At 42.7% G+C, this 61,937-nt stretch overlaps 1 protein-coding gene across 1 annotated transcript; it reads left to right on the top strand.

Annotated features, from left to right (window-relative positions):
• Positions 1-23,980: 23,980 nt before the first annotated feature.
• Positions 23,981-32,501, top strand: TCF24 (transcription factor 24). The gene is made up of 2 exons (XM_069728966.1): positions 23,981-24,418; positions 32,388-32,501. Exons 1-2 carry the CDS (start codon positions 23,981-23,983, stop codon positions 32,499-32,501), a joined length of 552 nt encoding a protein of 183 aa, XP_069585067.1.
• Positions 32,502-61,937: the final 29,436 nt, after the last annotated feature.

Raw genomic sequence — 61,937 nt, 5'->3', positions numbered from 1 at the left:
GTATGGGGTGTAGAGAGAGGGTGTGTTACACTCCAAGGTGTTCCCCAGGTTGCCTTTCCTGAGCTTCGATCTTCCGGCTCTCGTTTAGTAGTTGTTGGAAACTACGCTGCATTAGGCCTTCAAATTGGGTATGGGGTGTAGAGAGAGGGTGTGTTACACTCCAAGGTGTTCCCCAGGTTGCCTTTCCTGAGCTTCGATCTTCCGGCTCTCGTTTAGTAGTTCTTGGAAACTACACTGCATTAGGCCTTCAAATTGGGTATGGGGTGTAGAGAGAGGGTGTGTTACACTCCAAGGTGTTCCCCAGGTTGCCTTTCCTGAGCTTCGATCTTCATGCTCTCGTTTAGTAGTTGTCGGAAACTACGCTGCATTAGGCCTACAAATTGGGTATGGGGTGTAGAGAGAGGGTTTGTTACACTCCAAGGTGTTCCCCAGGTTGCCTTTCCTGAGCTTCGATCTTCCGGCTCTCGTTTAGTAGTTGTTGGAAACTACGCTGCATTAGGCCTTCAAATTGGGTATGGGGTGTAGAGAGAGGGTGTGTTACACTCCAAGGTGTTCCCCAGGTTGCCTTTCCTGAGCTTCGATCTTCCGGCTCTCGTTTAGTAGTTCTTGGAAACTACTCTGCATTAGGCCTTCAAATTGGGTATGGGGTGTAGAGAGAGGGTGTGTTACACTCCAAGGTGTTCCCCAGGTTGCCTTTCCTGAGCTTCTATCTTCAGGCTCTCATTAAATTGTGGTTAAATGGAACAACTGCATTTGGCGTACTAGTTGGTTTGGGGCCTACTATCGGTGTCTGCCACTCCTTGCTGTTCTCCTGGTTTCCTGTCCTGAAATTCCATTTTCAGGCTCTCGTTAAGTAGTTGTTAATGTTAGACTGCATTTGGCCTACTAGTTGGGTTGGGGCCTACTATCGGTGTCTGCCACTCCTTGCTGTTCTCCTCCACTGAACAAAGCTGTGCCGCCTGTTTACTACGGTTGCCAATTTTGAACTGCATTTCGACTACTTACTGATTTGGCCCTACTCTCTGTGTCAGCCTCTCATTCCAGTTGTCCTCCACTGCAATGCCCCCTGGTTATTCCTGTGTTACCAATTTTGAACTGCATTTAGCCCACTTTATTCTTTGGGCCTATATCTGTGTTTCCACTTCATCGTGCCTATTGCCCAGCCAGTGATAGATGAGTCTGCTGGTACATTGACCCATAACGCAACATTCCCCGTGCATGCTACACAACAACATTGTGACCCTGCTGAAAGTCAGGTTGCTCTTCCCGCATACCATACCACCTTACACGGGGACAAAGAGGAAGGTGCAGATGAAAGTGCAGGTTCCTTCATCAGGTGGGGGGAGGAATACTAGTTGGCGACGTCACTGGCACAGGGCCTCTCATAGTACGCAAAAGTGTTGCTGCCGGTGGGAGGCGCCCCCGCCGTGCAAACACACCGCTGTACTTTGAGGGGCCCTGTGCCAGTGCCAATGCCAACAAGTGGGCCCCCCCTGCTTGCTCAGGATCACAGCACTTGCAAAGTTGAAATACTTACCTCTCCCTGCTCCACTGCCGTGACGTGGTCCAGATTTCCTGGGCCCACTAATTACTTGAACCAGCCCTACCCCACAGAACTTTAGCCAAATGACCCCCAATTTCAAATGCCTTCCAATTATTATAAGGTAAATTACGCTTGACAAGCTTCATTAAGAAGAATGGATGGTTTTGACATTAAAATGGGCACTCTAGGTGTTTTCCTGGCCCCCACTCACTGCCGACTATGCTGCCCCATTGACTTGCATTGGGTTTCGTGTTTCGGTCGATCCCGACTTTTCGCCATAATCGGCCGATTTCACTCGACCCGACTTTTGAGATAGTCGGGTTTCGCGAAACCCGGCTCGACTCAAAAAAGGTCAAGGTCGCTCAACTCTAATCACCACCAGTGGAAAGTTTGTCATGTAATTTTAGGGCAGCTTCCCCATCTTTGTCCATCATCTGGAACTCAACAGTCACCTGTACCCCCAAGTAACTGCTAGCATGCGGCAGTGGGTACAGACGCGAGAGTGAGGTTGATGACTTGCACAACTCTTCCTCACTTTAATCCAAGTCAATATAATATATAATTAATATAATATATATATATATACATATATGTACAAACACTGTATGTATTATAATAATAAGTATGTCAATAATGTCAAGTGGCCGTTTGCTCTACCATTCCTGATGCTGATGAACAAAGAATTCATGTGACAAGTAAACAAAAATAAAAATCCAGCAATCTTTTTGCTGGTGTTATACAGTGACTGAGAGTTGCTCACATATTGCTCCTATTGATATTATTTGGGCTCGTTCAGACAAGTGCTATAAAGATGTGTGCTATCCAAGTTAAAATCAAATAGCGCCCTGACCAGTGTTATTCATCTGAGCTATTCCAATGATGGTGCTGGAAAAGTTTGGCGCCTGCACTATTCTCTTCTGCATTTCGGATGAGACTCACCTACTCGAGTCTAAGTGCGCAAAAAATTGTGTCCCACACAGATCACCTGTATTGCATCCGATTTTTTATTTGCCATTATTAACATAGAAAACTTACTGTATTTGTGTATATTTTAAACTGATGTGTTAATATGGATGCCACACCAATGTCAAATGAATGTAAAAAATAAACACATAGATGGCACACAGATAACAATGTGGATGAAAATTGGATCTGACCCCAGCCTTAAGGCAATCACAAGAAAGTAATTGAAATCAAATTGCAACTTAGGGCCCATGTAGACAGGTCAATGCCTTTGCCAGTAATCAGACTTTTTAACATCACCCAATGAGCAAGAAAACGTTCATTGTTCGGGTGTGATGGTTTTTAACCTGCTTTAAAATCCTTGTTCTCCACAGCACAGTGTCTTGTGTAACCAGGAGATGTGCTACCGAGAACATGATGTTATTAAGAATCATTCTGTGCACATATCGGTGTGTAAACCAATTAACGTAAATGACGGTTGATTGACCACCGTGGGTGATGAATCTAAATTGGCCCCAAAAGCAATAGATAACGTAATCACCCCTTGTATTTCCATATCTTATGTTCGGTCAGCTGTTTTATGCCTATGCTGGGTACGAATGAAGACACCAGTCCAGTATCTATAACTGGATAAAAAATGCCGCATGCAAATTTTTCTGATCTGATTTTAGAATTAATCTTGTGCCTCAATTATTGCATAGGATTAATTCTAGAGTCATATCAAAATATAAAACATCTAAATGAGGTGGAACACATATTGGTATAAATACAACGTGTAGGTGTAAATTCACACCGTGGCCATTAGCAGACAAAACCTAGGTCAAAATGAGAAATCATCCAAGAGAAAAAGCACCAAAGAGAACCAAATAATAAATGATATTAAACTTTATTGATAACAAGTTATATTAAAAACATAACTGAAAATAAATAGGGATAGAAGAAGGCACAGCGCCAAAACGCGCGTTGGGGCGGGTGGCACCACGGATGTTCAGGTAACCTTCTTGGCAGTAATTGTATTACATTTTTTACACTATTTGCTCAGCGCTAGTGATGAGCGAGTGTACTCGTTGCTCTGGTTTTCCCCGGGTGATCTCTGAGTATGTTAGTGTTCGGAGATTTCATTTTTGTTGATTCAGCTGAATGATTTACAGTTATTAGCCAGGCTGAGTACATGTGGTGGTTGCCTGGTTGCTAGGGAATCCCCACATGTAATCAAGCTGGCTAGTAGCTGTAAATCATTCAGCTGCGGCAAGGAAAACTAAATCTCCGAACACTAACAAATACTCGGAGACCACCTGAGCAACGAGTATACTCGCTCATCACTACTCGGCACCTTACGTCTTTTATTTGGCATATAGCCTTCTTCGACACTTATCTTTTTCTCCTGGTTTGGACATACTTAGTTTCCAGGGTATGCCATTGGAGATACTACATTGCACATATGCACATACACTTTTGAGCAAAACTGTTGGTTATTTCTTGTTTATTTATATGCCTGCTGGTTTTCCTGACTTTTGCTGTGATTCTACCCTATTGGTTTACCACTGACATAATGTTTTTTATATAACTTGTTATTTCCTATGACTTATGCACTGAACCTGCTTTATATATCTTTTGCACCTTCACACTGATTGGTTGATTAGGTTTTATTGTGGGTGCTGACCTTTTAATAGGTTTAAAATCAAAATGAGCAGATGTGCTGCAGTAAGTAAATAGTAATAGTACATGTACATAACATAGGGGACTTAGCTCACACTATTCAAAGCGTAACATCCATCCCACCACAACAAGGTGTACAAATCAGGGTGGGATCTAACTCTTAGAGTTAAAAACTTGGTCACCATCCCGATTGGGTCACCTTGACGTGGTTGGATAGATTTTACTTTCCTTTGATCAAAATAGTATTAACAGTTTAACTATAAACTGTTATTTACATGTACCATCACTATTCACCTACTGCAGGGTATTTGCTCGTTTGGGTTTTATCCTGGGTTCAGATAAAAGGATGTTTTTGAATGGAACACAGCCATCATGGTTCACAACTTTATCTTCAGTTGTGTAGGAACGATCTAATATAAACCTATGGGATCAGATTCCCTCCTGCGATTCACTACCTTGCAGTAAGGAAAAAACAGCAGACGGTTATATATATAATACAAGGCCTAACATATGTCATCTATTGGCGCCTTTAGATGCTTAAACAAAACCTTCAAACATTGTGAATAATCCAGTGCAAATAAAGCGCTGCTTCTCAGTGTGAACGCTCCTTGCACCGCCTTGCTCTGTCACTTGATAAATGGTTGACATTTCATGGTCCCAGGTGAGTGCATGTTTCTCCGTCTCTACATATATTGACACAGGGAAGCTGTCAGTAGCAGGGAGAGTGACAGCTTGTAAGAGGCCAGGATAATGTGGACAAAGGCTCTGCCCTTGTCCTCCCCAAGGGAAAGCAGGGAATTGTCCCTTGGAACATGCCATAGAAAGTCCTGAATGCAGCGTGGAGTGGTAACATGATATACTCAGCCCATGGGCGAATATTCATTGTGTCAACTAATATATTTACTTTTCCTCACTTAATAGCTGGTGGGTCAGCAGTCAGCTCCAATCCTCAATTCTAAGGCAGAAAAGCTGAAACTCGTACACAAAGTAAGTTACTAGAAAGTACAAAAAAAAAAAAACACTGACGCTTTCTGTGGCTTCTGATACCAAAGTCGCATTGTTAGTATAATGCATATACTGGTGGATGTAAAGGCTGACAGTCACAAATGTGCACGGACTCTGCCCTGTTCTGTTCCAGGGGTCTGAGCTCCACTGAAAATTGTAGGCTATCATTTTTTTTCCATTTTTTTTTAAATCTCTTTGCTAAATATAAGGCCAGTGTCACCCATCCATGAAACACGGACCATTTCGTGCAATTCTCATGTTGCAATTTAGAAATGCATTCAACACCATAGTATGTGAATAAAATATAACTTTTGTAAATTAAATGTGAAATGGATCAATATTAAAATTAGAATTTTTAATCTACGGTAATATTGATTTTTAAAAATATCGTTTTTAATATTGATACATTTTAAATGTAATTAATAAAAGTTATTTTATTCACATACTAGCCTTCTCCTTCGCTATGCAATCCAGAAGTATTTCAGGATTGCAAGTTTACTACTTTCATGTATTTTTTTAAATTACTTTTACCAGTATTTCACTGGGTTCAGACAAGACTGGAAAAAATGATCCGTTTTCATTTAGAAAAAAAATGACAATTTGTATCCATGTTGTCATTTATATATGACCCATGTGTCATCCGCATGTCCATTTTATACATCAGATTTTATACATCAAGATTTAATAAAAATGTACATGACCCAATACAGTTTCCTATATTAATAATTACAATGTTGCCATAAAAAATGAATATAATACAGAATGTCCCATAAGCTTGAATGGGTGACTATGTGAAAAACTCTCTTTTGAGCAGCCCTATTGAATAACTTTTGGTCTTGTGCTGTCCGTCCGCTATTCACTTTTATCACAGACAGCACAGGAAGGTATGATACACGCGTCTGAACAATTGCTTGCATCCTTTTTTTTTTTTTTTTCAGTCCAAAATACAGAGCTAATTCTATACGGCTATTCCTATAAGGTTACTTTGCTGATGGATCTACATGTGAAGCATCTATATGTGCTCCACATGGCATTGCCATCACTATGGCATCAGTATGGCAAATGTCATGGAGATGTAACTGTCTTTCTGTCCTATCAGTTTTATATGCAATGCTGAAGACATGACAAACTGATGGCGTATAACACATTCATCTGTATTTCTTGTATTTACAGATCCCTGAATATCACAAGTCTTTCTGTATCAGCTACATTTACTTTTTTATGGCTAGAAAATCTCCATTCTAAGAGAATCTCTAACCAAATATATATATATATATATATATATATATATATATATATATATATATATATACATATATATAATTTATTTGCACTCTTTTGTTACATTTATGTCTTTATGTTATGGCATTAGCAATTTATTGTGACTGCAATTTTTGATTTTGTTTTTTTCTGAGCTGGAGATTGTATATAAAGCTCCCCCACGCTGATGTTCTACTGGTTGGGCCCAGTCCTGTTGTCTGCCCTTATTCACACTGAGGTCGTCATTGACACATGGTAAGGTTTTTAATATTAGACAGGGTTACTTTGTCTGGTGGGATGGCTTTTATGCTATTTTTGATCAAAAACAGTATTACCATCTAGATGCACTTTATACTTATTTACAGCAGGGTTTTTGCTCATTTTTTCTCTTGTAGGTTTTATATTTTTTTTATTATAATAGCATGCAGGAGGAACAGATAACAAAAATGCTATTGCATGACAGGTTACAGAGATATTTTCCCTTGAACACATTGCTTTTAGAGAGAACTAAAGTGCATCATTCAATGGCACATCGCTTTGTGATACAGAACCGTAGGTGCATAAAAATGTGCCACCCGTCCATAAAAACAAATATTCAACATCAAGCAAGTTTATGCATTAGCACTTTACAAGCTTTCTTTACCAGAGTGGCAGACATGAAACAATTTCAATTTATGGTTACAATTTTAACTCCGGATTTTACCCTTCGCAGCTTTAGCAATTTTTCTGAATTTACACAACAAAAACCTGCAGTTGTTGAAAAATCAACAGTGATTCAGTCCTGTGTGAACGTACTCTTAGGGTATGTGCACACGTTGCGGATTTTTCCTGCGTTTTAGCTGCGGATTACGTGCTGATTTTGCCTGCTTTTTGCACCTGCGGATTCCTATAAAGGAATAGGTGTAAAACGCTGCGGAATCCGCACAAAGAATTGACATGCTGCGGAAAATACAACGCACTGTTTCCGTGCGGTATTTTCCGCACCATGGGCACTGCGGATTTTGTTTTCCATAGGTTTACATGGTACTGTACAATGCATGGAAAACTGCTGCGGATCCGCACGGCCAAATCCACAAGACGCTAAGCAAACGCAATACATTTTGGGTTGTTGTGAGAACTCATAATTACTGATGCCTTGACCAAGTAAGGAAGGAAATGAATAGAATTCCTAACAACTTTTACACCTTGTTCATCCAATGCGTGCTGCCTATACATTAGATGAATAGTATTGGAAAAAGTATGCAATTACTGCTACAAAAAAAATGTATACATATTATTTTGTCACGCACTGTGCTCGGTAGCAGCTTCTTTTTGCTGCATTACTAATAATGATTTGCTAATGGCTTGCTGGAACACAAACGGCCATTAATAGGAAGCAAGCCATTACCAATAAACACAGTGTGAGATGGGTTTTGAAAAAAATATAAACAGTAAATAAAGTTTTGTTTTGTTGTCTATGGAGCATTTCTTTCTGCGTCTATTGATTTATTTGGCCTAATTGGAGCTTTTCTGAGACTGAAATGCATTTAAAATTAACATTTTTTTTTTCCATGTTAGGCAAAGTTCACACAATGAGTATTTGATCATTGTCGCTGCACCAAAAAATACAGCGTCTTACAATTCCAGCAAAGTGAACGGGATTTATAGAACCCTAATGCCCACTGTGCTTTTTTTACGCAACATAAAATGATTTGTGATGCGTTTTTTAATTCTGCAACATGTCAATTTAGCTCGCTGTAAATATGAGCTTTATTTGTGAATTTTCACCCTAGACTTGAATGAGATTATGAAAATTCACAGATTTAAAATGCATAAGAGTTTTTAGTGCATTTCTGCAACAGAAACTCAGTAATTTTGTAATCTGCAAACAAAGCAGTTTTATTTCAAACATAACATAAGTACAAGATTATCTTGTTTTTCACACTGAGAATATTATTTAAAACATGACATACCAAAATGAGACAAAACTGGAAAAAAAAGTGATAAAAATGCACTAAAAAAATGCAATGAAAAAAACACAAGGGACCGAACTGGTGCATAAATGCTACAAGAAATCTACGCCAACAAAAATGCATGAAATACTGGAACTTGGCCTTTAAATAACAGGCGAGGAAAAATGCACCATCTGACTAAAGGTATGTTTTCCCAATAAAATCAGCAGGAAACGTAAAGCGTCTTTCGAGGGTTTTTCATTTGAATTTTGGAGCAGAATCTACTCCAAAATCCTTATTCAAAAACGCAGTTTTAACATATCCTAAAAAAGGCTGAAAAAAATGTAAAAAAAACCCAAAAATCGTTTCAAAAATTGTCACAAACCGAAAATTGTCTGTACTGAAAATGGCATTGAAAAACGTGGATTTTACATGAGATTTTTCCACCCAAAGTTTTTTGGTGCACATGCTCTTATACAACCACTTCCATGAGTCTTTATGTCATCAGCAAGCCTCAAATGTGCCAAATCTTACCAGAAATTACTAGATCAAGATTATTTCAGATGTAAAAGCCACATGTGTTATGAAGCAGCCGTCCTGTACGTTAGAGCTGAATGTCTCAGAAACATTGCACCACTGATATCTCGGATTCCTGAAGTTTTCTTACATTTTCTACAATTACAATAATACTAAGTTTTTCTGCCCACTGATTATTTGTTCTGGATATGCTCAAATCTTTTGACTGTGTCCATAGGAATATGTTATTTACGATCCTAGATAAATATAAGGTTGGATATTGGAACATTTATCCGATAATGAATGAATATTTGTGTCTGCAGCTACCTAAAGTTGTGAGTTCAGAGTCTGCACTGACCCAGGCTGGATGTGAACATGACCAGTGTAGGTCATTTGAGATGTGGGTGGGGTGTGAATAATGGGCAGGCAGCAATGTGAACATTTCACATGAGCTCAGGCTGGACCACCTCCCTTTATACTGGGGTTTTGGTGTAGATGAGAGTGGAAGTGGCGGACAACAGCCCCACAGACAGCTGCTGCGCTCAGTGATGACAGATCTGCTATATCCCATGATCATCTGATCCAGGGGGACAGAAGAAGACCATCACCCAAGTCCTGCAGATCACCCACCACTGGCTGCCTGCAGGAGTCTCCTCTGGATCCAGGTATCTCCCTGCTACTTATTATCATGTGATAGAAGTTGTGTCAGTACCTTTCTGTTTTCCCTTACACATGGAATCCGTAATTATGTCATTAATGTTGTGTGTGAAATGATATTATGCGGTAAAATCTGCAGACGTATTTATAGAAGTTTACCTGGGAATATAAATAGATATTGGCACTTTTGGCGTGAAATAATGTGTCCACCATTAGGCCTCATTCTCACTATACAGCAGTGATTTTTCCGGTATGCAAAAAGAAAAAAAATCTCAGTATTTGGTCAGTGTCAGTTTTTACCAACAGAATTTCATCAGTTTTTATTTTATACTAAAAATAAATGATGGCGGTTTCTCCATCTCCTCATAACAAGCAGTGAAAAATGGACAGAACACGGACGGCATCCGAGCGCTGTATGATTTTTTTAATTTTTTTTTTTATGTATCCATTGACTCACTGGTGAGTAAGATCTGCTTCTGTGTTTTGTGTCAACCAGTCAGCAAAAAGAATTAAACAGACAAATGAGAACGGCCCCATAGACCATAAAGGGCACGAGAACTGTCTATGAAAAACACGGATAGAACTCCTACGAGAACCTGACGTCTGATACATAGATGCCTCCATGGTCCAACTAGCTTTAATTTATTATTCCTATAGACCTGTAAGTGTACAGGGTGTCTCTCATTTAGTATATGCAAACTATATGTCTGTACTACAAGGCTGCATTCATTTGTTTTTACATTTATTTTATTTATTTATTTTTATTGGGTGGGGGGTGTTAACTCGGAGCCCAAAAATGTATTTGTTTTGTTTTTTTTTGTTTTTTTTATTTTGTTTGTTTCTTTGTTTATTTTTTAGTTTTTATTTCCAGGATAACAGAACTAAATGCAAACTGATAACTAATCAGCAGGATGCTATATTATAGATAATAATACTTTGTGTGTAGCGAGCGCTACCATATATGTGTATATATATATGTGTATATATATATATATATATATATAATATAATTTTGGAGTGCTGCTTCTTGATTATATACAATATAATATTTGGTACATCGCTTTTTGTGTGTGTGTACATGTATATGTATATGTATATGTATATATATATATATATATATATATATATATATATATATATATATATATATATATATATATATATATAATTTTTTTTTTTTTTTAATCTTAACTTTTCTTTCTATTTAGAGACCTATGGAAAAAAATGCATGAAAGGAAAAAACCCTTAGGGCATGTTGTGTTTGGACCAAAAACCCTAGGGACACTTTGCATTAAAAAAAAAATGAATAAACCCTAAACAAATTCTGCAAACCACCTACAATAATAATAATAATAATCTTTATTTTTATATAGCGCTAACATATTCCGCAGCGCTTTACAGTTTGCACACATTATCATCACTGTCCCCGTTGGGGCTCACAATCTAGAATCCCTATCAGTATATCTTTGGAATGTGGGAGGAAACCGGAGTGCCCGGAGGAAACCCACGCAAACACGGAGAGAACATACAAACTCTTTGCAGATGTTGTCCTTGGTGGGATTAGAACCCAGGACCCCAGCGCTGCAGTGCTAACCACTGAGCCACCGTGCTGCCAAGTTCTGCTATTCTAATAGCTTTTTTTCTGGCATTTCTGCAACGAGTTGTTTCCTGTAGATCAATAGGGAAATATTACATACGGTACATTTTTGTGATGTGTTATTTTTCATTTGTGTGGTTTGTACGTGCATTATTGTATATTGTGGTTTTGTTTATTTTATTTTTGTACAGGATGTTTGCGGTTACTTTTTTCACAACTACTTTATAAGGAATCTTTAAATTATATTATCTATAAGTCACAGAAAAAAACTTACCCAAAAAACACAGGTAATAGAACAGATTTATATAAAGAAAAAAAAGCACTACAACCAGCCAAAAGTGTTAAAGAAAGAACATGTCAAACTGATTTTATAAAATAAATGTTTTGCTTGCAATGCTGCAAATGTGTTACAAATGTCAGAAAAGCCCACTGCAAAATAACTAGAATTTTCATTACAAAAACCCCTACACTTTATGGCTTTAAGAACAACTGTTTATCGTGTCAATGTTCTACCTATGAAACCACAAATTTTATTTAAGGATTATTGTCCCCCCTTTCTAGATCATTACCTGTATAATAGAAGTGTCTGAGGGTTTATGAGGGCACACAGTTTATGCAAGGTCTGTACACATTTCATCAGGTTGTCAGAAGGACCCAGACTTTTCACAGCGTCTTTCTAAGGCCATGTTCACACAGTGCGTTTTTTACTGCGGAACCGCAGCGTTTTTGCCGCTGCGGTTCCGCAGCTGTTTTCCATGCAGGGTACAGTACAATGTACCCTATGGAAAACAGGAACCGCTGTGCACATGTTCCTGAATTTAAAAAAAAAAGCCGCGCTGAATAGCTGCGGGAAAAAAGAAGTACCATGTCACTTCTTTTTTCGGAGCCGCAGCGGTTCTGCACCCATAGACCTCCATTGTGAGGTCAAACCCGCAGTAAAACCCACAGATCAAAAATATATCTGCGGGTTTTATTGCGATTTGTGGTGCCGAACCGCTGCAGCAGGAAGTGCGGGGAAGCGGGCGGAAGTGCGTGGGCGGAGTGTGGCTGCCCCGATCCCACCCCCCCATGCTCCGATGCCCTCCCCCGTGCTCCGATGCCCCCCCCCGTGCCCTAATCTCCCCCCCTTATACTTACCCGGCCTCCCGATGTCCGTCCGGCCGTCTTCTCCCTGGGCGCCGCCATCTTGCAAAATGGCGGGCGCATGCGCAGTGCGGCCGCCGAATCTGCCGGCCGGCAGATTCGTTCCAAAGTGCATTTTGATCACTGAGATATGACCTATCTCAGTGATCAAAATAAAAAAATAGTAAATGACACCCCCCCCCCCCTTTGTCACCCCCATAGGTAGGGACAATAAAAAAATTAAGATTTTTTTTTTTTTTTTCCACTAAGGTTAGAATAGGGTTAGGATTAGGGGTAGGGTATTTTCAGCCATTTTAACCCTAAAAAACTTCCTAGAAAACACACAGACTCTGCATAGAAAACTGCATAAAAAAAGGATAAAAAAACGCACCAAAAAGCACAAAAAAAGGACCAAAAAAAGGACCTGCGTTTTCTGCCAAGAGCTGCGGTTTCAGTCCTGAAAAAAAAAGGATGGAAATCAGGAACGTGTGAACATACCCAAACTCTTTCCTTTTCTTTGTAATCTGAAAAAAAAAAAAAAAAATCGTCCAATGTAATAGTTAATCTGCCCAATAATAGAGCCGGCATAAATGTGATGGTGACAGATCTGAGACTCCAATCCGTTCTCTGCTACTTGTCAATATCACTGAACATTGACATTATGACTTTTTAAACAAAAATGTGTAGCTTTATATATGTAAGCTGAGAAAGTGTAATTTACAGTGCCAAGCAATAGAAAACATTGGTATGGAAGTCACTTATCTGCTTATTCACATGACCTCAATCACAAAACCTCCAGGTAAGAAAAGTTGTGAGCTAGAAATATGAAATTCACAACATATAAAAATGACTTGTTACATTAGTGACAGGTCGGCCTCATGCAAAGTGCGTAGAATAGGGACGAGTGCGGTCCAATTTGTGATCAGACATGGCTGTTTAGATGGACGATTTCTCTCTTCATCTAATTGTCCTTGAAAAATAAAAATCTTAGTGTGCACCACTTTTGGATGAAAATCACTCATTGAAGTCTATAAGTGCGTAGAAAATTAAATATCACACAGTATACCCTTATTTTATCTAGAATTTTTTTTTTTTATATATATATTCAACCCTATATCCAGAAGAATAATGTGAGATAGGTTAGTGATTAGGGTGTACGGTGAAAAAACAGTGATAACCACTGCAAAGAAGCAACCAAACACCGAACCACCATGGAATATGGAATCACCAGATAGTCAAAAGACACGGGAATATTGCAAAATATGCCTTTATTTATCAAACTGGCAACAATACAAATTCTAAAAATAGTATAATAAAAGATATTTTAAAAGTTACCGCAAGGACAGGATTCCACAATAATCGTACTCAGCCAAATAGCCCCCCAAACAATTTTTTTTGGAAATACATAATTTTAATTGTACATATCATAAAGTGCAAGGGGTATCAAAAATGAAGTAAAATTAATTCCATAAAAAATGTGCACAAAATACGTGCAAAATTTGCATAGAAGGAGGCTCAAAAAACATTATATAAAAAGTGCCCAGGAGTGCAAGATACAAAATAAAATACAATACTAGCACACACAAATCGCAATAAAGTTGTGTTAACAAGTGCCCAGGTGCATAGACCTCTATGAAGGTCCAAAACCATGTGACCAATAACAAGGATTATGATGGTACAATATATTACTTATATATACCTGGGGGGTAGGCTGAGACCTGGACCTGCGGGCGCCCGACGCGCGTTTCAAAGGACGAAGGATATACCTCCGAAATGCACGTCGGGCGCCCGCAGGTCCAGGTCTCAGCCTACCCCCCAGGTATATATAAGTAATATATCCATCGTCGGGCATATTTCATTGGGTACAAGCAACATTTTATTCTAAATGTGAAGATTACATGTATTGTCCACTACATAGCGGTTGTTGACCCATCTGTAATATAAGCCATCAATACCAGATCCAAGTGCTCACAAACTGTTGGTGCAACCTGTGCGACCGCACAGGGGCTACAAGGTGAAGGGGTCACTTCCACCTACAAAGAACTAAGCCGCTTTTGTCCCAGGAGCCCTCTTCTGTCTGTGCCCACCACTGACCAGATCAGTGAGTGCCCCACACCCGGTATCCTCACTGATCAGCTATTTGAAACTCTGGCAATTAGATGTGAACAGTATGTTGAGTGGGGACAGCGCTGCTCCTCGTTCTGCACCATGGCCATTCTCAGGCAACGCATCTCGGGTCACTACTAAGTGTATGGAGCTCTGCTGTTTTGTCACCACACACTCTTTACATTCAGCTGGAGTGGTAACCAGCTTCAGATAGGCCATCAATATCTACGTAACCGGAGACGTGCTTACCTGGCAGTAATTTAAAGTTCTCAGCTATTCATCCTTATCAGACGGAGTGCAAGGAACCTGCAGGCCGGCAGGACATCAAGCACATTGGAGAAATTCCATCATGCAATCCAGCTCTCTTTTGAAATTGTAACGTCTCTATTTCATAATGATAAATATCCTCCTAAAAAGAACAACTTTTCAATGCTTGTTTCTATCTGTGGATATTTATCATTATAAAATACAGAAGTTACAATTCTAAAGAAGTGCTGGATTGTGTGATGGAATTTATCCAATTGGCATTAATAGCTAAGTGGTGACCAACTGCTTTAATGCTAGAATTTTACAATGGCCTCCCAGCACCCCTGGGCAAAGTGTGGCCCACAGGGCATATCCGGCCCTCTGGCTGTTTCAGTCAAGTTCAAGGACTAAGACAGCTAAAGGGCTGAGAACAGTGGCCCATGGGCTGCACCACGCCTGCACCCGCCACCCATCCACTGTTTCCAGCTCCTTCTTCCACCACACCAATCGGAGTAGGCTCACATTGTACCCTGCTCAAAAAAAAATAAAGGGAACACTTAAACAACAGAATATAACTCCAAGTAAATCAAACTGCTGTGAAATCAAACTGTCCACTTAGGAAGCAACACTCTTTGACAAACAATTTCACATACTGTTGTGCAAATGGAATAGATAACAGATGGAAATTATTGGCAATTATCAAGACACCCTCAATAAAGGAGTGGTTATGGAGATGGGGACCGCAGACCACATCTCAGTACCAATGCTTTCTGGCTGATGTTTTGGTCACTTTTGAATGTTGGTTGTGCTTTCACACTAGTGGTAGCATGAGACGGACTCTACAACCCACACAAGTGGCTCAGGAAGTGCAGCTCATCCAGGATGGCACATCAATGCGAGCTGTGGCAAGAAGGTTTGCTGTGTCTGTCAGCGTAGTGTCCAGAGGCTGGAGGCACTACCAGGAGCCAGGCCAGTACACCAGGAGACGTGGAGTGGGCCATAGGAGGGTAACAACCCAGCAGCAGGACTACTATCTCAGCCTTTGTGCAAGGAGGAACAGGAGGAGCACTGCCAGAGCCCTGCAAAATGACCTCCAGCAAGTCACAAATGTGTGTGTGTCTGCACAAACTGTTAGAAACCGACTCCATGAGGATGGTCTGAGTGCCCAACGTCCACAGATGGGGGTTGTGCTCACAGCCCAACACCGTGCAGGACACTTGGCATTTGCCACAGAACACCAGGAGTAGCAAAATTCGCCACTGGCACCCTGCGCTCTTCACAGATCAAAACAGGTTCACACTGAGCACATGTGACAGACGTGACAGAGTCTGGAGATGCCGTGGAGAGCGATCTGCTGCCTGCAAAATCCATCAGCATGACCGGTTTGGCAGTGGGTCAGTAATGGTGTGGGGTGGCATTTCTTTGGAGCCCTCCATGTGCTCGTCAGACATAGCATAGCCTGACTGCCATTAGGTACCGAGATGAGATCCTCAGACCCCTTGTGAGACCATATGCTGGTGCCGTTGGCCCTGGGTTCCTCATAATACAGGACAATGCAAGACCTCATGTGGCTGGAGTGTGTCAGCAGTTCCTGCAAGATGAAGGCATTGAAGCTATGGACTGGCCCGTCCGTTCCCCAGACCTGAATCCGATTGAACACATCTGGCACATCATGTCTCAGGACATCATCCACCAACGTCACGTTGCACCACAGACTGTCCAGGAGTTGGCGGATGCTTTAGTCCAGGTCTGGGAGGAGATCCCTCAGGAGACCATCCACCGCCTCATCAGGAGCATGCCCAGGCGTTGTAGGGAGGTCATACATTCACGTGGAGGCCACACACTACTGAGCATCATTTCCTTGTCTTGAGGTATTTTAAGTTGGATCAGCCTATAACTTTATTTTCCACTCTGATTTTGAGCATCATTACAACTCCAGACCTTCGTGGGATATTAGTTGTTATTTGCGTTGATCATTTTTAGGTTTTATTGTTCTCAACACGTTCCACTATGTAATGAATAAAGATTTACAACTGGAATATTTCATTCAGTGATATGTGATGTGGGATTTTAGTGTTCCCTTTATTTTTTTTGAGCAGTGTATATAGAGTATATACAGTCTAGAAAATTCCTTGGAGAAGGGAATGGCACTAGGATATCAATTGCAGCTTTATATTCCTCGCACTCATTACATGGATCGCTCACACATGCGGTATGCAAAAAGCCACTGAGATGCGGTGCTCAGCTAATGAGGTAATACCAATCTTCATAAACAAAAGTTGAAAAAGTAGCGGCACTCACCAGTCTGCTCAAAATTATGTCTTTAATGTGTCTTCAATCCATAGTACAGATTATGCGGACACAATGCAGGTAGTTACGAGGGTGCGGGGAGTGAAGGGGTCCCCCTTCACTCCCCGCACCCTCGTAACTACCTGCATTGTGTCCGCATAATCTGTACTATGGATTGAAGACACATTAAAGACATAATTTTGAGCAGACTGGTGAGTGCCGCTACTTTTTCAACTTTTGTTTATGAAGAGTATATACAGTGTATATATGTTTGGATGTCTCATACTGTATATAGAGAAACCATGTGAGGCTCACAATTTATAAATGGGGCTACTTGGGTGTCTCATATTGTATATAGAGGTCACACTGTATATTGGGGCTGATACTGTATGCAGGGGGCTATGTAGGGTCTTTACTGGGTGTAGGGGGTTATGTGGGGTTCATATTTAGAGGGGCTAATACTGTAAATAGGGGCTGTGTTAGGGCTCTATATATGTGGGGGGTCTTTCTGTATATATGGGGGCTGTTTGTGGGCGTATACAGTATATAGGGGGATCCCTGCATACTTAATTCTGCTCAATATTAAGTGATGCAATTAATATTATTAAATGTTATAATTTTATATTAACCCCTTACCGGCATCGGACGTACTATACCGTCCGATGCCGGCTCCCCTGCTTTGATGCAGGGCTCCGCGGTGAGCCCGCACCAAAGCCGGGACATGTCAGCTGTTTTGAACAGCTGACATGTGCCCGTAATAGGCGCGGGCAGAATCGCGATCTGCCCGCACCTATTAACTAGTTAAATGCCGCTGTCAAACGCAGACAGCGGCATTTAACCACCGCTTCCGGCCGGGTGGCCGGAAATGACGTCATCGCCGACCCCCGTCACATGTCCGGGGGTCGGCGATGCATCTCCATTGTAGCCATAGAGGTCCTTGAGACCTCTATGGTTACTGATTGCCCGTCGCTGTGAGCGCCACCCTGTGGTCGGCGCTCACAGCACACGTGCAATTCTGCTACATAGCAGCGATCAGCAGATCGCTGCTATGTAGCAGAGCCGATCGGCTTGTGCCTGCTTCTAGCCTCTCATGGAGGCTATTGAAGCATGGCAAAAGTTAAAAAAAAAAAGTTTAAAAAAATGTGAAAAAAATAAAAAAAACATAAAAGTTTAAATCACCCCCCTTTCGCCCCAATCAAAATAAATCAATAAAAAAAATATCAAATCTACGCATATTTGGTATCGCCGCGCTCAGAATTGCCCGATCTATCAAATAAAAAAAAGTATTAACCTGATCGCTAAACAGCGTAGCGGGAAAAAAACTCGAAACGCCAGAATTACGTTTTTTTGGTCGCCGCGACATTGCATTAAAATGCAATAACGGGCGATCAAAAGAACGTATCTGCACCGAAATGCTATCATTAAAAACGTCATCTCGGCACGCAAAAAATAAGCCCTCAACCGACCCCAGATCACGAAAAATGGAGACGCTACGAGTATCGGAAAATGGCGCAATTTTTTTTTTTTTTTTTTTAGCAAAGTTTGGAATTTTTTTTCACCACTTAGATAAAAAATAACCTAGTCATGTTTGGTGTCTATGAACTCGTAATGACCTGGAGAATCATAATGGCAGGTCATTTTTAGCATTTAGTGAACCTAGCAAAAAAGCCAAACAAAAAACCAATGTGGGATTGCACTTTTTTTGCAATTTCACCGCACTTGGAATTTTTTTCCCGTTTTCTAGTACACGACATGCTAAAACCAATGATGTCGTTCAAAAGTACAACTCGTCCCGCAAAAAATAAGCCCTCACATGGCCAAATTGACGGAAAAATAAAAAAGTTATGGCTCTGGGAAGGAGGGGAGCGAAAAACGAACACGGAAAAACGAAAAATCCCCTGGTCATGAAGGGGTTAATACTACTATTGAGCAGAATTAATTTCAGCCTGTTAATTTAGCCCTCACAACAATCTCTCATGTGGCCCCTTGGAAAAAAAATGATTGCTGCATCATTGATTCTTGTGTGGTATTGTGCCTACACGTGCTATGGGTCATGCCATGAGCGGCAATCTCCAGTGAAAATAGGACTGAATACAGATCGTGGATGCCAAAGGGCTGCAGTGTTGCAGTGTTAGGCCGGTTTCACACGTCAGTGGCTCTGGTTCGTGAGGTGACAGTTTCCTCACGTACCGGAGACACTGACACACGTAGACACATTGAAATCAATGTGTCTCTGCACATGTCAGTGTGCTATCACGGACCGTGTGTCCGTGTGCAAAACACGGAGACATGTCAGTGTTCGTGGGAGCGCACGGATTACACGGACCCATTAAAGTCAATGGGTCCGTGTAAAACACGTACCGCACACGGACGCTGTCCGTGTGCAGTCCGTGTGCCGTGCAGGAGACAGCGCTACTGTAAGCGCTGTCCCCACCTCCCCCCGCGTGTGGTGCTGAAGCCGCCATTCATATCTTCTCTCCAGCATCGTTCGCTGGAAAGATGATATGAAAAATCCTTTTTTGTTTTTGTTTTCCCGTGTTTAAAATAAAGATCCCTGTCCCCACACCCTCCCACCCCCTGTGCGCCCGCCCGCTGTTAATAAAATACTCACTCGGCTCCCTCGCAGCGTCCTCTCCTGGCCGCAGCTTCTCCTGTATGAGCGGTCATGTGGTGCCGGCCATTACAGTGGTGAATATGCGGCTCCACCCCTATGGGGTTTTTTTTTGAGGGTTTGCATCAGTTCATGTAAAGAACATTTAGTTTTCTTTTAGTGTGAAGCAAACAATAAATGGGGCAAAATATCTGAAAACTTTAGTGTGTATAACTATTTACCCCTAAAGTCAGTACTTTGTAGAGCCTCCTTTGGCGGTAATTACAGCTGCAGGTCACTTTGGATAAGTCTCTATGAGATTTCTACATCTTGTCACTGGATTTTTGCCCATTGTGGAAGGCAAAACTTTTCCTGCTCCTTCAAGTTAGATGATTTCCTCTGGAGAACACTAATCTTCAAGTCTGATCACAAATTCTCAATTGGATTAAGGTCTGGGCTTTGACTAGGCCACTCCAAAACATTGAGGCTGTGTTCACACGTTCCGGTTTTTTCGCGTTTTTTTCCGCATTTTTTCCCGATAAAAACGCTATAAAACCGCAAAAAAACCGCATACAATAAGCATCCCATCATTTAGAATGAATTCCGCATGTTTTGTGCACATGATGCATTTTTTTCCGCACAAAAAACGCATCAGGCACAAAATCCGGACATGCTCTATCTTTTTGCGGTTTTTCTGCGGATTTCCCACTCCAAAATGCATTGGGAAGTGTCCGGAAAAAACCGCGGCAAAAACGCGTCAAAACCGCGGCAAAAACGCGGCAAAAAACGCATGCGGTTTTCTTGCGGATTTCATGCAGAAAATGTCCGGTTTTTCACAGGAATTTTCTGCATGAATTCCTGAACGTGTGCACATAGCCTTACACGTTTCCCCTTATACCACTTGAGTGTTGCTGTAACAGTATACTTTGGGCCATTGTCTTGCTGAAATGTGAACCTCTGTACCAGTCTCAGATCACTGACAGACTAAAACAGGTTTTGCTCAAGAATTTCCCTGTACTTTGCACCATCATCTTCCCCTCAATTTTGACCATTTTCTCTGTCCTTGCTGCCGAAAAACCTCTCCACAGCATGATGCTACCACCGCTATGTTTCACTGTGGGGATGATGTTCTTGGGGTGATCTGCATTGGTTTAATGCCTGACAGCATTTACCTTGGTGGCCAAAAAGATTAAATTTTGGTCTCATCTGACCACAGCACCTTCCTCCATACATTTGGGGAGTCTCTCGTATATACGTTTTGTTTAAAACTTAAAAAAATATAATTTTTGTAAGGAAAGGCTTTTCATTTCTGCTCACTCTTCCATAAAGGCCTCCTCTATGGAGTGTTCTGCTTATTGTAGTCGTACGGATAGATACTCCAGTCTCTGCTTGGGAACTCTGCAGCTCATTCAGGGTTACCTTTTGGTCTTGGTGCTGCATTTCTGATTAATGCCCTCCTTACCGGGGCTGAGAGTTTTGGTGAGCGGCCCTCTCCTGGCAGGTTTGTTGTGTTACCGTGTTCTTTCCATGTGATAATGGATTTGATGGTTCTCTGGGGGATCATCAGAGATTGGGATATTTTTTTTAATTTTATAACCCAACCCTGACTTGTACTTCTCAACAACTTTGTCCCTGTCTTGTTTGGAGATCTCCGTGGTCTTCATGGTGTTTGGTCAGTGGTTCCTCTTGGTTATTGGTGTTGCAGTCTCTGTGGCCTTTCAGAAAAGGTAAAGTGTATATACTGACAGACCGTGTGACACTGATTGCACACGGGGACTTCCTGCCACTAAGTATGTGACTCATGAAGGGAATTGCTTGCACCAGAAATTTTTAGTAGTTTCATCGCAAAAGAGGTGAATACATATGCACATACAATTTTTTTAGTTATACGATCCCATATGGATCGCCCCCAGACACAGGTCCGCGCGTTCTCGGTACCGGGCCTCTCTGGTTCGGTTCTGAGGCTGTCACGGTGGCTAGACCCGGTCCGCAACCCTGCTAAGGGGCGTCCAATAAAAGTGGTGCAGTCTGTCAGGGGTTCGTGACGCCACCTGTGGTGTTCAGTCAGGGTGACCGACGCTGCTGCGGGGTCCGCTGGGGTGATGGAATGGCAGCTGGATGGTATACCTTCCCACAGGTGAAGTATGTCCCCAGGGCTTCCCAGTAAGGTGGATGGTGATGGTGTGAGGTGCAGGCAATAACGAGGACACAAGGTTGCAGTCTCTTTACTGAAGACTTCAAGATCCTCAATCCAGAGCACGTTTAACAGGGCTATCAGAGACAGGCCGGTCCAATGGGCGCTTCCAGAGTTTCCCTCGCAGATGGAAATCGTTGCCCACCACTAGCGCCTGTGTGTTGTAGTCCTACCCTGCTGAGCATTCGGAATAGTCCTCACAACTGCTGTTCTCGTTTCATTCGTTCACTACAGCTCTCTCTCTCTTGTTAGTTCCAGATGTTGCTAGTTTCTCGTCCCCCAGTATGTTTTGGCTAGGACGCACCCGTATGACGGGAAGGCTTGAAGGTCTTCCGGGACCCTAGAGATGCCCCTCTCCCAATGTTGCCCCCTATGTCTTCTTAGGAAATTTAAGGTAGACAGCCAACCTATAATTAACTGTCCTGCGGAGTTTGAAGTAAGGCCTGAAGTCAGTTACTCCTGCGGTGTTCCGGCTACGCGCCTCAGTAGGATGTTGCCTCGGTCTCACGGCACGACTCTTACTGGCTCTCCTTTTTGCTAGATCTCGTTTACACTGTTCCACAATATCCTTCCTTTCTTGTCTCTTTCTTAGGATACCGCCGCAAGGAGGTGCAGGCGTGGTTCCGTAACGTTCTGTTCTGTTCGCTAGGCACCTGCCAGGTTCCCACGCCTGACAGGGACCCCCCTGTGTCTTCTCCCTGCAACACCCCCTGCCACGGGATGTTGCCTGAATCCAACCCAGTCAGCTTCTGACTAACTTCCTCCCCAACCCCTAGTTTTACCAGTGTGAGGAGTGGCCCAATAAATAAAGCCTTTTTCTCCCCTTAGTGGCCGGAGTGTGAAGTGTAATGTGTTCTGGTGATACCTGGTCAGGAGAATTCCTTCAGTGCCATCAGACGTACCATCACTCCCCTTAGCGGCAGAGTGTCATACTGCAACGACCAGATCTCTGGGCTGCTGCACATACATTTTTATTTGCCTATAATTTTCTTCACTAACTTATCACGCACAAATCGGATCACAAAAATATTTAAACACAGATTGTAATGTAACAAAATGGGTAAAAAACAAGGGGGTGAATACTTTTGCAAGCCAAAGTAGTGTATAAGGCCATTCACATGTCCGATATTTTTTCTTTTCCTTGGACCAAGTGGTCAGTGGAAAATATTAGTCAAGTCCAATACTGATTTGAGGGTTGGATTAAAATTAGCAATGTAAGTCTGTGGGTCCATGATAACACTGGATCGCACTCGGATGACATCTGAGTGAGCTCCTATTTTCATGGACTGTCAGAATGGAGAAGGTGGAGGGTTTTTTTTTTTTTTTAAATCTCTCCATGTACAAGAAAATCAGATGATAATCTGACCAGACACTGATGCAACTCTGATCAGAATAATCAGTACAATTTTCTTGCATGCACAAAAATCGGAAGTCTGAATGAGCCCTTAGGCTTCTTTCACACTTCCGTTTTTACAATCTGCACAGGATCCGTCAAAATGTTGAAATGACGGATCCTGTGCAGATTGTAAAAAGCAGGTGCACTGGACCTGTTTTTCTGATGGACCCATCGAGGCTATGTGCACCTGTTGTGTATGTGTCTTTGCAGCGGTTTTACGCTGCGAAAACGCATACAGAACACAACCTATGTTAAAAAAAATCGCGATTTTCTCACCTTCTGGCATCCTGTGCAGCGTTACCGATGCTCCCGGCAGCTGCCGTTCCCAGTAATGGCTTGCGAAATGACCCGATGACGTTGCTGTCTCGCGAGACCGCTACGTCATCAGAGGTCATTGTAATGCAAGGCATTACTGGTAACTCTAGCTGCTGGGAGCATCGGTAATGCTACGCAGGAAGGTGAGAATATCGCAATGTTTTTGTTATAGCCAACGATGGGCAGCGCAGGATCCGTCGCTGAGCGATTTCCCCCCCCCCCCCCACCCCGACGTGCAGAAAAAAGTTCGTTTGTGCGTTTTCTCCGCCTGACGGACAGTGATTTTATGACAGATCCAGTGCACGACGGATGAAACGTGTGGCCATCCGTCGCTAATACAAGTCTATGAGGAAAAAAACGCATCCTGCGGGCAAAATAGCAGGATCCGTTTTTTTTTTTTTTCACAAAACGACGCATTATGACGAGAGATGAAAGACGGAAGTGTGAAAAAGGCCTTAGGCAAAGCAGACACATTTTCACAAGAAGAAACAACTTGCACACGAATTGTGGCCCGATGATAGTAAATATAGGCCCATATTTCTCATGAGCTACTAACAACTGACTCTATCTTTTGCAGCACCCGGTGTGGCGATGGTGGAGAAAGTCCAGCGCCCTCTAGTGACCAGTCTTGTACACAGCCGAGAAGAATCTCCTGGTAGCTCTGAGAAAGGCTCACACCTTTCCTTGGGGAAAGGAACATTAGAAACAGCAAAAGCTGGAGGAAGTACCATGGGAGGTCGTCCTGCTGCTGCCAATGCTGCCCGTGAAAGAAACCGCGTGCAAACTCTGAGACATGCCTTTCTAGAGTTACAGAGAACATTACCTTCTGTGCCTCCAGATACAAAACTTTCAAAGCTGGATGTTCTCATACTTGCCACCACCTACATTGCGCATCTTACACGTAGTCTCCAGGAAGAAGATGAGAACAGCCACAGTCATCAGTCCACAACTCCCGGTAACTCTGGCAGCGCCAGTCCAGAACTTCTAGGAACGCTGCACAGTGGGGATGGATATCTACATCCTGTGAAGGTATGAGTCTACATTCCTACCATGTCATTAAAGATATCAAATCTATCACATATATGAAATCCATACTGCTTAGTATAAAATGAGTTCTTATCCGGGACATGCAAGGGGAAAAGCACATTTATAACCCCAATACATCTAAAATGGAACATTATACAATTTAATTTTTTTTCAGTATTGACTAATCCGTGTGATGCTGAGTCACTACTCATGGACAAGTCGAGAGACAAGGGAGTTTAAGTCTAAGGCTATGTTCACATGTTGCATTTTTTTACTGCGTTTTCTTTTTTTATTTAAAGCAAATTTTAAGCTACGCTTTAAAGTACCAGCAAAAGCTATGAGATTTCAGAAGTCTCATGCGCACATTGTTTTTTTTGTTTTGTTTTGTTTTTTTGTTTTTTCTCCTGGCTGAATTGGAAAACTGTTGCATTTTTTTTAAAACTGCAGCATGTCACTTCTTTAATCGTTTCAGCAAAAAACATAGGTATCAGGTTTTTCTGCATATTTAGTGAAAAAAAAAAAAAAAGTACAGCAATATGTGAAACACATTTTTTTTTGTGATTTTTCCCAAGTTTAAACCATAATGTCTTGGTCTCCTCACCGGAGCATGGCTGCTAATATTGGTACAGTTTAAATTTAGTGATGTGTGCAAAGTAATGACTGGCTGACCAAGGTGTGAGATTGAACAATGCCTGATCAACTCAAGGGCCAACCAAAGTGTGAAAGTAAACAGTGTCCTACAAACTCAATGCTCTGCCAATGTCTTAGGTAAACTATTCCTGCTACTGTAAGGGTATGTGCACACGTTCAGGTTTTTTCACGTTTTTTTTCGCAATCAAAACGGGATAAAAACGCATTACAAACTGCAGACATATGCATCCTATCATTTAGAATGCATTCTGCAATTTTTGTGCACATGATGCCTTTTTTCCACAAAAAAAAACGCATTACGGTAAAAAAAGCAGCATGTTCATTAATTTTGCGGATTTTCTGCGTCTTTTCCCGCTATTCTATGCATTTGGGAAAAAACGCACAAAAAATGCGTCAAACGCGAAAAAAAACGCAAAAATAACGCATGCGGGTTTCTGGCAGAAATGTCCGGTTTTTGTCAGGAAATTTCTGCTAGAAAATCCTGACGTGTGCACATACCCTTACAGTTGTAATTGTGTATTTTTTCATGAACCTTTTTTTTGGGTTCAGAATAATCACTATTTTGTGAGACAAAAAATATTTTTCCACTAAATAATGTTGATCGAATTGCCCTTTTTCCCAAAATGGTTTTAGGGTTTCACATATGTCTTGCATTGGTGACCCAACACTTTGCATTGTTCATGCTTCTGGGGTGGAAGCAAAGCTGAACTTTTGGTTGAAAAAAAAAAAAAATGCAGCAAAAACACAACTTGTGAACATAGCCTAGAAGTCCGGGTCAAAAACCTGGACCGGACATCAAAGGCAAAATGGTAAGGCAAGCGATTGATCAGAAGGCAAAGTCTAAAGTCAAACAGGAAAGGTCAGAGAACATCAAAGGTAAAAGGGCAATACAAACGAATAGTTGAAAGGCAAAATCCATTGTCAGGCAACAAAGATCAGAATAGCAGAACTCTAAAGGTACCTTCACACATAACGATATCGTTGCTTTTTGTGACGTAGCAACGATATCGTTAAGGAAATCGTTCTGTGTGACAGCGACCAACGATCAGGCCCCTGCTGGGAGATCGTTGGTCGCTGAGGAAAGTCCAGAACTTTATTTCGTCGCTGGATCTCCCGCTGACATCGCTGAATCGGCGTGTGTGACAACGATCCAGCGATGTCTTCACTGGTAACCAGGGTAAACATCGGGTTACTAAGCGCAGGGCCGCGCTTAGTAACCCGATGTTTACCCTGGTTACCAGCGTAAAAGTAAAAAAACCAAACACTACATACTTACCTACCGCTGTCTGTCCCCGGCGCTCAGCTTCTCTGCACTCTCTGCGGCCCTGCGCTTAGTAACCCGATGTTTACCCTGGTTACCCGGGGACCTCGGGATCGTTGGTCGCTGGAGAGCTGTCTGTGTGACAGCTCTCCAGCGACCAAACAGCGACGCTGCAGCGATCGACATCGTTGTCGGTATCGCTGCAGCGTCGCTGAGTGTGAAGGTACCTTAAGCACAAAGCACACACACCACCAAGCAAAGCTACAACTGGCAATTGTCTGACTATTTTCAACCAGCTAAATAGCCAGGTAATCACTCTGAAGGGTGACACCTGGTGGATGGTCAGCGGGTCCATCCAGATTGAGCCACTAGGCTGTCAATGTCACTTGATACCGTGCCGCACAAGAGGTTGGTACACAAAATGAGAATGCTTGGTCTGGGGGAAAATGTGTGTAAATGGGTTAGTAACTGGCTTAGTGATAGAAAGCAGAGGGTGGTTATAAATGGTATAGTCTCTAACTGGGTCGCTGTGACCAGTGGGGTACCGCAGGGGTCAGTATTGGGACCTGTTCTCTTCAACATATTCATTAATGATCTGGTAGAAGGTTTACACAGTAAAATATCGATATTTGCAGATGATACAAAACTATGTAAAGCAGTTAATACAAGAGAAGATAGTATTCTGCTACAGATGGATCTGGATAAGTTGGAAACTTGGGCTGAAAGGTGGCAGATGAGGTTTAACAATGATAAATGTAAGGTTATACACATGGGAAGAAGGAATCAATATCACCATTACACACTGAATGGGAAACCACTGGGTAAATCTGACAGGGAGAAGGACTTGGGGATCCTAGTTAATGATAAACTTACCTGGAGCAGCCAGTGTCAGGCAGCAGCTGCCAAGGCAAACAGGATCATGGGGTGCATTAAAAGAGGTCTGGATACACATGATGAGAGCATTATACTGCCTCTGTACAAATCCCTAGTTAGACCGCACATGGAGTACTGTGTCCAGTTTTGGTCACCGGTGCTCAGGAAGGATATAATGGAACTAGAGAGAGTACAAAGGAGGGCAACAAAATTAATAAAGGGGATGGGAGAACTACAATACCCAGATAGATTAGCGAAATTAGGATTATTTAGTCTAGAAAAAAGACGACTGAGGGGCGATCTAATAACCATGTATAAGTATATAAGGGGACAATACAAATATCTCACTGAGGATCTGTTTATACCAAGGAAGGTGACGGGCACAAGGGGGCATTCTTTGCGTCTGGAGGAGAGAAGGTTTTTCCACCAACATAGAAGAGGATTCTTTACTGTTAGGGCAGTGAGAATCTGGAATTGCTTGCCTGAGGAGGTGGTGATGGCGAACTCAGTCGAGGGGTTCAAGAGAGGCCTGGATGTCTTCCTGGAGCAGAACAATATTGTATCATACAATTAGGTTCTGTAGAAGGACGTAGATCTGGGGATTTATTATGATGGAATATAGGCTGAACTGGATGGACAAATGTCTTTTTTCGGCCTTACTAACTATGTTACTATGTTACAATACTGACAGCCCAGCACACCCCTGATTCTTGCTCTGTTCCTAGGACAAAGATAAATCCTGACAAAAAGTTACTACAGCTCCTATGATATCTCCGGGGTAAGAAACTACAAACCAATGCTGTATAGTCTGATCCTGAAGTCATACTCTCTTCCATCTCCAACATCGTAATAACTGATCTGATGTTTTTGACAATAGACAACCAGGAGTACGACCGCAGCATTTGACTATATGGAATTTGTTTGTTATCTGTTACATTGGAAACACATTGATTTGCATTAGAAGTGTCAAAAAAATATATAGAAATAAAAATCTATTAAAAAGCTGCTTCAGTCTTCATTTTATGTGCATTGGGAAAATACAAATTGTTTTCCAAAGTTGTATGCAGCCTTCAGCTGCATCAGGCAAAGAAAGGCAATGTGACTTACAATGTTAATCCTAGCTAGCTAGTCCATTGCCCAGATAACTGTGTACCTAAAGAGTTCTGCATCTGCAATCCAACGTGAAAATAAATGTAAATTGGGCAATAATAATATATATATATATTTTTTTTATACTGCTGACTTTTCAATACAGTTGAGGCAAGTAATCTAAAAGTATGCTTGCTAGAAATATACCAAGAGGACTTTAATTCGGCATGCATTTGGTCCTTAAAATATGGAGGCACGGCATAATTTATATATAGGTGCTTCTCACTAAATTAGAATATCATCAAAAAGTTAATTTATTTCAATTCTTCAATACAAAAAAGTAAAACTCATATATAGTGTCATTACAGAGTGATCTATTTCAAGTGTTTTATTTCTGTGAATGTTGATGATTATGGCTTACAGCCAATGAAAACCCAAAAGTCATTATCTCAGTAAATTAGAATACTTTATAACACCAGCTTGAAAAATTATTTTAAAATCCGAAATGTTGGCCTACTGAAATGTATGTTCAGTAAATGCACTCAATACTTGGTCAGGGCTCCTTTTGCATCAATTACTGCAGTGTTTCTCAACTCCAGTCCTCAAGACCCACCAACAGGTCATGTTATCAGGATTTCCTTACTACTGCATAGGTGATGGAATTAATGCCTGAGCAGGTGATGAAATTATCACCTGTGTAATACTCAGGAAATCCCGAAAACATGATCGGTTGGTGGGTCTTGAGGAGAAACACTGAATTACTGCATCAATGTGGCGTGGCATGGAGGCGATCAGCCTGTGGCACTGCTGAGGTGTTATGGAAGCCCAGGTTGCTTTGATAGCAGCCTTCAGCTTATCTGCATTGTTGGGTCTGGTGTCTCTCATCTTACACTTGAAAATACCCCATAGAGAATCTATGGGGTTAAGGTCAGGCGAGTTTGCTGGCCAATCAAGTGCAGTGATACTGTTGTTTGTAAACCAGGTATTGGTACTTTTGGCAGTGTGGACAGGTGCGAAGTCCTGCTGGAGAAAGAAAATTCCATCTCCAAAAAGCTTGTCAGCAGAGGGAAGCATGAAGTGCTCTAAAATTTCCTGGTAGACGGCTGCACTGACTTTGGTCTTGATAAAACACAGTGGACCTACACCAGCAGATGACATGGCTCCCCAAACCATCACTGATTGTGGAAACTTCACACTAGACCTCCAGCAGCTTGGATTGTGGCCTCTCCTCTCTTCCTCCAGACTCTGGGACCTTGATTTCCAAATGAAATGCAAAATTTTCTTTAATCTGAAAACAACACCTTGGGCCACTGAGTTACAGTCCAGTTCTATTTCTCCTTGGCCCAGATAAGACGCTTCTGGCATTGGCTATTGGTCATGAGTGGCTTGACACAAGGAATGCGACACTTGTAGCCCATGTCCTGGATACGTCTGTGTGTGGTGGCTCTAGAAGCAATGACTCCAGCAGCAGTCCACTCCTTGTGAATCTCCCCAAAATTTTTGAATGGTCTTTTCTTAACAATTCTTTCAAGGCTGCGGTTATCCCGGTTGCTTGTGCACCTTTTTATACCACACTTTTTCCTTCCACTCAACCTTCCATTAATATGATTGGATACAGCACTCTGTGAACAGCCGGCTTCTTTAGCAATGACGTTTTGTGGCTTTTGTTCCTTGTGGAGTGTGTCAATGACTGCCTTCTGGACATCTGTCAGCAGTCTTCCCTATGATTGTGGAGCCTACTGAAACAGACTAAGGGATCTTTTTAAACGCTTAGTGTAATTAAAAAAAAAAAAGAAAAAACCTGCAAAGGCTTTCTAATTTACTGAGATGACTTTTGGGCTTTCATTTTAAGCCATCAACATTAACAGAAATAAACACGTGACATAGATCACTGCTTGTAATGAGTCTATATAATATGAGATTAACTTTTTTGTATTGAAGAACTGAAATAAGTTAACTTTTTGATAATATTCTAATTTTGTGAGATATATATATAACATTTATTTCAACAGAAACACATGGAGCATGTAATCCAAAGAGATTAAAATAAATATTTTAATATAATTCATAGTATATATTTTAATCTCTCTTTGGATTTTGGGATTATATGCTCCATGTGTTTCTGTCGTAATGCTAGTTAGGAGCTCCATTGGCTACTGCTTGTAACAGTCCTGATAGATAGGCTTCAAACTGTTTTTCAATAATATAGTTTCTGTTTCTGAGATCCTGTATTGTGTGTGTGCGTATATGTGTATACACACACACACACACACACACACACACACACACACACACACACACACCGATACTTGACGTCCTGTTGTTTGTTTTTTTTGCTTTTTTTCTTTTGATACGTTGTACATATCAGCCAGACTTTGACGACTTTGTCTAATTTCACAAGTACTGCAAAAGTCTGCTCACATATGGTACAAATGTACTCAGAACACAAACAAACTGATATATATGTACGAAGTGTTTTTATCAACCACATGAAGATGTACAGAACATAATTCCACAACAGTAATAAGATTTACTTGTTTATTATTTAATATTATAATATAATTATCATACACTAATTATCATACCCGGGAGAGGCATCATGTTAGGTTTAGGGTCCCTACATAGGAATACGCCTTGTCGCTGGCTGTTGGGCTCACACAAATCGGTCAATTTGTACCTGAATTATCTTCATTTTTTTAACCTGTTTTCTACAGCAGTGATGCAGTTCCAATTTCATATATTCAATGTTTACATATTATAGCATTTCAGAGCTATAATATATATACGGTAGCTTTAATTTTGTTAGAGAGAGTGGCTCTCTTAGCTTGCACCTGTTCACACTTGAAGACAGCTGACATGTCGCGGGGGATACTGCCAGCTGACGTACTATTCCGTCACCTGGCAGAAAGGGGTTAATATTAAATTGAGTAAGAGCTGCAATAACTAGATAATTCTGTAAAATAATTGACTTTTTGGGGAAGGCTAAAAAAAAATTAAAACAATTTATAAGCTTTAGTTCTGGAACAGTCATACATATGTTGCCATGTCTTCCGGTTCTTCAATGTACAAAGTGTAGGCAGCCGAGAAACACAGGTGTATGGGCACTGCTGCTTATCAGCAAAAAAAAAAAAAAAAATGAAGAGAACAAAACTAAAACATTTCTCAGAATATTTCTAGTTTAATATAAACACAATTCTACTATGAAAATGTAATAATTCATGAACAGAACAGTTGTGGTATTGCTAGAAGGATGAGAGGAATTATGGTATTATTTTATGGAATGATTGACTTTGTAATGTTGCGGCAGGTTTTACGGTAAATGACAAATCTGTCAGATGTGTCATATAGTCATATAATAGAATACAATAGAACCATGGAGCTGTAGTGTCCATGTTTTTTAATTTTCTAATATGTGACCGGGTCTGAAATGCCCTACAAATCAGGGCTGGTGCGACAAGGCCCAATTCAACAAGACCGGCGTTCTTCATGTCTGTCTTAATGAAGACATGTGCTGGAGTCATGTGCTACCAATTCATAAATCTGGAGCGTTGGACAAGTGGCGTGCACCTCGCCACAAATCCTACTCCAGTCTCTTCTGGAGTAAGACCTGTGGCATAGTGAATGCCGCCACTCGTTATGAATTTGCTGACTGGTGGTCGTCATGCCCCAGCTTTGCCCACTTTATCAGAGCGAAGTGAAAGTGACACGAGAACGCAAAAAGTCGCACAATTTTAGCGCAGCCGTGAGTTGCAGAAACATTTTGCAACTTTTCCAAGCTTTTTCCAGAATACTAGTGTGAAACCTTTAATGAATGAGGCCCACAGCCTATGTTTTTGTGTCTGACTGAAAAGATGGACAATGTCAGAAATCCATGAATTAATTCAGTTTGAATTCTATTTCTTTGCACTGTACGGCTTTGTCTGAATTCTGTGTTTTGGAGATTCGGATGGATCCCCCAGACGCACTGAATGTGGCCTTGTGGGCAGGTGATTTATTTCAGCCCTGTTATTCTTTAAAGTGGACAAATCAAGCCTAAAAGCACATTCAGTCCACAGAAAAGCCTAGATGCTTTAATTTTCTTTTCTTTCTTTCTTCCAGAAATGGCCCATGAGATCTAGACTTTATATTGGAGCCACTGGGCAGTTTCTCCACCAGTCTTCAGGATCAGAAGGTTTGGACCAAGAGGATAATGTCCAAAGATCGCACTGCTGAGGCTGGGACTTCTCAATATGCTGAAAAATTTAGCTAAACTTTGCTTGTCACCTTTTGGTATTTGGACATTTCTGCATGATGTGTGTTCTGCTTCACAAGTGTAAACTGAAGACGATAACATGCATAGTGCTAGAGAAGCCACCTACAGAGTCTTACTGAATGGCTGAAGGCACAAATGTAATGCATCTGTGTGAGGCTTATTTCCATGCATGTTAGATGAATCTGATTATAAATTATATTGAAATGGTATCTTACAGCTCAACACCCTGCTAGACGTAATGTCTCATACAAGCTTAATTACATCTACATTCATTAACAAATATCAGTTAAACTTAGGGCAAGTTCACACACAATATCTTCGGCTCCCTCGTTATTGGGCAATCTATAGCGCTTATTGAAGAAGCTGCATCGGGATCCCGGCTAACTGGATCGCTCCCGATAATCAGCTGTTCAGCTCCGCAGCTGCATGTGACGCGGCGGTGTGACAGTCACAACCCATGCATGGAAAGCCTGTGTGTTGGGCTTTCCCTGCATATGTTATGACAGTTATACAGCCGTGACACATGCAGCTTCTTCAATAAGTGCTATAGATTGCCCAATAACGAGGGAGCCAAGGATATTCGCTCATCTCTACTAATGACGTGTTCCCTTTTAAACATTTACTAAACACAACTCTGATCCATTTATGACTGGCTGAAATATTGATGTATTCTAACACATACAGTACTGTATCTGACACATCGCGGGTTGGTTGATTGGCAGTGTTCTTTGGAAAAAACTTCCTTTTTTTTGCGGTGGTTTTTCATACAGAGCCAGACATAGATCCAAACGTCATTGGAAATATAAAGACAGGACTTGGGGTTCGCTCACACTACAATGTAAATTGGACGGGTGCAATCTAATAAAAAAATTGGATATACATATTTTTTTTCTCGGCTCTGTTCGGCATTTCACTCTGAATCGGATAGTGTGAGAAAAAAAAAACTTGCATTCCACACGGACTATCAGACTGGTATCCGATTTTTACAGATACATTACAATTCTGTAACATATGAAAGTGTCAATAGTCCTGTAAAAGATTAATAGCTGCTGGGTAAAAAATACTGATTGTATATGGATGAAATGTGAGAAAAAAATTGTTCCACTTTTTTTTTTTTTTTTAAGGCTACGCTCACACTATCTGTATTTGGACAGTATTTTACATCAGTATTTGTAAGCCAAAACCAGGAGTGGGTGATAAATGTAGAAGTGGTCCATATGGTTCTATTATACTTTTCCTCTATTTGTTCCTCTCCTGGTTTTGGCTACAAATACTGATGTAAAATACTGACCAAATACTGATAGTGAGACCGTAACCTTAAATTCAGCGGAGCTTAGCTGAAGTGGGTGTGGTTATCCATGGCACAGCAAATTTTAATATGATTATCAGCAAAAACTTGTGTAAATTATAGCACGAATCTGCACTAGTCTAGGAGTGGCGTCGATTTAATTGTCTGATGCTTGAACTGGCAGACATGTGCATAATGTATTATTCCAGCTTTTTATACAATACTGGTCTTAAATTTTTTTTTTTTCCCGAAATGCCCCACAGTGTTTGTTTGCAATTTTTGGGGGCCCAAAAAGTGCTGCAGCCATTAGTTACATAAAATTCTATAAGGGAATTTATAACACGCTACATAGATGTTTTGGTTTGTAGTGTTCTTGTTCTATCAGTAGTTTTGTTGTTTTTTTTTCTAAATGCAGCGTCCTATTAGTAAAGATTTTTTTTATGAAATTTTTTCCTTGTGTTTAGGACTTGAAATGCATATCCAGTGGCATGTAAAAGTTTGAGCACCCCTGGTCAAAATTACGGTTATTGTGAACAGTTAACTAAGTTGAAGATTAAATGAACTCTAAAAAGGCTGAAGTTAAAGATGAAACATTTCCTTTGCATTTCAGGCACACAAAAAAAATGTAATCTTTTCTATTTTAAAAATTACTAAAAGGAATATGTCCAATGCAAAAGTTTGGGCACCCTGCATGGTTTGTACCTAGTAGCACCCCCTTTTGAAAATATCACAGCTTGTTAACGCTTTTTGTAGCCAGACAAGAGTTTTTTTAGGGATTTTCATCCATTCTTCCTTGAAAAATTACTCAGGTTCTGTGAGATTCCTGGGTCGTCTTGCATGCACTACTATTTTGAGGTCTATCCACAGATTTTCAATAATGTTCAGATTGGGGGACTGTGAGGGCCATTGTAAAACCCTTCAGCTTGCGCCTTTTGATGTAGTTTATTGTGGATTTTGATGTGTGTTTAGGATCATTATCTATTTGCAGAGGCCATCCTCTTTTCAACTTCAGCTTTTTTACAGATGGTGTTATGTTTGTATCAAATATTTGTAGAAATTTCATTGAATCCATTCTTTCTTCTACCCGTGAAATGTTCCCCATGCCATTGGCTGCAACATAACCCCAAAGCATGATTTAACCACCCCCATATTTAATGGTTAGCAAGATGTTATTTTCCTGAAATTCTGGGCCCTTTTTCCTCTACACATATCTTTTGATCATTATAATATAATAATAATAATAATTTTTATTTATATAGCGCCAACATATTCCGCAGCGCTTTACAAATTATAGAGGGGACTTGCACAGACAATAGACATTACAGCATAACAGGAATACAGTTCAAAACAGATACCAGGAGGAATAAGGGCCCTGCTCGCGAGCTTACAAACTATGAGGAAAAGGGGAGACACGAGAGGTGGATGGTAACAAATGCTTAACTTAGTCAGTCCACAGGACTTGTTTTCAAAATGCACCAGGCTTGTTTAGATGTTGTTTTGCATACTTCTGATGCAGAATTTTATGGTGAGGATGCAGGAGAGGTTTTCTTCTGATGACTCTTCCATGAAGGCCATATTTGTGCAGGTATCTCTGAACCGTAAAACAATGTACCACAACTCCAGAGTCTGCTAAATCTTTTTTAAGGTATTTTGCAGTGAAGTGGGGGTTCTGATTTGCCTCTCTAGCAATCCTACGATCAGCTCTTAGGGTACCGTCACACTATACGATTTACCTACGATCACGACCAGCGATATGACCTGGCCGTGATCGTAGGTAAATCGTAGTGTGGTCGCTGGGGAGCTGTCACACAGACAGCTCTCCAGCGACCAACGATGCCGAAGTCCCCGGGTAACCAGGGTAAACATCGGGTTACTAAGCGCAGGGCCGCGCTTAGTAACCCGATGTTTACCCTGGTTACCAGCGTAAAAAAAAACAAACAGCACATACTTACATTCCGGTGTCCGTCAGGTCCCTTGCCATCTGCTTCCCGCACTCAGTGACTGCCGGCCGTAAAGTGAAAGTGAAAACACAGCACAGCGGTGACGTCACCGCTGTGCTCTGCTTTCACTTTACGGCCGGCAGTCACTGAGTGCGGGAAGCAGACGGCAAGGGACCTGACGGACACCAGAATGTAAGTATGTACTGTTTTTTTTTTTTTTTTAGTTTTACGCTTGTAACCAGGGTAAACATCGGGTTACTAAGCGCGGCCCTGCGCTTAGTAACCCGATGTTTACCCTGGTTACAAGCGAACGCATCGCTAGATCGGTGTCACACACACCGATCTAGCGATGACAGCGGGAGATCCAGCGACGAAAGAAAGTTCTAAACGATCTGCTACGACGTACGATTCTCAGCAGGATCCCTGATCGCTGCTGCGTGTCAGACACAGCGATATCGTAACGATATCGCTGGAACGTCACGAATCGTACCGTCGTAGCGATCGAAATGGCAGTGTGTGACGGTACCCTTACTGAAATTTTGCTTGGTCTTCCAGACCTTATCTTGACCTCCACTGTTTCTGTGAACTGCTATTTCTTAATTACATTATGTATTGAGGAAAGGGCAATGTGAAAACGCTTTATCTCCTTATAGCCTTCTCCTGCTTTGCATCACCCAGCTTTTCCTAACAATGATAGTGAATAAGCCTTAACCTTAACAGTCTAAGGTCTAAAACCTTGTTCAAAGTTATCTGAGCACACAAATCTCCAAGTGTGCGCAAACTTTTGCATCTGCCCATTTTCCTTTTTGTAATTTTTAAAATGACAAAAAGTCTTTTTTTTTTTTACTGAAATACTAAAGAAATGTCATCTTTAACTTTAGGCTTTTAGACATCATTTAATCTTCAAGTTGCTTAACTGTTTACAATAACAGCAATTTTGACCAGGGGTGCCCAAACTTTTATATGTTGCTGTACATGTAAAGGAATTCTTGGTTTCTATTTGCATTAAGTTTAGGACATACATTTGAGGTGTACTATTAACGCTACTCCCATTATGAGTACTTGGTGCATCTTTAACCCTACATACGTTCGCTATGCAAAGCACAGCAAAGTGAGGTTTAAAGAAATTAATTCCTCAGTTTTTTTGTTTTGTTTTTTTTTTTAAATGAAGTGTAAGCTGCCTGGTGAATTTTTGAAGACCTAAGCATATTAATTTCTCTCTATTTTAAATGTGTGTTTTACTTGCAGATTTTTTCCCATAAGTGAGGAAAATCCACACGTAAAAAACAGATGTACTAGTAATCTGCACATGACTTTAACAATAAAGGTTTTATCAAAACTAAGTAACGGGAAGTACGCAAAACAAAGTAATTTTTAGTTAAAACATGACATACCAAAAAGTGACAAAAACGCAAGTGAAAAACTCAAGTAACCTAATTTAGCTAATTGGTGCTGGAATACTGCAGAAGAAAAATCACCGAATAATCATCATGGTGATTTAGCCTTAAGCTGTTGTATGTCGCAGCTTGCATTACGTTTCAGTGTCAATCACATATAATTGTGGTGTGAACTTCAGGGAAGGTTCACATGACAGAATTCTCCACATCCGGGATCACAATTTGATCAGAGTGCAATCTGTTTTTCTCGGTGGTGCAGAAAAAAAAACAGTTTCTCCACCTCCTCCATTCCAACACTCCGTGAATGGTCAGATGTCCTGTGACTTTTTTTTTTTTTACCTACATGCCTGAGAAACTGACACCAATCTGCTCAAAATAATTGGACAGTTTTTTTTCTTAGATGTGGCAAAAACAGTGGTGTAACCACGTGCTAAGGAAATGATTACATTACATCCATGATAAATATTCTATGAACCAGCAAACCAGCAATGGAAGTTGTCAGAAACACATTCTACTATGAGAAGCCCTTGCAGTGAACTTTTCATTATATTTTACATTTCTGGATTTGTGAACTATCGCGCCTCTACATGCAATGTACATAGAGAAGGTATAGAAATTTCCGCTTGTAAAGTTAATGTTGCTTTCTAATGTGATTGTTCCTCCCAAGTCCCTTGTGTATAAAAGATGTGAGATAATAATCTATATATATATATATATATATATATATATAATGTGTAAATTTCGATATTGTGCGTCCACATGTTTATACGTGCCGCTTGCCCGTGACACTTCCCTTGACTTTTACTGCTATGTTAAATCTTCTTGAGAAGCTTTTGGCATTATTTACATTATGCTTTTAAGGAATTTGGTATATTTAAGAGAATTGAATTGTCATGCCTCGCTGGAGGACTATGCGCTTTCAGTGAAAACATTTGCACTAAATGCATGTGACAATAGGCAAACAGTTTGTCATGTTAAGTGGGCTGTCAGATCACGGACAATAGTCCGCATTTATTGAAAGTGATTCTCACTCACTGGGAGTTTCTCTATTTTATTTGTGCTAGGTCCAAACGTTATAAGAAATATGTGAAAAAAAAAATGTTCTATTGTTTCGAAGTTGTTAAACAAATCCTGTATCAGGACACATTTTCCCACTAGATATGCTGTTGACAAGTGGATTTAAAGGGAACTATGTTTAACTGCGTTGACTGAAGCTGAACCTTAAGATAACTCTATCATTCCCAGAGGTCTGGGTGTTTAAATGGATTAATATAAATAAATGATTACTCAGAAAAGATTGTTGTATCCTGAAGTATATGCGCTATATGACAGTACCGTCCCATCTAGGTGTCCTACAAGGGCATATGGATATCACAGAGGTCGTCTTTCTGACTCTTTCACAGACTCTGAGATTTGCTGGGATAAAGGGCATCACAAACAGCACTTTATTTCTGTCAAATTGACAGAGACCTTGAAAAACAACCACTTTTATGCTCTGAAGAGGGCGCTCTGCCACTCAGCTTCCTGCTTGCTGGGGTGATGCACTGCTGAGCATTCACAGATGGGGCCGGAGGCATGGACGTGCCGCTATACCAAACTGTATGCTGCAGACAAAGGCAGCTTTGCCTCTACAACGTCATAGGAGTAAAGGAGGACAAGAGCTGACAGAGTCCAGTGATTCAGCTTCACAGCCGCGCTTACAAGCTGTAAAGCAAAGAGCTTACAAGCGCACAGTCCATGTAGAGGAAACTGGCCATGATTGATAGACTGCAGGTGACCTAGACAAGGATTGTTTTAACTGTAGAATTGTGAATCTTTCCATACTTGAACAGAGAGGATTTTTAGTAAGAAGTGAATTATAAAGTTGCTTATTTTTACTAGCAATTTGAAATGTTACCAATTTAACAAAGGGAAACAACCCCTAAAAAGGAATGTCACCAGGTTTTTGCCAGTTTATCTGAGAGCAATATAATGTAAAGACATGCATAGTATAGTAGAGTAGAGCCCCTGACTTTCCAATTGTTAATCACAGCTTGCACGCTGCTGACAGGCATTATCAATTCCTTGGATATCTTTTTGTATCCCTTTCCTGTTTTATACAGTTCAACTACCTTTTCCCGTAGTTCTGTTGACAATTCTTTTGCTTTCCCCATGACTTACAATCCAGAACCGTCAGTGGCTGGATGAAAGATGCAAGAGTCTGTCTGGATCTAAGAAACTCACTCATCTTTTATGCGCACACACTGATTACAAGCAAACAGGTCACAGGTGAGGATGTTACCTTTAGTAGCCATTCAAACCCATTTGTGTCAACTTCTGTGCATGTTATCAGGCCAAAATTACCAGGGTATGTAAACTTTTGATCAGGGTCATTTGGATGTTTTGGGTTGTCATTATGATTTAAAAATAGAAAACACAGTAGTTTGACAATAAATGGCTTCAACCAACTACTAACCATGAGTGGAGAAAAAGTTTTGGTGTTATCATTCATATTCTTTGAAATAAGGCCAAGAAGGCAAATTCTGCCGGGGTATGTAAACTTTTGAACACAACTGTATATATATTTTTGTTTGCCCAGTGGCATTAGTTCAGTGTATGCATGTATGTATCAGCATATTGCATCAGCTATTTTATACTTCATGCAGTAAGTTATTTTATGGCTGTGATCTCTCTTAACGTTTTGATGTTTGAAATACATTAGTTAATTCTAAAGAGGGGATGCACAACACTTTTTGGTCCAAGCGCTGCATTGCCATACTGAGCCAATCCCGAAGGCTGCAAAAAAAATTTAAAGGGGTACTCGGGGCGGATATATAGCCAATGCAGCTTCCGGGGCCTGGAGGTGGAGGGGGGCTGTTATGAATAGGTAATTCAGAACCACAATGGACCTTGAAGTTCAGAGCACACAAAGTGACCTGACAATAAGCAAAAAACATAGGACGAGCTCTGAGACGTGGGAACTCTGCTGACCGCAATCCCTAATCCTATCACACCACACTAGAGGTAGCCGTAGATTGCGCCTAACGCTCCCTATGCAACTCGGCACAGCCTGAGAAACTAGCTAGGCCTGAAGATAGAAAAATAAGCCTACCTTGCCTCAGAGAAATTCCCCAAAGGAAAAGGCAGCCCCCCACATATGACTGTGAGTTAAGATGAAAGTACAAACACAGAGATGAAATAGATTTAGCAAAGCGAGGCCCGACTTACTGAATAGACCGAGGATAGGAAAGATAGCTTTGCGGTCAACACAAAAACCTACAAACAACCACGCAGAGGGGCAAAAAGACCCTCCGCACCGACTAACGGTACGGAGGTGCTCCCTCTGCGTCTCAGAGCTTCCAGCAAACAAGAAAAACAAATTAAAGCAAGCTGGACAGAAAATATAGCAACAAACGTAACACAAGCAGAACTTAGCTTATGCTGAGCAGACAGGCCACAGGAACGATCCAGGAGGAAGCAAGACCAATACTAGAACATTGACTGGAGGCCAGGATCAAAGCACCAGGTGGAGTCAAATAGAGCAGCACCCAACGACTCAACCTCATCACCTGAGGAAGGAAACCCAGAAGCCGCAGTACCACTTGTGACCACAGGAGGGAGCTTGATCACAGAATTCACAACAGTACCCCCCCCCCTTGAGGAGGGGTCACCGAACCCTCACCAGAGCCCCCAGGCCAACCAGGATGAGCCATATGAAAGGCACGAACAAGATCGGCAGCATGGACATCAGAGGCAAAGACCAAGGAATTATCTTCCTGACCATAACCCTTCCACTTAACCAGATACTGGAGTTTCCGTCTCGAAACACGAGAATCCAAAATCTTCTCCACTATATACTCCAACTCCCCCTCCACCAAGACCGGGGCAGGAGGATCAACAGATGGAACCATAGGTGCCACGTATCTCCGCAACAATGACCTATGGAATACGTTATGGATGGAAAAAGAATCTGGAAGGGTCAAACGAAAAGACACAGGATTAAGAACCTCAGAAATCCTATACGGACCAATGAAACGAGGCTTAAACTTAGGAGAGGAAACCTTCATAGGAATATAACGAGATGACAACCAAACCAAATCCCCAACACGAAGTCGGGGACCCACACAGCGTCTGCGATTAGCGAAACGTTGAGCCTTCTCCTGGGACAAGGTCAAATTGTCCACTACATGAGTCCAAATCCGCTGCAACCTGTCCACCACAGTATCCACACCAGGACAGTCCGAAGACTCAACCTGCCCTGAAGAGAAATGAGGATGGAACCCAGAATTGCAGAAAAACGGCGAAACCAAGGTAGCCGAGCTGGCCCGATTATTAAGGGAGAACTCAGCCAACGGCAAAAAGGACACCCAATCATCCTGATCAGCAGAAACAAAACATCTCAGATATGTTTCCAAGGTCTGATTGGTTCATTCAGTTTGGCCATTTGTCTGAGGATGGAAAGCCGAGGAAAAAGACAAATCAATGCCCATCCTAGCACAAAATGCTCGCCAAAACCTCGAAACAAACTGGGAACCTCTGTCAGAAACGATGTTCTCTGGAATGCCATGTAAACGAACCACATGCTGGAAGAACAACGGCACCAAATCAGAGGAGGCAGGCAATTTAGACAAGGGTACCAAATGGATCATCTTAGAGAAGCGATCACAAACTACCCAAATGACTGACATTTTTTGAGAGACGGGGAGATCCGAAATAAAATCCATAGAGCTATGTGTCCAAGGCCTCTTCGGGACCGGCAAGGGCAAAAGCAACCCACTGGCACGAGAACAGCAGGGCTTAGCCCGAGCACAAATCCCACAGGACTGCACAAAAGAACGCACATCCCGCGACAGAGACGGCCACCAAAAGGATCTAGCCACTAAATCTCTGGTACCAAAGATTCCAGGATGACCAGCCAACACCGAACAATGAACCTCAGAGATAACTTTATTCGTCCACCTATCAGGGACAAACAGTTTCTCCGCTGGGCAACGATCAGGTTTATTAGCCTGAAATTTTTGCAGCACCCGCCGCAAATCAGGGGAGATGGCAGACACAATTACTCCCTCTTTGAGAATACCCGCCGGCTCAGGCAAACCCGGAGAGTCGGGCACAAACCTCCTAGACAGGGCATCCGCCTTCACATTTTTAGAGCCCGGAAGGTACGAAACCACGAAGTCAAAATGGGAGAAAAACAGCGACCAACGAGCCTGTCTAGGATTCAACCGTTTGGCAGACTCGAGATAAGTCAAGTTCTTGTGATCAGTCAAGACCACCACGCGATGCTTAGCTCCTTCAAGCCAATGACGCCACTCCTCGAATGCCCACTTAATGGCCAGCAACTCTCGATTGCCAACATCATAATTTCGCTCAGCAGGAGAAAACTTCCTGGAAAAGAAGGCACATGGCTTCATCACCGAGCAATCAGCACCTCTTTGCGACAAAACAGCCCCCGCTCCAATTTCAGAAGCATCAACCTCAACCTGGAACGGAAGCGAAACATCTGGTTGACACAACACAGGGGCAGAAGAAAAACGACGCTTTAACTCTTGAAAAGCTTCCACAGCAGCAGAAGACCAATTGACCACATCAGCACCCTTCTTGGTCAAATCGGTCAATGGTTTAGCAATACTAGAGAAATTACAGATGAAGCGACGATAAAAATTAGCAAAGCCAAGGAACTTTTGCAGACTCTTCAGAGATGTCGGCTGAGTCCAATCATAAATGGCCTGGACCTTAACAGGGTCCATCTCGATAGTAAAAGGGGAAAAAATGAACCCCAAAAATGAAACCTTCTGAACACCAAAGAGACACTTTGATCCCTTCACAAACAAAGAATTAGCACGCAGGACCTGGAACACAATTCTGACCTGCTTCACATGAGACTCCCAATCATCCGAGAAGACCAAAATATCATCCAAGTATACAATCAGGAATTTATCCAGGTACTCTCGGAAGATGTCATGCATAAAGGACTGAAATACTGATGGAGCATTGGCAAGTCCGAATGGCATAACTAGGTACTCAAAATGGCCCTCGGGCGTATTAAATGCAGTTTTCCATTCATCGCCCCGTTTAATACGCACAAGATTATATGCACCACGAAGATCTATCTTGGTGAACCAACTAGCCCCCTTAATCCGAGCAAACAAATCAGATAGCAGCGGCAAGGGGTACTGAAATTTGACCGTGATTTTATTTAGAAGGCGGTAATCAATACAAGGTCTCAGCGAACCATCCTTCTTGGCCACAAAAAAGAACCCTGCTCTCAATGGCGATGACGACGGGCGAATATGACCCTTCTCTAAAGATTCTTTTACATAACTCCGCATAGCGGCGTGCTCAGGTACAGATAAATTAAACAGTCGACCCTTAGGAAACTTACTACCAGGAATCAACTCGATAGCACAATCACAATCCCTATGCGGAGGTAGGGCATTGGACTTGGGCTCATCGAATACATCCCGGTAATCAGACAAGAACTCTGGGACCACAGAAGGGGTGGATGATGAGATAGACAGAAATGGAACATCACCATGTACCCCCTGACAACCCCAGCTGGACACAGACATCGATTCCCAGTCTAATACTGGGTTATGGACTTGTAGCCATGGCAACCCCAACAGGACCACATCATGCAGATTTTGCAACACCAGAAAGCGAATATCCTCCTGGTGCGCAGGAGCCATGCACATGGTCAGCTGGGTCCAATACTGAGGCTTATTCTTGGCCAAAGGCGTAGCATCAATTCCTCTCAATGGAATAAGACACTGCAAGGGCTCCAAGACAAACCCACAGCGCCTAGCAAACTCCAAGTCCATCAAATTCAGGGCAGCGCCTGAATCCACAAATGCCATGACAGAATAGGAAGACAAAGAGCAGATCAAAGTAACGGACAAAAGAAATTTCAACTGTACCATACCGATGGTGGCAGACTTAGCGAACCGCTTAGTGCGCTTAGGACAATCGGAGATAGCATGAGTGGAATCACCACAGTAAAAACACAGCCCATTCTGACGTCTGTGTTCTTGCCTTTCAGCTCTGGTCAAAGTCCTATCGCACTGCATAGGCTCAGGTTTATGCTCAGATAATACCGCCAAATGGTGCACAGATTTACGCTCACGCAAGCGTCGACCGATCTGAATGGCCAAAGACATAGACTCATTCAGACCAGCAGGCATAGGAAATCCCACCATGACATCCTTAAGGGCCTCAGAGAGACCCTTTCTGAAGATCGCTGCCAAAGCACATTCATTCCATTGAGTGAGCACAGACCACTTTCTAAACTTCTGACAATAAATCTCTATCTCATCCTGACCCTGACACAGAGCCAGCAAATTTTTCTCTGCCTGATCCACTGAACTAGGTTCATCGTACAGTAATCCGAGCGCCAGAAAAAACGCATCAATATTACATAATGCAGGATCTCCTGGCGCAAGGGAAAATGCCCAGTCTTGAGGGTCGCCACGTAATAAAGAAATAATGATCTTAACTTGTTGAACTGGGTCACCAGAGGAACGAGGTTTCAACGCCAGAAACAGTTTGCAATTATTTTTGAAACTCAGAAATTTAGCTCTATCTCCAGAAAACAAATCAGGAATAGGAATTCTTGGTTCTAACATAGAATTCTGAGCCACAAAGTCTTGAATATTTTGTACTCTTGCAGTGAGAAGATCCACACATGAAGACAGACCTTTAATGTCCATCACCACACCTGTGTCCTGAACCACCAAAATGTCTAGGGGAAAAAAAAGGCAAAACACAGTGCAAAGATAAAAAAATGGTCTCAGAACTTCTTTTTTCCCTCTATTGAGAAGCAAAGTACTTTGGGCCTCCAGTACTGTTATGAATAGGTAATTCAGAACCACAATGGACCTTGAAGTTCAGAGCACACAAAGTGACCTGACAATAAGCAAAAAACATAGGACGAGCTCTGAGACGTGGGAACTCTGCTGACCGCAAATCCCTAATCCTATCACACCACACTAGAGGTAGCCGTGGATTGCGCCTAACGCTCCCTATGCAACTCGGCACAGCCTGAGAAACTAGCTAGGCCTGAAGATAGAAAAATAAGCCTACCTTGCCTCAGAGAAATTCCCCAAAGGAAAAGGCAGCCCCCCACATATGACTGTGAGTTAAGATGAAAGTACAAACACAGAGATGAAATAGATTTAGCAAAGCGAGGCCCGACTTACTGAATAGACCGAGGATAGGAAAGATAGCTTTGCGGTCAACACAAAAACCTACAAACAACCACGCAGAGGGGCAAAAAGACCCTCCGCACCGACTAACGGTACGGAGGTGCTCCCTCTGCGTCTCAGAGCTTCCAGCAAACAAGAAAAACAAATTAAAGCAAGCTGGACAGAAAATATAGCAACAAACGTAACACAAGCAGAACTTAGCTTATGCTGAGCAGACAGGCCACAGGAACGATCCAGGAGGAAGCAAGACCAATACTAGAACATTGACTGGAGGCCAGGATCAAAGCACCAGGTGGAGTCAAATAGAGCAGCACCCAACGACTCAACCTCATCACCTGAGGAAGGAAACCCAGAAGCCGCAGTACCACTTGTGACCACAGGAGGGAGCTTGATCACAGAATTCACAACAGGAGGCCTTTGCAGAGCGGTAATACTGAGGGTAATCGCATGTGGTGGGTAGGGGAGTGATCAGGATAAAGTGGCAGCGGAGCAGCAGGAATCCGTCCTTTGCTCCCTGCCCGTTAATTTCTCTCTGACACAGGTGCGCATGGCTTGATGTCAACATGTTTGCCCTCCTATGTCAGAGAGAAAGTTGCCGGTGACTAAAAAACAGTGATGCCTTGGGGGAACGAACTGAGGGGTGTGTGTGTTTGTGTGTGTGTATTTGTTTTTGTTTTTTTAATGCATTGGGGAAAGGGCAATGATAAAATGTGTGTGGGGGGAGGGCAGTGATGAAATGTGTGGGGGGAGGGCAGTGATGAAATGTGTGGGGGGGAGGGGGCAATGATGAAATGTGTGGGGGGAGGGCAATGATGGAATGTGGGGTGGAGAGGGCAATGATGGGATGTGGGGGGGCAATAAGATGGGAAGGGGGAGGGCAATGATGGGATGTGGAGAGGGAGGGCAATGAATTGACATTATGCAGATTTAAATCTGCTCTAAATCTGCAAGAAAAAAGTAAGTAACTTGTGCATGAGACTTCACGGATCTCATTCACCTTTCTTGTACTGTAAAATTTTGCATATATTCCATAACAAACGTAGCGTGTGCATGTAACCTTACAGTATTAGGGAGAGTCAGAGACTTAATAGTTTATATTTGCAGGGGAGAATATAGTTAATGGGGGGCACAGTGCTACAAATCACTTTATATTTTGATTGGTGCATGGCTAATAGTACATTAATGGTGGGGTACATATCATATCTGTACTTGGACACAATATGGGGGAGACTCATGTATACAATATATGTGACCTTATTTTCAGGGCTGTGACGATCATTGTGACAAGACGAAGTTGTGGCTGGGAGATGCTAACATGAAGGTCTGACCAGAGGGAGAAGAAACAGTAGAAAATGACTCTAATCAGATGAGCCATCAGCGGTAACTGGATATACTCTAAATATTACTCTGTATGTGTTCTATATTACTTGGCGTAATAATGTACAGTATTGGTAAAATCCCTTAGATCACATTTGTGTGATATGTTTGTGTGATGAGTTTTTTTTTTTTTTTTTTTATCGGACAGCACACAGAATCATAGAGTTTTATAGATCCATTCACACATCTGTGAAAATCACGGATCTGAGAATGAGATCATGAGATTCAGAGAATATTTCCAACCCTGGAAAACAAAAAAACAAACATACACATATTTGATATCGCCGCTTTCAGAATCGCAGAATTTCAGAATTATGTTTTTTGGTCGCCGCGACAATGCATTAAAATGCAATAACTGGCAATCAAAAGATCGTATCTGCATCAAAATGGTATAATTACAAACATTAGCTTGGCGTGCAAAAAATAAGCCCTCACCCGACCCCAGATCACGAAAAATGGAGACGCCTCGGGTATCAAAAAATGACGCACTTTTTATAAAACAAAGTTTGGAATCATTTTTCACCACATAGATAAAAAAGAAAGTAGAAATATTTGGTGTCTATGAACTCATAATGACCTGTAGAATCATAATGGCAGGTCAGTTTTAGCTTTTAGTGAACATAGTAGAAAAGCAAAAAAAAAAACTTTAGGATTGCACTTTTTTTTGCAATTTAACTGCACTTTGAATTTTGTTCCCATTTTCCAGTACACAATATGTTGAAACCAATGATATCGTTCAAAAGTACAACTCGTCCCGCAAAAAAAGAAGCTCCCATATGACCATTTTGACCAAAAATAAAAAAGTTATGGCTCTGGGAAGAAGGGGAGCAAAAAATGAAAACGCAAAAATGAAAATACCTTTGGGGTTAAGCACTTGCACTTTTGATATTTTTTCACATTCCATACACAAGTACTCCTTGACTCATAAAAATCTGGTCACTTAGGTATACTTGAGAATCTCATACACCTAACCCTGGACCTACCCCTTTTGGGTTGGATAAGGCTACATGCAATAAGAAAAAATATAGAACCAATTGTCCTAAAGCACTTGCACTTTATTATTGTTATTGTATACGTATGTCTTTATATGATATGCTACATACCCGTGGAGCCTCCCACCGACAGACTAATATTTAAACATATATCTTCTCTCGCGGGTACTAGAGTGGTACCCCCTCGGCTTATACACAAGTCAATTGTCCCAGAGGGCCAGCAGCTGTGGCTAAAGCCTGTGCCGCTGCTGTAATCGCGCACAGTGCCACCTGCCGGCTTCCAGCACACATCCTACTCGCTTACCTGTGCTCCCTCGGTGGCACTACATCTTGTTCGTTCCGGCGCCAGCAGCTCTTCCTGTGCCGAGCAATCACGTGGCTCATTAAACGTAATGAATATGGAAGCGTCTCCACTCCAGGCATGGAGCGCATATTCATTACCTTAATGAGCAGGGCCACGTGATCGCTCCGCACAGGAAGAGCTGCTGGCGCCGGAACAAACGAGATGCAGTGCCATCGAGGGCGTGCAGACAGGTATATAAGATGTTTGTTTTTTTTAGCAGGAATCATGCATACAAGGATAGGGGATAAGGAGCCATGCATACAGGGACAGTGATAGGGGAGCCATGCACAGGGACAGCGAAGGGGGAGCCATGCACAGGGACAGCGACGGGGGAGCCACAAATAGCAGGACAGGGATGAGGGGACAATGCATAACCGGCTTATACTCGAGTCAATACGCGAACCCAGGATTTCGTGGCAAAATTAAGTGCATCAGGCTTATACTTGAGTTTATACGGTAATTGTCTTTCTCAGTATTAATAGTCATATATATGTCTGACCACTAGGTGGAAACATCATACAAGTCTCTCATTGGAAACACCTATGTATGCTTCATTTTCAATGAGCTTTTTCTCCATATGGGTCTCTAATTAGGAGGGAAGATGTTTAGAATGATCTTTTGATTGACATTTTCATTGGACTGACATAACAATTATACTTATCTGTTATCTCTGTAACTCCTTTTGTTTTTATTTGTTCGTGTCATTATATGTATTTTCAATAAAGAATTTCTTTGAATACGGGAGTACATTTGTTGGCTTTCCAGTGTATTTCACAGTCTGTATACAGACTGCAATGCTCGGTCTGACAGTGGGCCTTACAGCCTCATTTTTATCTGAGGCTGTAAATTCGGGGTCGGGAGATCCACCGCCAGCCCGGGCATTGCAGTCTATACACGGGCTGTAAAATATGCCTGTGTGAATGTAGCCTTACTCTGCTTCCACTATTGTTTTGCCTATACTACAGAACTGAGGAAGGGTCTAATAGGCGGCATGTCCGTGCAATTCTGACAGCAGGAAAAGTACACTGCTCTAAATGAAATCAGCGCATAGTGGAAGGAGGCACACATCCCATTATGGGACTAATACATATTGTAAAAAAAATAATAATACCAATAAGGTGCTTCAAAGTCTCAATAATATGAATGTAAGCAGAGAAAGCCACTAAATATATTTACATTAACAAAAGCTTGAAAAAGAAAAAAAATATACAATGGCACTGCAGCACCTACAGTCTATAAGTTAAGTAAATTAATCCACACAGTGAACACCTTAAAAAACCTAATTGGCGTTTTGTTCATTCCACCTTATATATATTCCTGGGGTTATCAATGAGGAAAGGCAACAGGAGTTTTTTCTAGCATCAAGAGAAAAAAGTGCTTTAAGTAGTTTAAAATGGCGCTTTTAATAGTCCACATAAAAAATAGGGTAACTGGACACCACAAAAAGAGATAAACAGCAGTACAGACCGACATGTTTCAGCGAGAAACCTTAATCATGGTATATATTTTCTCTTGATGCTGGAAAAAACTCCTATTGCCTTTCTTGATTATTCACGTCCCTGATCTAGGTCGATTCCAGGGGTCTTCTCCATACAATGTCCGTGCAGTTGGATGAACTGAACAATCTTATTTATGATAGGTCATCAATGCATGATCGTCCGGGGTCCTCCACCCCTGCCAATAAGCTGTTATTGATGGTGGTGGCCGGAAGTACTATGTGTAGTGGCCGAGACTTGTTACTCCACATCCGCCTCCTATTGATTTGTATAGGAGGTGGATGTGTAGTACCCTACGGTAGTCACTACAAGTAGGCATGCAAACACTAGGATTTCATCAGCTCACCCAACCAGACGTATGAGACCGGGGTCACACTAGAGAGGAAGATGTATGAGAGGCGCAAAAACAACGTAATGCACATGGACCAATGTTCTCTATGGGGCAGCTCCTATCTGTCGTATATTTGTTGGCCGTATTTTACGGGCTGAGAAAATTGCAGCATGCTGCATTTGTCAGCGTATAGCGTAAAAAATCCAGCAATGAAAGTCTATGGGGGCAAGAAAAATACAGATTACACACGGACCATCAGTGTGACTTGCAAGAAATACGCATCGGTGTTCTATAGAAAAGCCAGCAATTCAGTGCTGTGTACAGTTAAACAGGCCAGAATAGAATCTATATACATAATTGTCTAAGGGGTACTTCCGTCTGTCTGTCTGTCCTTCTGTCACGGATATTCATTGGTCGTAGCCTCTGTCTATCATGGAAATCCAGGTCGCTGATTGGTCGCCGCAAAACAGCCACGACCAATCAGCGACGAGCACAGTCCGGAAGAAAATGGCCGCTATATACTCCCCGCAGTCAGCGGCCGGCGCCCGCTCCCCGCAGTCAGTGTCTCCGGCGCTCCGCTCCCCGCAGTCAGTGTCCTCGGCGCTCCGCTCCCCGCAGTCAGTGTCCCCGGCGCTCCGCTGCTTACTCCCCGTAGTCAGTGTCCCCGGCGCCCGCTCCATACTCCCCTCCGGTCACCGCTAACACAGGGTTAATGCCGGCGGTAACGCATTCCGTTACCGCCGCTATTAACCCTGTGTGTCCCCAACCTTTTACTATTGATGCTGCCTATGCGGCATCAATAGTAAAAGAAAGTAATATTAAAAATAGTACAAAAACAAAAAACATGCTATACTCACCCTCCGTTGTCCGCTCGCGCCTGCAGCCATCTTCCTTTCCCAGCGATGCTTTGCAAAATTACCCATAAGACCTAGCGGTCTCGCGAGACCGCTAAGTCATATGGGTAATTTCGCAAAGCATCCTGGGAACGCAAGATGACGGCAGCCGCGCGGCCATCTGCACAGCGCCGTTGGATCCCAGGAAGCGGAGAGACGGGACGCTGAGGAGCAGCGACCAGAATGGTGAGTATGTTCAACTACAAGGGGCCCTCGGATCGTTAGGTATGTTTATTTATTTTTTTTTAACCTGTGACATACGTGGCTCGGTAATATAGGACGTCACTAGGCAATACACTACGTGGCTCTGTGCTGTATACTACAAGGCTGGGCAATATATTACGTCGCTGTGCAATATATTACGTAAATGGGCAACATACTACGTAAATGTGCAATATACTACGTCGCTGGGCAATATACTACGTGACTGGGCAATATACTACGTGACTGGACAATATACCACGTGGACATGCATATTCTAGAATACCCGATGCGTTAGAATCGGGCCACCATCTAGTAGATGGAATAAATGTCTACACATAGTATAGGTATATATATTAGTACAGACCAAACGTTTGGACACACCTTCTCATTTAAAGATTTTTCTGTATTTTCATGACTATGAAAATTATAAATTCACACTGAAGGCATCTCAACAATGAATTAACACATGTGGAATTATATACTTAACAAAAAAGTGTGAAACAACTGAAAATATGCCTTATATTCTAGGTTCTTCAAAGTAGCCACCTTTTGCTTTGATGACTGCTTTGCACACTCTTGGCATTCTCTTGATGAGCTTCAAGAGGTAGTCACCGGGAATGGTTTTCACTTCACAGGTGTGCCCTGTCATGTTTAATAAGTGGAATTTCTTGCCTTATAAATGGGGTTGGGACCATCAGTTGTGTTGCGCAGAAGTCTGGTGGATACACAGCTGATAGTCCTAGTGAATAGACTGTTAGCTGCTTTTTTCTTGCCATAATACAAATTCTAAGTAAAGAAAAATGAGTGGCCATCATTACTTTAAGAAATGAAGGTCAGTCAGACCGAAAAATTGGTAAAACTTTGAAAGTGTCCCCAAGTGAAGTTGCAAAAACCATCCAGCACTACAAAGAAACTGGCTCACATGAGGACTGCCCCAGGAAAGGAAGACTAAGAGTCACCTCTGCTTCTGAGGATAAGTTTATCCGAGTCACCAGCCTCAGAAATCGCAGGATAACCGCAGCTCAGATTAGAGACCAGGCCAATGCCACACAGAGTTCTAGCAGCAGACACATCTCTACAACAACTGTTAAGAGGAGACTTTGTGCAGCAGGCCTTCATGGTAAAATAGCTGCTAGAAAACCACTGCTAAGGACAGGCAACAAGCAGAAGATACTTGTTTAGGCTAAAGAACACAAGGAATGAACATTAGACCAGTGGAAATCTGTGCTCTCTTTGAGCGACGCAGAAAAGGTGAACGGATGGACTCTACATGCCTGGTTCCCACCATGAAGCATGAAGGAGGAGGTGTGATGGTGTGGGGGTGCTTTGCTGGTGACACTGTTGGGGATTTATTCAAAATTGAAGGCATACTGAACCAGCATGGCTACCACAGCATCTTGCAGCAGCATGCTATTCCATCCGGTTTGCGTTTAGTTGGACCATCATTTATTTTTCAACAGGACAATGACCCAAAACACACCTGGCCTCCACAGTCACCAGACCTGAACCCAATCGAGATGGTTTGGGGTGAGCTGGACCACAAAATGAAGGCAAAAGTACCAACAAGTGCTAAGCATCTCTGGGAACTCCTTCAAGATTGTTGGAAGACCATTTCCGGTGACTACCTCTTGAAGCTCATCAAGAGAATGCCAAGAGTGTGCAAAGCAGTCATCAAAGCAAAAGGTGGCTACTTTGAAGAACCTAGAATATAAGACATATTTTCAGTTGTTTCACACTTTTTTGTTAAGTATATAATTCCACATGTGTTAATTCATAGTTTTGATGCCTTCAGTGTGAATGTATAATTTTCGTGGTCATGAAAATACAGAAAAATCTATAAATGAGAAGGTATGTCCAAACTTTTGGTCTGTACTGTATAAACTATGCTATATATGCTGGATGTATATACTGTGCTATATACGCTGGATGTATAGACTGTGCTTTATAAGCTGAATGTATACACTGTGCTATGTACGCTGTATCTATACACTGTGCTATATATGCTGGATGTATACACTGTGCTATACGCTGGATGTATACACTGTGCTAAATACGCAGTATCTATTGTTATGATCTGGTGGCCTTGGAGCAGCATGAGACGTACTCTGGAGAAGGTGGCCCCTGTACTAACCGCAAACCCTGAACCTAGCAGCGCATCTAGAAGTAGCCGTGGGGGGTACCTAACACTCCCTAGACCCCTCGACACAGCCTAAGAAACTAACTACCCCTAAAGACAGAAACAGGAAACCTATCTTGCCTCAGAGAAAATCCCCAAAGTACAGACAGCCCCCCACAAATATTAACTGTGAGAGGAGAGGGAAAAAACATACGCAGAAATGAAATCAGGATTTAGCATAGGAGGCCATACTAGCTAAATAGAAAGACTAGAACAGAGTACTATGCGGTCAGTACTAAAACACTAGAAAATATCCACCACAGAAAATACAAAACACCACATCTGACTAAAGACATGGAGGGTATATCTGCATCTCCAGAGACACAGCAAGGCTGCAAAAAATACTTCACAGACAAAGCTGGACAAGACAAAACATGAAAATGCACAGACCCATAAGGTCCACAGCAGGTGGACAGCAAAAACAAAGCCAGGACTTATCTTTGAAGAAAAGCACAGCGAACAGGAGAGACCAGAAGGGATGTGAATCCTCCAAAAACAATGGACAACTGGCAGGGACTATAGAGTCCTGCAAAGCTATATACCCCAGTCAGTTTTGCAATTAGTAGATACACCTGTCCAATCCTGCAGTCCAGGCACAACTGCATTACCCTCTACAACCACCGGAGGGAGCCCAAAAGCTGAATTCACAACAGTACCCCCCTTGAGGAGGGGTCACCGAACCCTCACCAGAGCCCCCAGTGTTATGATAAGGTAATTCAGTACCACAATGGACATAGAGGTCAGAGCACATACAGTGACCTGACAATAACCCCAAAACATAGAACGAGCTCTGAGACGTGGGAACTCTGCTGACCGCAATCCCTAATCCTCTCCAACCACACTAGAGGCAGCCGTGGATTGCGCCTAACGCTCCCTATGCAACTCGGCACAGCCTGAGAAACTAGCTAGCCTGAAGATAGAAAATAAGCCTACCTTGCCTCAGAGAAATACCCCAAAGGAAAAGGCAGCCCCCACATATAATGACTGTGAGTTAAGATGAAAAGACAAACGTAGAGATGAAATAGATTTAGCAAAGTGAGGCCCGACTTTCTGAACAGAGCGAGGATAGGGAAGGTAACTTTGCGGTCAACACAAAACCCTACAAAAACCACGCAAAGGGGGCAAAAAGACCCTCCGTACCGAACTAACGGCACGGAAGTACACCCTCTGCGTCCCAGAGCTTCCAGCAAGCAGGAAAAAACAAAAAAACAAGCTGGACAGAAAAAAACAGCAAACAAAATAGCAAAGCAGAACTTAGCTATGCAGAGCAGCAGGCCACAGGAACGATCCAGGAGGAAACAGGTCCAATACTAGAACATTGACTGGAGGCCAGGATCAAAGCACTAGGTGGAGTTAAATAGAGCAGCACCTAACGACTTCACCACATCACCTGAGGAGGGAAACTCAGAAGCCGCAGTACCACTTTCCTCCACCAACGGAAGCTCACAGAGAGAATCAGCCGAAGTACCACTTGTGACCACAGGAGGGAGCTCTGCCACAGAATTCACAACAGTAGTACCCCCCCCCCCTTGAGGAGGGGTCACCGAACCCTCACCAGAGCCCCCAGGATGACCAGGATGAGCCATATGAAAGGCACGAACAAGATCGGGAGCATGGACATCAGAGGCAAAGACCCAGGAATTATCTTCCTGAGCATAACCCTTCCACTTAACCAGATACTGGAGTTTCCGTCTTGAAACACGAGAATCCAAAATCTTCTCCACAATATACTCCAACTCCTCCTCCACCAAAACCGGGGCAGGAGGATCAACAGATGGAACCATAGGTGCCACGTATCTCCGCAACAATGACCTATGGAATACGTTATGTATGGAAAAAGAATCTGGAAGGGTCAAACGAAAAGACACAGGATTAAGAACCTCAGAAATCCTATACGGACCAATGAAACGAGGTTTAAACTTAGGAGAGGAAACCTTCATAGGAATATGACGAGAAGATAACCAAACCAAATCCCCAACACGAAGTCGGGGACCCACACAGCGTCTGCGATTAGCGAAACGTTGAGCCTTCTCCTGGGACAAGGTCAAATTGTCCACTACATGAGTCCAAATCTGCTGCAACCTGTCCACCACAGTATCCACACCAGGACAGTCCGAAGACTCAACCTGCCCTGAAGAGAAACGAGGATGGAACCCAGAGTTGCAGAAAAACGGCGAAACCAAGGTAGCCGAGCTGGCCCGATTATTAAGGGCGAACTCAGCCAAAGGCAAAAAGAACACCCAGTCATCCTGATCAGCAGAAACAAAGCATCTCAGATATGTTTCCAAGGTCTGATTGGTTCGTTCGGTCTGGCCATTAGTCTGAGGATGGAAAGCCGAGGAAAAAGACAAGTCAATGCCCATCCTACCACAAAAGGCTCGCCAAAACCTCGAAACAAACTGGGAACCTCTGTCAGAAACGATATTCTCTGGAATGCCATGTAATCGAACCACATGCTGGAAGAACAATGGCACCAAATCAGAGGAGGAAGGTAATTTAGACAAGGGTACCAAATGGACCATCTTAGAGAAACGATCACAGACCACCCAAATGACTGACATCTTTTGAGAGACGGGGAGATCCGAAATAAAATCCATAGAGATATGTATCCAAGGCCTCTTCGGGACCGGCAAGGGCAAAAGCAACCCACTGGCACGAGAACAGCAGGGCTTAGCCCGAGCACAAATCCCACAGGACTGCACAAAAGAACGCACATCCCGCGACAGAGATGGCCACCAAAAGGATCTAGCCACTAACTCTCTGGTACCAAAGATTCCAGGATGACCAGCCAACACCGAACAATGAACCTCAGAGATAACTTTATTCGTCCACCTATCAGGGACAAACAGTTTATCCGCTGGGCAACGATCAGGTTTATTAGCCTGAAATTTTTGCAGCACCCGCCGCAAATCAGGGGAGATGGCAGACACAATTACTCCCTCTTTGAGGATACCCGCCGGCTCAGATAACCCCGGAGAGTCGGGCACAAAACTCCTAGACAGAGCATCCGCCTTCACATTTTTAGAGCCCGGAAGGTACGAAATCACAAAGTCAAAACGGGCAAAAAACAGCGACCAACGAGCCTGTCTAGGATTCAACCGCTTGGCAGACTCGAGATAAGTCAAGTTCTTATGATCAGTCAATACCACCACGCGATGCTTAGCTCCTTCAAGCCAATGACGCCACTCCTCGAATGCCCACTTCATGGCCAGCAACTCTCGATTGCCCACATCATAATTTCGCTCAGCAGGTGAAAACTTCCTGGAAAAGAAGGCGCATGGTTTCATCACCGAGCAATCAGAACTTCTCTGTGACAAAACAGCCCCTGCTCCAATCTCAGAAGCATCAACCTCGACCTGGAATGGAAGCGAAACATCTGGTTGACACAACACAGGGGCAGAAGAAAAACGACGCTTCATCTCTTGAAAAGCTTCCACAGTAGCAGAAGACCAATTGACCACATCAGCACCCTTCTTGGTCAAATCGGTCAATGGTTTAGCAATACTAGAAAAATTGCAGATGAAGCGACGATAAAAATTAGCAAAGCCCAGGAACTTTTGCAGACTTTTCAGAGATGTCGGCTGAGTCCAATCATGGATGGCTTGGACCTTAACAGGGTCCATCTCGATAGTAGAAGGGGAAAAGATGAACCCCAAAAATGAAACCTTCTGAACACCAAAGAGACACTTTGATCCCTTCACAAACAAAGAATTAGCACGCAGGACCTGAAACACCGTTCTGACCTGCTTCACATGAGACTCCCAATCATCCGAGAAGATCAAAATGTCATCCAAGTACACAATCAGGAATTTATCCAGGTACTCTCGGAAGATGTCATGCATAAAGGACTGAAACACTGATGGAGCATTGGCAAGTCCGAATGGCATTACTAGATACTCAAAATGGCCCTCGGGCGTATTAAATGCAGTTTTCCATTCATCGCCTCGCTTAATACGCACCAGATTATACGCACCACGAAGATCTATCTTGGTGAACCAACTAGCCCTCTTAATCCGAGCAAACAAATCAGATAACAATGGCAAGGGGTACTGAAATTTAACCGTGATCTTATTTAGAAGGCGGTAATCTATACAAGGTCTCAGCGAACCATCCTTCTTGGCTACAAAAAAGAACCCTGCTCCTAATGGCGACGATGACGGGCGAATATGCCCCTTCTCCAAGGACTCCTTCACATAACTCCGCATAGCGGCGTGCTCAGGCACAGATAAATTAAACAGTCGACCTTTTGGGAATTTACTACCAGGAATCAAATCGATAGCACAATCACAATCCCTATGCGGAGGTAGGGTATCGGACTTGGGCTCATCAAATACATCCCGGTAATCAGACAAGAACTCTGGAACCTCAGAAGGGGTGGATGACGAAATAGTCAGAAATGGGACATCACCATGTACCCCCTGACAACCCCAGCTGGACACAGACATGGATTTCCAATCTAATACTGGATTATGGACTTGTAGCCATGGCAACCTCAACACGACCACATCATGCAGATTATGCAACACCAGAAAGCGAATAACCTCCTGATGTGCAGGAGCCATGCACATGGTCAGCTGGGTCCAGTACTGAGGCTTATCCTTGGCCAAAGGCGTAGCATCTATTCCTCTCAATGGAATAGGACACTGCAAGGGCTCCAAGAAAAACCCACAACGCCTAGCATACTCCAAGTCCATCAAATTCAGGGCAGCGCCTGAATCCACAAATGCCATGACAGAATACGATGACAAAGAGCAGATCAAGGTAACGGACAGAAGAAATTTTGACTGTACCGTACCAATGGTGGCAGACCTAGCGAACCGCTTAGTGCGCTTAGGACAATCAGAGATAGCATGAGTGGAATCACCACAGTAGAAACACAGCCCATTCAGACGTCTGTGTTCTTGCCGTTCAACTCTGGTCAAAGTCCTATCGCACTGCATAGGCTCAGGTTTAAGCTCAGGTAATACCGCCAAATGGTGCACAGATTTACGCTCACGCAAGCGTCGACCGATCTGAATGGCCAAAGACATAGACTCATTCAGACCAGCAGGCATAGGAAATCCCACCATGACATCCTTAAGGGCTTCAGAGAGACCCTTTCTGAAAATAGCTGCGAGCGCACCTTCATTCCATTGAGTGAGTACGGACCACTTTCTAAATTTCTGACAATATACCTCTATCTCATCCTGACCCTGACACAGAGCCAGCAAATTTTTCTCTGCCTGATCCACTGAATTAGGTTCATCGTACAGCAATCCGAGCGCCAGGAAAAATGCATCGATATTACTTAATGCAGGATCTCCTGACGCAAGAGAAAATGCCCAGTCCTGAGGGTCGCCACGTAATAAAGAAATAATGATCCTAACTTGTTGAACTGGGTCACCAGAGGAGCGAGGTTTCAAAGCCAGAAATAGTTTACAATTATTTTTGAAACTCATAAACTTAGTTCTATCTCCAAAAAACAAATCAGGAATAGGAATTCTCGGTTCTAACATAGAATTCTGAACCACAAAGTCTTGAATATTTTGTACTCTTGCCGTGAGCTGATCCACACATGAAGACAGACCTGTAATGTCCATCACTACACCTGTGTCCTGAACCACCCAAATGTCTAGGGGAAAAAAAAGGCAAAACACAGTGCAGAGAAAAAAAAATGGTCTCAGAACTTCTTTTTTCCCTCTATTGAGAATCATTAGTACCTTGGGCCTCCAGTACTGTTATGATAAGGTAATTCAGTACCACAATGGACATAGAGGTCAGAGCACATACAGTGACCTGACAATAACCCAAAAACATAGAACGAGCTCTGAGACGTGGGAACTCTGCTGACCGCAATCCCTAATCCTCTCCAACAACACTAGAGGCAGCCGTGGATTGCGCCTAACGCTCCATATGCAACTCGGCACAGCCTGAGAAACTAGCTAGCCTGAAGATAGAAAATAAGCCTACCTTGCCTCAGAGAAATACCCCAAAGGAAAAGGCAGCCCCCACATATAACGACTGTGAGTTAAGATGAAAAGACAAACGTAGAGATGAAATAGATTTAGCAAAGTGAGGCCCGACTTTCTGAACAGAGCGAGGATAGGGAAGGTAACTTTGCGGTCAACACAAAACCCTACAAAAACCACGCAAAGGGGGCAAAAAGACCCTCCGTACCGAACTAACGGCACGGAGGTACACCCTCTGCGTCCCAGAGCTTCCAGCAAGCAGGAAAAAACAAAAATACAAGCCGGACAGAAAAAAACAGCAAACAAAATAGCAAAGCAGAACTTAGCTATGCAGAGCAGCAGGCCACAGGAACGATCCAGGAGGAAACAGGTCCAATACTAGAACATTGACTGGAGGCCAGGATCAAAGCACTAGGTGGAGTTAAATAGAGCAGCACCTAACGACTTCACCACATCACCTGAGGAGGGAAACTCAGAAGCCGCAGTACCACTTTCCTCCACCAACGGAAGCTCACAGAGAGAATCAGCCGAAGTACCACTTGTGACCACAGGAGGGAGCTCTGCCACAGAATTCACAACACCCCAGGCCGATCAGGATGAGCCCGATGAAAGGTACGAACCAAATCAGCGGCATGGACATCAGAGGCAGAAACCCAAGAATTATCCTCCTGGCCATAACCCTTCCATTTGACAAGGTACGGAAGCTTCCGCCTCGAAAAACGAGAATCCAAAATCTTCTCACCAACATATTCCAACTCCCCATCGACCAACACAGGGGCCGGAGGATCAACAGAGGGAACAACGGGCTCCACATATTTCCGCAACAAAGATCTATGGAAGACATTATGAATAGCAAAAGAGGCCGGAAGCGCCAGGCGAAAGGACACCGGATTAATAATCTCAGAAATCCTATAAGGACCAATAAATCAAGGCTTAAACTTAGGGGAAGAAACCTTCATAGGAACATGACGGGAAGATAACCAAACCAGATCGCCAACCCGAAGCCGGGAACCAACACACCGACGACGGTTAGCAAAACGTTGAGCCTCCTCCTGAGACAGCACCAAATCGTCCACCACATGAGCCCAAATCTGCTGCAACCTGTCGACCACAGAATCCACACCAGGAAGGTCAAAAGGCTCAACCTGCCCAGAAGAAAAACGAGGATGAAAACCAAAATTACAAAAAAAAGGCGAAACCAAAGTAGCCGAACTAGCCCGATTATTAAGGGCAAACTCGGCCAATGGCAAAAAAGCCACCCAATCATCCTGATCAGCAGACACAAAGCATCTCAAATATGTCTCCAAGGTCTGATTAGTTCGCTCAGTCTGGCCATTTGTCTGAGGATGAAATGCAGAAGAAAAAGACAAATCAATGCCCAGCTTGGCACAAAAGGCCCGCCAAAACCTAGAAACAAACTGGGAACCTCTGTCGGACACAATATTCTCCGGAATACCATGCAAACGTACCACATGCTGAAAAAACAACAGAACCAAATCAGAAGAAGAAGGCAATTTAGGCAAAGGCACCAAATGAACCATCTTAGAAAATCCGTCACAGACAACCCAGATAACTGACATCCTTTGGGAAACAGGAAGATCGGAAATAAAATCCATAGAAATATGTGTCCAGGGCCTCTCGGGGACCGGTAATGGCAAAAGCAACCCGATAGCGCGGGAACAGCAAGGCTTAGCCCGCGCACAAATCCCACAGGACTGCACAAAAGAACGCACATCCCGCGACAAAGAAGGCCACCAAAAGGACCTACCAACCAAATCTCTTGTACCAAAAATCCCAGGATGGCCAGCCAACACAGAACAATGAACCTCAGAAATCACTTTACTAGTCCATCTATCAGGAACAAACAGTTTCCCCACTGGACAGCGGTCAGGTTGATCAGCCTGAAATTCCTGAAGAATCCGTCGTAAATCAGGGGAAATGGCAGAAAGGACCACCGCTTCCTTCAGAATGCCGACCGGCTCAAGAACCCCAGGGGAATCAGGAAAAAAACTCCTAGAGAGGGCATCCGCCTTAACATTCTTAGTACCAGGACTGTACGAGACCACAAAATCAAAACGGGAGAAAAACAGGGACCATCGAGCCTGTCTAGGATTCAGCAGTTTGGCAGACTCGAGGTAAATCAGATTCTTATGATCGGTCAGGACCACAATACGGTGCTTGGCCCCCTCAAGCCAATGTCGCCACTCCTCAAATGCCCACTTCATAGCCAACAACTCTCGATTGCCGACATCATAATTGCGTTCCGCAGTCGAAAACTTCCGAGAAAAGAAGGCACACGGTTTCATCAAGGACCCATCAGAATTCCTCTGAGACAAAACGGCCCCTGCCCCAATCTCAGACGCGTCAACCTCAATCTGAAATGGAAGAGAAACATCTGGCTGAGGCAACACAGGGGCAGAAGTAAATCGGCGTTTAAGCTCCTGAAAGGCAGAAACAGCCGCGGAGGACCAATTCGTCATATCAGCGCCTTTCTTGGTCAAATCGGTCAGAGGTTTAACCACACTGGAGAAGTTGGCAATGAAACGACGCTAAAAATTAGCAAAGCCCAAGAATTTCTGAAGGCTCTTCACAGATGTGGGCTGAATCCAATCATGAATGGCCTGAACCTTAAGCGGATCCATTTCTATAGATGAGGGAGAAAAAATGAAGCCCAAAAAAGAAACCTTCTGCACTCCAAAGAGGCACTTCGACCCCTTCACAAATAAAGCATTACTATCTGAAATACGATCCTGACCTGTTTCACATGAGACTCCCAATCATCAGAAAAAATCAAAATATAATCCAAATATACAACCATGAATTTATCAAGA

This window comes from Ranitomeya imitator, chromosome 6, assembly GCF_032444005.1.
Source record: "Ranitomeya imitator isolate aRanImi1 chromosome 6, aRanImi1.pri, whole genome shotgun sequence".
NCBI lineage: Eukaryota > Metazoa > Chordata > Amphibia > Anura > Dendrobatidae > Ranitomeya > Ranitomeya imitator.
Note: the sequence above shows the minus strand (reverse complement) of the source record. Positions and strands in the feature narration are given on the sequence as shown.

What these genes read in the sequence shown, in the direction of transcription:
- TCF24 (XM_069728966.1), top strand. Translation starts at nt 23,981, where the DNA reads ATGGTGGAGAAAGTCCAGCGCCCTCTAGTGACCAGTCTTGTACACAGC. An exon ending in GATATCTACATCCTGTGAAG is followed by an intron (nt 24,419 to 32,387) that starts GTATGAGTCTAC and finishes TCTTTCTTCCAG; the next exon opens with AAATGGCCCATGAGATCTAG.